The following is a 72,089-nucleotide window of genomic DNA, read 5'->3' on the forward strand; positions in this document are numbered from 1 at the left end:
CACTATAGAAAGAATGATGTTCCTAAAGGAATGAAGCTTTGAAAGGTTGAATTTTCTCCAATGGTATGATGATACAAAATAAATGAGCCTGTGTGGCTTGAAGAAAAGAGATTTTTGTTATAAAGAAGAAGCTTGGATAAATAAAGTGTGCATCTCCCTAGTTAAGAGGGAGGGCATATTGTGACATTTATAATGAAGGGCTTGAAGAAAGAATGAGATCAAAATATATAAAACAATACAAATGGATGTTCTTGATCCTTGAAGTTGAAAATAAATACTTGGTTGTGTTGTGAAGTGTTGAGGCTAAGTTCGGTGCTACTAGAAAAATTGAATAAGGAAACTTCCGACGAGATGTTTTTGGATAATATGATGACCTAAGAAGCATTATAATATTTTAGGACCCTAGAGGTTTGAGATAACTTATATATATTTGAAATTTTGCTACTAATTATGGTTTTGATTTTACAGGCAAATCTATCTATATGAAAGTTGAACATCTTGGAAGAATTCTTGGATTGGTGGATATATCTAATTTATTTCAAGTTGATAGGTGAGATCAAGCATCTTGGGGAGGCAAGATGCTTGGAAGGAAATCCGGTCAGCCTGTGATGATGTCTAGATCTTGAAGTAGGGAGGGTATTGTTGGTATTGTTGAGCTCAAACCTTGGATACTATACCTATATCCTTGGTGTTAAAGTTGAAGCCTGATGGTACCTATAGTGGCTAAAGCTTGGAAGACACCTTAGTCCCAACCAGTTATATACCTTGGTCAAGTATCTAATTTGTAGCACTACATGTCTTGTGACTCTTCGTAGAAACGTATCATTTTGAGTTCATCCTTTTACCTATATATATGTATAATTATGAATACCCCCCTAGTTAAGAGGGAGTGTTGAATAATGTAACTAGTGTCAGTATTAATAATTGTATTTGAGTCATGGTGTAACGTATTTGTCAAAAGGAAAGAAAAATAAAATTTTATTATAAAAGGAAATTATTTACAATGATAAGTTTAATGCTTCATACATTTCTAGGTCAAAGCCTCTATTGTAGGCTTCTAGGGTTGAGTTCTTGTCATCTTATATACCCTTATTAGGCTTTGTAAGTCAAGAAAAAGTCAAGAAAGCCCTCCTCCATCAAGTCGGCCTCAAGCTCATCATGTCGACCTCAAAAGTATAGACTCCAACAACTATATATAAAAAATATACTTGACCTATTTGGCACAAATTGGATTTGTAACTAAAGAAGAAATGATTAAGTGTGAATATCATAAAGAGCCTATCTCATGATAAGAAAGTAAAGGAAAAACCCAACGAAGAAGGAAGAAGCCTGATATTTATTTGTTTTTTTTATACATGTTAAGGATTCAAGCTTTGAAGGATGAAGGTAATCGAAGTCCTAATTGACTAGTTGGATGGATGGTTTGATGGATCAAAGGTCTGTTTGATTCTACATTATCTAGAAGGAAAATTATTGAGGGCTATCTTAATGGATGGAGGTAAGGTATTTTTCTTAGATCAAGATTATCTCAATTTGATTTAAATTTTTTAGCTAAAGATTTTGACTGGGTTTTCCCCTTCATAGGGGTTTTTCCTTGGCTGAGTGCCTACTTCTTGTGTTCTCTTTGTGTTTCTAATCTACATTGTTTGGCATTTTTCATGATGATAAGAACTTATTAATTAGAAAGAAGAACAAATAAGTAACCTCACAAGAAAATGTCAAAATAAGAGAAATCAACATCATAAAATATAACCTTATTGCCCTAAAGGATTTCTCAACATGACCCATCATATTTCATTTTCCATGGTTTCATGTAGCCAACTGCCTGGAGGACGCGACCGATGTTTCCCTCAATTTTTTTATCCTTTTCTTGCTTGTTGTTCGAGTTAAAGGGCACCTAGGTCTATCCTTGTCTCTTCAATTAAATTTAATGCATAGTTAGCTCATTTAATCTTCTCAGCCAACCCATGGTTGATGTATTTACTTTTTCCAATTCCTTAAGCAATACCCCTCCCCAAGAAACTGGAATTTGTGTCCCTTCTCTCATCTTTTAGTTAATTACAATTTATTTACAATTGAGAAATATTAACCTGGGGATGTCACAATTCTAGATGACTAGGGAAAAGCAACAATTCTAAAATAAATAATAAACATAAAACGAGGGACAAATTTCATTCAAAGATATGGGGATTTTGTTGGATTTCCAACAATGCATTACATTATTTTTTGTTGGACGCCTAATCCATAAGGGTGGGTATGGAGGAATTCCAATAGTTATTGGAAATCTAAGAGATCTCTTGGAATATCAAAACAAGGGTTAGGAAAATGTATTAATATGTACATCTGTGTGAATAGAAATGGATCACATGAGTTATCATAATTATTCATATCAATTTGTGTGTGTTTAACATGGTATCAAAGCAGGTTGCTTAGACCTTCCCCTCTACCATTCTGAGCCATTCGTCAGCCATATTTGAGCTAGGTTCTATGCATACAACCTAATTTAAAAAGTTTTGTGAGTTCAGTTCTCTTTGGATACCCTTCATTGGTTTTCTTTGTGGCATCAAAGAGAGAAGAAGCACTCCTTCGTGCTCAAACCTTCTGTCTTTTCCCTTGCAGAAAAACCCTAGCCTCTCTTCCTTGGAAAGAAAGCACCTCTGAACTATAATTGAATGGAACAAATTGTAAAACCAAATTCTCAGGATTAGGGAAATTAAAAATCTACATCTGAATTTAAATTGTAGAACTGGTTTCATCAAGGGTTATTGATCTGAATTGGATCCATAAAGAACTGTCAAAGAACCATGACAGTATCAGGTCAGGACAAACATCAAGAAATTCCAAAAAAACGATCAAAAACACCACAAAATAGTGGCAATGATAGCCAGTGTGGAATGACAAGGACCTCGGTCAAAGCGCGCTGACCAAGGCCCATGGAGACTACGCGGGAGGCCGAAATAGCCCCTGGGAGCCCCAGATCGGGAAACAGTTTGATTCGTTGGGCGAAAAGGGATGAAATGGAGAAGCCTCGAGCACTCGGTTGCATGGGGAGCTAGAGAACCACAAGACAACAGGCAAAAAAGTGCCAAAGGACAAGGCAGGACCCGCGCTCTGGAAACCAGTGGTATTGATAGAGGCGCCCTCAAACAGTAAGTGGTTTTGGATGGAACCGGAGCAATCCCACTCAACGATCGACGCATGGCAAGCGGAGGAGAGAGAAATCCACTGTTGATCATGCACTAATGGTCAAGCAAGTCAACCAGGCAAAATGTGCATATGGCATCGAATCTAGAGGCCCCAGATCTAACGGTTGAGAACGCGCCTGATGGGGGAAGCGGAATCGACGAAGGATTAAGCCACGGTTTGTAAGGATTTGAAGTCCACTTTGATTGCCACAGTGGAGGAAGACTTCATCCAAGATTTTACTGAAGAATCGAACCGATGAAGCAGGCTGGCGCCATTTGTAGGAGGACATGTGGCCACTCCCTAAGTGTTGATGATGATGTTGAACAGGGAACTCCAAGCGTAGCTGTAGAAAGTGATTCGACGGAGGCGGAAGAGGAACCGAACAGACATGGGAATGAGTGGCTTCAAAGCCATGAATAGAGACAGAATACACAGTTAGAGAGAATCCTGAGAGAAGGATGAGAGACAGAGATACCAGAATCCCGAGAGGAGGACAGAATATAGAGAACAGTGAAGCAAAAGCAGAATGGAAGACAGAGGGCCGAGATGGCCAAAGGTAGCATCGAGCACCAAAGAGCTTGAGGGATTCAAGCCATCCTAGAGAGGATCTGTCTGGACTGAGCACCACATTGGGCTCTTTCCATTGTAGACCAGAAGGTCACAGAGCTGGTAGGCAGAAGTGTCATTGCACTCCAGTGGCTTAGTGAATCCAAGAACCACCCTGCCAAGCAAATTTCCGTTCAGGTGACTCCTAGTGAGCTCTTGCATTGTAATTCTCTGCTTAAAGACACAATAAAATAAGGCCACCACTGAAAGCTGGACCGGAGACATAGCCTTGGAGGATAGGGTGAACTCCTTATTAATTTCTTGGGTTCTTGTATTTGCTTACTGTATTTCTCTGCTATCTTTCCATTTAAATGTTTATGTGTTGGCAATCTGATCGATCCATTGCTTAAATAACATAGACACACACCAACACATGAGTCTGTAATACCTTTATTCAATAAATATTTAACTGATGTCACTCATAGGGTGATTGTTAGATCAAGTGGTATCAGAGCTCTAGGCTGTAAGGTTAGAAAAGCTTGTGTTGGTTTAGCTGTTGAATGCTCACTAGATCAAAGCTCAAATTAGGAGAAGGAGAGTTGGTGGAAACTAATCCTGAAATTGGGAGAGTCTATCCTTGGAAGAAAATGTCAGAGGAAGGTTCTATGGGGCCAAACCCTCAATTCATAAAGAGTTTCCTAGCTATAAAGTCTATGGTAGAAGAAATGTACACGGACTTTAGAAAGCATAAGGATGAAGACTCCTCAGGTTCTAAACAAGATAAACAAGAAGATGAGTCTCATTTTCATGACCACTCCAAAGGAAAATGGCAAGAGGAAAGCTTTCTCACACCTCCTAATAGCCCTGTGTATAATAAGAAAGCATCTTTGATCAAGTTAGATGTTAAGTTTGATTTGCCTATATATGATGGAGAGATAAATGCTGAAAAGTTGGACAATTGGATTAGACAAATTGATGTGTATTGCAGGGTACAAAACATAGACTCAGACAAGAATAAGATTTAGCTGGCAAGCCTACACCTAGGAGGCACTGCCTTAGTTTGGTGGGAAGGCAGAACCCAAGCTGATATGAAAAGACATGGTAAGACCATCTCTGTCTAGAGTGATTTTGTTTCTGCAATCAAAAAGTAGTTTTATCCATTGGCCTACATGCAACAAGCCATGATGAGTTGGAAAACTCTTCGGCAGTTGAAAGGGAAAAGTGTACAAGGGTATACTCAAGAATTTAGAAAGAGAGCATTGATGTTGGGTATCTCATTAGACTCACCAGAGACTCTTTTGAAGTACATTAGTGGTCTACATAGCTACATGAGGCATACCATCCTCATGTTCAATCCCACTAGTATAGATGAGGTATCTGTACAAGCTACTCATCTAGAAGCTAGAGGAAAGAATGGAAATCTAGAAGTTGGGGGACCATCCCAACCCACTGCAAGCAAGAGCAAGGAGAAAAGAAAGCAAAAGTGGAAATCAAGGAAGGCTAACACTGCACAAAAAAGCAAAGCTTCATGCACTCACTGTAAAAAGGATGGGCATGATGATGAGCATTGTTGGATTCTACATCCAGAGCTGAGGCCTAAGAAGTCCAAGGGCAAGAAGAAGAAGATTGTTGTAGCTATTTAGAAAGATTTGGGGTCAAACTCGAGAGATGAGACAACTATTGTAGCCATAGGTATAAAAGGTAAGAATTCTGAAGCATCTACTAGTAATTCTGCTCAATCTATTATTGATGAAGAAAATGAGAGAAAAAGGCATGAGCTTTTCCATATTCGAGTTGTTTCCAAAAATCAAAAGATTGATACTTTTTTGATATTGGCTCACAAGTAAATCTAATTTCTAAAGAAATTGGGATTAGCAGCTACACCTCATAAGAAACCATACCCATTAGGATGGTTGAATGATAAAGCACAACTACAAGTGACTAGACAGTGCAAACTCAAGTTTTCTTTTGGGTCCGCATTTGTAGATGAGGTTGAGTTAGACATAATTCCTTTGGATATGTGTGGAATTATTTTAGGAAGCCCTTACTTGTATGATAGAAAGGCTATCTTCTATAGAGCTAAGAACAAGTATCTACTTGTTAAAGATGGAATCGAATACTTTGTAAGAGCTCATAAGCTCAAGAATAATTATACTCTCATAAACTCAGGGCAGATGAAAAGAATGATAAATTCATGCAAACAATTCTTACTGATTGTTGTAAAGGAAAAGGAACCTGATAAAAACAATGTATTTGAGGGTTGTAATGCTGAACAGCAAGCTGATATAGAAAAGGTTGTTTCAAAGTATGATGTCTTATTTCAAGAACCTAAAGGTCTGCCACCCAAAAAGGGAATAGTACATGATATTATTTTGCAGCAAGATGTTCCATTCCCTAACATTGGGATGTACAGGTTGTCTGCTTTAGGGAATGTTGAAATCAAGAAGCAGGTGCAGGAGTTACTCGAGAAAGGGTCCATTAGGCCTAGGACATCACCATGTGGGTCACCAATCATTTTGGTGAGAAAGAAAGATGTCTCGTGGAGAATGTGCATTGGTTACCAAGCACTAAATAAGATAACAATAAAAAATCGTTATCCCCTTGCTCGCATAGATGATGTTTTAGATCAATTGAAGGAAGCTATTTATTTCACCAAGCTGGATTTGCACAGTGGATACCATCAGGTCAGGGTTGCAGAGCAAGATGCATGGAAGACTGCTTTCAAAACAAAGCAGGGATTGTATGAATGGCCGGTTATGCCTTTTGGCTTAACTAATGCTCCTACTACTTTCATGATATTAATGAATGATATACTTAGACCTTTTCTTGATGATTTTGTTATTGTGTACCTGGATGACATTCTGATTTCTAGTTAAACGTGGGAAAGAACATTTAAAGCATGTTAAGCAGACATTAGATGTTTTTAAAAGAGAAAAACTTTATGTTAAACTCTCAAAATGTGAATTTGGCAAAACATATCTAAAATACTTGGGTCACATAGTAGGGGGACGTGAATTGAAAATAGATACCTCTAAAGTGGCAGTCATTGTGAATTGGCCTAAACCCAAGTCTGCTATAGAAGTGAGAAGCTTCTTAGGAGTAGCACAATATTGGAGGAAGTTCATTTCTAACTTTTCCTCAATTGTAGCTCCCTTACATGCTTTAACAAGATTGAATAAGGTGTTTCAGTGGGGAGGCAAACATCAGAAAGCCTTCGACACCTTGAAAGAAAAGATTAGTACAACGCCTGTACTAGCACTGCCCGATCTACAAAGACCATTTGAGATCCAAACTGATGCCAGTGACTATGCCATGGGAGAATTGTTGACACAGCACGGTAAACCCATATGTTATCATTCTGAGACTTTTAATCCTGCAGTAGTTAACTATCCTACATATGATAAAGAATTGTATGCATTAGTTCAGAGTGTGAAAAGGTGGAAACATTACTTAATGGGCAAAGAGACAGTAATACATACTGATCATCAACCACTTCAATATCTACACTCCCAAACTAAGTTGCAACAATCAAGACCTTACAGATGGATGGGTTTTCTACAACAGTTTCATTTAGTCATCAGATATAAAAAGGGCATGCGTAACAAGGTTGCAGACATAATTATAAATTCATCTATCATACTTAAGCATAATTCTGTACTACATGAAAGCTACATTGAACAATATGCTTAGGATATGGATTTTAAAGATGTATATGCAACTTTGAGTCAAGACAAAAGAATAGAAGAATTGGACTATCACATGAAGGATAGACTCTTATATCATTGTGGGAAACTCTGCATTCCACAAATTGAGAGGATGAAGATAATTAGGGAAGCACACACTTCTCTGATATCAGGTCACTTTGGGGTAAGTAAGACAGTCACACAGCTGGAAAGATTTTGTTATTGGCCAAAAATGAATGAGACAGTTTCTAGATATGTAAGAGGGTGTGCTATGTGTGCTAAAAGCAAGCCCAGTAATAGAAAACTAGGCTTGTACACTCCATTGCCAGTTCCTTCTCACCCTTGGGAAAGTATTTCCATGGATTTTGTTGGAGGACTGCCTTAATCTAGGAAAGGTCATGATTATTTATATGTTGTTGTGGATAGGTTCAGCAAAATGTGTATTTTGATACCTTGTAATAAACAGTTTACAGTTGAATAGACTGCAAAATTATTCTTTGAATGCGTATGGGTTCATTTTGGATTACCCACTTCCATTGTAGCTGATTGAGACACCCGCTTTGTGGGGAAGTTTTGTTCAAGTCTGTGGGAACTGAGGAAAAACACAACTTTTCATCCATAAATAGATGGCCAGACAGAAGTAGTTAACAAGACGGGGATCCAGTTACCAAGAGGTTATTGCAGCAAACATCCTAAGATTTGGGATGAACACTTGTGTTATGTGCAACATGCTTACAATAGAGCAAAACACTCTTCTACACAAAGATCTCCTTTTGAGACCTGTTTTGGTTTCACACCAAGGTATCCTTTGGATTTTGTCTTTGGTTGATGGACACAGTGATGTGGACAAGGCAACTAGGTTCATTGAATAGATCTAGGAGATCCACCAGGCAGTACAGGAACAGCTGGAAAAGAGCCAAGCCAAGTACAAGGCTAGGCATGACAAGCATCGGATGGAGCATAGTTTTCAAGTTGGTGACCAAGTCTGGCTATATATCAACAAGGACAGAATGCAAGGTGAAGGTAAAAAGCTAAAGCCTATCAGGTATGGACCCTTTAGGATACTTTAGAAGATTGGTGAAAATTCTTTTTGCCTTGATTTTCTAGCTTACATGCACATCTACTCAGTCGTAAATGCAGATTGCCTGAGATTGTTTGAACCTTCAATGATTGAGGACCCTGAAGAGCAAAGTCAATTGCCTTCTATTGATGACCTGCTACCTGAATATCTTAATGAATTGTAGGAAGACACAATGTTGGATAGGAAGGTGAGGACGACGCACAAGGGAGATGTGGAGTACCTCAGGATTGGGCTCAAAGGTTTAAAGCCAAGCAGTGTAAAGTGGATTGAGATTGGGCAAGTGAGAAAATAATACCCACACTTAGTCAGTGCTTGAAAACCAACTTTTGGTGGTCCAAAATCATTTTTAGTGGGAAGGCTATGATCTGAATTGGATCCATAAAGAACTGTCAAAGAACCATGACTGTACCAAGTCGGGACAAACATCAAGAAATTACAAAACAACAACCAAAAACACCCTAAACTAGTGGCAATGGAAACCACCATGGAATGATGAGGACCTCGGTCAAATCACACTAACCGAGGCCCATGGAGACTGCGTGGGAGGCCGAAATAGCCCCTGGGAGCCCCGGATCGGGAAATAGAGGTGAATTTTGATGCGCAATTAGTGCCATTGCTGGGCGAAAAGGGCTGAAATGGAGAAGCCCTGAGCACTCGGTCGTGTGGGGAGCTGGAGAACCGTAGGACAACAGGCAAAAAAGTGTTAAATGACAAGGCAAGACCCACGCTCTAGAAACCAGTGGTATTGATCGAGGCGCCCTCAAACGGTAAGTGGTTTTGGATGGAAGCGAAGTGATCCCACTCAACAATCAACGTGTAGCAAGCGGAGGAGAGAGAAAACCATCATTGATCACATGCTAATGGTCGAGCAAGTCAACCGTGCGAAACGTGCATATGGCGTCGAATCTGGAGGCCCTAGATCTAACGGCTGAGATCGTGCCTGATGGGGGAAGCAGAATCGACGAAGGATTAAGTCGTGGTTTGTAAGGATTTGAATTCCACTTTGACCGCCACGGTGGGGGAAGACTTCATCCACGATGTAACTGAAGAATCAAACCGACGAAGTAGGCTGGTGTCATTTGTAGGAGGACATGTGGCCACTCCCTGAGCGCTGATGATGATGCTGAACAAGGAACTCCAAGCACAACTGCAGAAGGTGATTCGACAGAGGTGGAAGAGGAACCAAAAAAACATGGAAACGAGTGGCTTCAAATCCATGAACAGAGACAGAATACACAGTCAGAGAGAATCCCGAGAGGAGGACGAGAGACAGAGAGACCAGAATCTCGAGAGGAGGGTGGAATATAGAGAACAGTGAAGCAAAAGTAGAACAGAAGACAGAGGGTTGAGCTGACCAAAGGCAGCATTGAGCACCAGAGAGCTTGAGAGATTCAAGCCATCCTAGAGAGGATCTGTCCAAACTGAGCACCACATTGGGCTATTTCCATTGTAGACCAGAATGTCACAGAGCTGGTAGGCAGAAGAGTCTTGGGGAATCCAAGAACCACCCTAACAAGCAAATTTCCATTAAGGTAACTCCTAGTGAGCTCCTGCATTGTAATTCTCTACTTAAAGACACAATAAAATAATGCCACCACTGAAAGCTAGACCGGAGACGTAGCCCTGGAGGATAGGGTGAACTCCTTATTAATTTCTTGTGTTCTTGTATTTGCTTACTATATTTCTCTATTGTCTTTCCATTTAAATGTTTGTGTATTGGCAATCTGATCAATCTGTTTCTTAAATAACATAGACACACACCAGCACATGAGTCTGTAATACCTTTATTCAATAAATATTTAATTGATGTCACTCATAGGGTGATTGTCAAATCAGTTATGCCTTAATTCAGTATGAAACATTTAAGGAGGCTCATACTACAATAACAAATCATAATCGTGAAGAATTATTGACTCAAACTATATTTGTTGGTTGGACCTTTAGTAATGGTCTATTTTGATGCAAACTTGTTCACCAAAGGTCACCACGTGGGGGTCATTGTTCAAGGAGTCCTATATGGAGAAGTGTCATGGAAATATCCATTATGTTGAGAAGCCTCAACATGTCATGTGCGATGCTTATTGTTTATAATAGTGTCATCGACAACATGATTTTGATGATAATAAAAGGAATTTCTATGGCATTGAGGTAATCAAGGAGAACATGTAGTCCTTGGAAGTGTTTTGATCCCAAGACTGAGAAGCAAGGATGCTTACATGGATGCATTTTCAATGACTATGATGATCATATGCATTGAACTTATTAGCATCATCAATTTCTAGAATCAAGAGTAAGTTTTCTAATTTATGAAATGCCTGCATATTCCATCCTTTTAATGAGAAAATACGGATATTCTCTGAGTGGATCAAGCTCAAACTAGTTCAATTTAAAACAAAAAAGCCGATCCAATTTCCCAAAGCCATAAAGTGAATTCCTTAACAAAAATTGGTGCAATAATACAATGAGACCCATTCTTGTATGACATTATTTTTGTTTTTATTTCATTAGTTTTATGAATTTCATTGTGTTTATAGCTTCAACAAGATTTTGTCCATTAATCCTTTCTTAAGCTTACTTAAAAGTTTTCCAGGAGAAATTGTTGGGAATCATGGGAGGAGAACTAATTATTGTAGTACAAAATTGGTATCTTAAAATTATTATGTTATAAACTGTGAGTAATTTAGTGAAGTTATAGCACAATAATCTACATATAGATCAGTTTGTTTTCTCTCATCGTAGGAGTAAATTCATAAATCAAACCCCTTCACATTCTGATAATAGATAGAAACAACAATCTCCTTTATTTTAAGGCACAACCACTTCTTCTTGTTCATTGGAAGGAAAACCCTCATTTGCTACACAATATTCACTCCATTGTTGGGCGTAACATTTTATTCATTTTATGCATTGCCATTAGTATTGGAATGTGAAGAATTTGAATTTGAATTATTGTTGCCACCAATTACCAAGCCATTCTCAATATCACCCAAAACAAAGAGCAATAAAAAATCAGATTATATATAGAGCCACCTTTCTAAATATATTGAATCGTTCTCAAAGCAGCAAGAGAAGTTTTGCTAGATTGCATTGTAAACATGTGTATTCTTAGTGGAAGTTGGCACCCTTTCAAATTTAATTGCTAGTGTCTTCTGTGCTTTGAGAAAATGGCTAGACTTGATGAAGTATTAGAGTTACTTAATACTTTGATACTATCTACTGCTAATGACATAGTGAAAATCAACAAATCCACTCTTATTGATATTAAAATCCACCAACATCATGCACAATAGATGATTGGGTTTCTCCAACTTGAATCTCAACTACAACAAGATGAGTTACAATACGGGAGTCATCATTATGAACTGGTTTTTGTTCAAAACAATTATTTTTTTGAATTTCACTCCTATAAGCAACCAAAAATTGAAAAAACCATTGAGGTTGAGGTTGATTCCTATCAAGCACCCATTTCAGGAGCAATTTTGCATAAATATGAAAAAATTTAGATTGCACTTTCCAAGCCCATCATCATACCTTGGGAAGAACTTATCATCAACTAGAACATAATCGATCTTTCACATGACAAGGATGTGTCCTCTCACATTCCAGACTATTCCAAGCTAATCTAGTTTCATAATGTTGGGTTTCTTCTAGATAGTTCATCTTCACTTGCTCCTCTTCCACAACTATAAATTGTTAGATGGAAACATTGTAATTAAGTTGGTCATGTGAAAGATCAATATTTTTATATTCACCCTTCTAATCAATGCGGAAGACACACTCATAATTCAGACAGATGCTTTAGAAACAAGACTCTTGCAAGAGAAAAAAATCACCTTTAATGGATTGCTTCTTGGAAATGGTCTTTAATACTTAAGAAGATAGACTGGTCATACCACAAAAAAATTTCTCCATTATTGATACATTTTACAGTTGATAGTTCATCATCTTCTCACCTTGTATATGATGGGGGGGGGGGGATTTGTGATTAGCTTCCAACTTTGAAGAAATATCAAGTGAGTCTGAGCCACTGATCCAAACTTAAAAAAGAATGAAACAAATTACATATATAACCATAAATACAGAGATACAGCAAAAATAAAACTTCATTTCATTAATATTAGAATATTGAAATATGCTTACAAACATAATGGAAAATAAATTGGCTCGGGCATGGTAGATTATCTCTAGGAAGAGATGTGGTGGCTACATGCCTCTCAACTATGTTAGAATGAGTCTCAAGGGCCTATTTATTATTGAACAACAAGAGAAAACTCTAAAAAACCAAAACCCTAACTCGAGGAGATGTAATGTCAAGATTTTGTGGACCTCGTTGAGGTTAGTTGGGTAGCCAACTTTTCAGGGTCGTAACTTGGTCATATTGTCTCTGTTTGGAGAGTACAATACCTTGTTGGTAAGGTCTCTCCGAGTACTATAGGATTTGCGGTAGGCTCTTTCCTATGCCTATGGGCCTACAACAGACCTCAAAAAACACCATTTAGGGGGTCAAAACTACTCTGGGAGTTCAGGACATGAAAAACTACTAAAAATAGTAAATGCTGACATAACTAAGGAAACAGAGGAAATTGGCTGGAGGTCTAGGTGGAATGGGCGGGTGGCCACCAATATCCACCTGGATCATTCCTCGCCCCGTAGGAAGCAATGGTCCCTATTTTGTGCAAAGCCTCCACGAGGTGAGGAAATTTCGGTTGGCTTAGTGGGCCCTGACCCAGGTTTAGCGTTAGGTTAGCCAAGAAAATCCCTACACTACTGGCCCTTTCAGCATCAATCTGTGGAGCACAGACTAAAGTCTCACCCGAATCAATATGGGGGCATGCTGGAACCAAGCTTTCACACCCAGAGATGGTAGTGATGTCATTTTATGCCTTCATGCAGATCAATAAAACTTTTAGGGCTTATCAATATACCTCTCTTAATCAGCCTCTAACCCTTCGTTAAGGTCTACGACTATCGTTCACGAACCCTAAACAGGTGAATGAACCACTTACGCACTTTTGTAATTACTCTTACTTCCGTATTTACTCAGATCAGATTAGGTATCTGATAACTTCAACATGCATTAATATGTTCTTCGCGTAAATATATATTATTACTTGTGTTCAGATAACAATGTAAAACATACACATACGGGCATCAATATAGCATTATATCATGAACACATTATTCAACATAACGTAACCACATTCATTTATAACAAAAGTAAATATATCAAACACAGATATTTCCAAAGTAATCTTCTTTATTAATACTTCAAATCTTCTTACAGACTCCAACTACCCTACGCACTCAGCTGCAGGGGTCCATGCACTCAGTTACGGACTTCTACCCTAGGCCTCTATGCACATAATTGCAAAGCCTCTCTTCTACTCTAAGACTCTGTGCTCCTTTTGCTAATGACCCATTACATTCATCATCATCAATCATACTACTCCTTAGACTCTTCTAAGACTATCATTTTTATATAATCCCATGGTCTGTGGTCCATGGGTAGATCTTCTAAAGCTAACACAACTTACATAAAAGAAGGGCATAAACCCTTTATGACACTTTACCTCTATTCTCTCCACAACCACAAATTGTGGAGACTTTACACTTTACACACAAAAAATTGGGCTTTCTGCCCCAAAACTTGGGCTCTTAACCCCAAAATTGACCCTAGGGAACCCTGTCCCAACAGGCCCCCAACACAAATATGGTGACTCACCCTCAAGTCACTCTGCTGGCATAGAGATCTTATTGCAAAGACCTCCCAACTCTACTTGCACGATGGCAACTTTGGCCATGCACTACGTAGCTGCCTGCTTAACTTGCTCTACCAGCTGCTCCGTTGCTCATCCTTCACTATCCGCCTGGACCTTTTGCTGTGTGTTCTGTAGGTTGGCCAACTTCTCCCCAATGGTGGTGGAGAGAACATAGACCTCATCCATCCAAGGTTCCAATCTTGCCTTGAGGACTACCTCTTTTTGTTGTACTGCTTCCACCTGTTCTTTTAGTTCCTTTGCCTCCTATAGCTTGGGCAATCTCTGTGTGATGGCGACGGTGCAAGGCATAGCTCTAGCTTCATCATACTGCTGCTGTAATTCCCTTGCCTCAGTATTCAACCTTTGTAGTTTGGGATCTTCCTGTAGACTCATGAGTACTTCCATCAACAGCTCGAAGAGTGCATTGCATTCAGCCACCGTGGCATCTACTATAGCGACTGCATCTTTGACAGCTTCATTGCACTGTTCTTTGACCTCTGGTGGAGTTGAAGGTTGTACCCTCAACTTGAGCTTTGTAATATTGAGGTTCAACTCAAACTGAACCTAGGCCATCTTGGTCCTATCATCGTGCACACTTGCAGCCAACTTCTGAATCTTGGCCTCCAAAGGCACCTCTTATGGGATGTGTAGTTCTGGAATGGTTATGCATGCTTCTGCTACCACTGTTGCGGTGTGCTCATTCTTCTTTTGAACCTTTTCCAAGGTGTCTATCACACATGAATTTTCAATGAACACCTGTTTGTTGTTAGCCTTCTACTCATTGATCACACTCAGCGCGTGCTGCTCTCGGACCCTAAGTTCTGTGATCACACCTACTTGCAGCATGTGAAGGAATTCAATTCGGAGCATGGCCAAGTTGATACCAATGTTCCTTAAAGTAGCCTTGTCAGCATCTGTCTCCACACTTAAGGCTCCATCAGGCAGCGCGAAGGCCCGAGGACCCAAAGAGCTAACCATCTCCCCTGCTTCAGTCATTCCCAACGCTAAACTAGTCGACGTCGCACTGCTCTACCCTACCCCTGCCTGCAGTTGAGTAGTTTGGATCTACAGCTCGCGTAGACCCGTCTAGATGGAAACCAAAGCTTGCTTTTGTTGCTGCTCAAACTGTTCTAGCAGTTTTGTTGTTTTGTCCCTTACCTTATCCCATATGTCATCTAAGTCGCCCTCTTTCAAGGTGATTGGGTCTAGGGACAACTTAGTGGCCTTGGTCTTTTTGCGCAGTCCTTCCTTCTCTTGTGTAGAATTTCCCACTGTAGATCACCTGATAATGCAATATACTAAAGAAAAATACTTGATCTACTTCTACAAACAAACTTGCGGAAGCTTAATCGATTTTGAGCAAGATCAAATAGAACACATAAAACAAAGAATGAGAAATCAATCACACATGAACACAGAAGAATGCTCCGGGGAAAGACTTAGCTAAAAACACCAATCTTTGTATTATCATACAAGTGGAAATATGTCCATATTACACAAAGCTTTAGCTCACAAGCTATACATCTCTCAGTACAATCCCTCAATGCTTCTCATAGACTGAATAGACACAACATATGCCTTCCCTCAGTCCTCCAAGCCTCCTATTTCCTTGCGTAGTTTCTCCTGGGTCCTTTGGCTGTCACCGGTGTGAATTCACCTCTCACACAACTCACCAAACTCAAAAGTAACTACACAATCTCTAAGGAATGAATTCCTTCTACATGCAAGAGATATCCTCAATGGAATATTCCTACAACTGATAGTACATTGTCCCATCATCTGATCTCAACTAGGTCTCTGACTGAACTGACATGCATGAGTTATTTATGAGATAATATTCAGTTATCTAAAGTACAGTAGTTACATGCATGCATGCATTAACTAACTGAACTCACAATCAGTTACACAAACTGTTGGAACTAATCTAAATTGACTTAACTCAGTGAACTGAGCTAACTAATTACAACTCAAAGTACAACTCATCATGATCTCCTTAATTAAGGGATAACTTCATAAATCAAAGGGAAAATTGTTGCATGTCTTCACATAGACTTCATGTTTGATTTTCTCCAACTAATTAACTCAAGATGAATTAATTAATTATTTTTCAAACAGGTGCTAAGATCAAATTCGAATTTTAATTCTCAATTTTAGTTCAGGGACTAACTAAAATTAGAATGTATCCCAAAATGTTATTTATAGCAATGCTATTTTTAACACTTCTATATTTAGCATTTCTTGTTGCTATTTTCAACACTCCCTCTCAACAAGAAAGGGATTATCTGTCACCCCAATCATGTCTCTGTGGAACTCGAATTTCATTTTAATAATGCCTTAGTCAAAATATCTGCATCCTGCTCCTTGGTCAAAACATACAGCAACAACATGATCCTTTTCACCACACAGTCTCGAAGATGGTGATACCAGATATCGATGTGCTTGGACCTGTCATGAAATACTGGATTCTCATAGATTTTGATACAACTCTGATTATCACAATAGATCATACTTGGATCCATCCTCTGACCAAATAATCCAACTAGAATTTTCTGCATCCAAATGGCCTCACATACTGCCTGACTGGCAACCATGTATTCAGCCTTTGTTGAGATAAGTGCAACTGACCTCTGTTTCCTGCTGTACCAAGAAAATGCAGCTGAACCAAGGTTGAAAATTCCTCCTGATGTGCTCTTCCAATCTAATGGACTCCCTGCCCAATTTACATCTGTGAAGCCTTGAATCTTCACTCCTTATGTCCGTCTATACCACAATCCATACTGAGATGTGCCTCTGAGGTATCTCAGCACATGCTTCGCTACCTTCCAAAATAGCTTGGTAGGCTGAACCATAGCTTGACTCAGCTGGTTTACCGCAAAGCACAAATCTGGTCATGTATTCACTAGATACATCAATGAACCCACAAGCTATCGATAAATAGTAGCAGTTACTACCTCACTTGAAGTAGCATCCTCCTTCCTCCAGTAAACTTCTATAGGAGTCTACATGGGCTTGCACTTCTCCATGTGGAATCGCCTGAGCATCTCATTGGCATACTTGCCATGAGACACAAACACTTCCCCATCCTTCTGCCACACTTCCATGGCTAGAAAGTAGTGCATAAGACCCATGTCTTTCATCTTGAAATCTCTTGCAAGGTCCTCCTTGCAAGACTTGATCAACTGATCATCACATATCATCAACATAAAGAACAACAATCAATGGCTTACCTTCTACCATGATGTGCTAAAGGTTCACATTTGCTTCACTCTTTGTGAAGCCCAACCCAGTGAAATAGTTGTTGATCCTGGTGTACCAAGCACGAGGTGCTTGCTTCAGCCTGTACAAATCTCTCTTGAGTTGGCATACATGCGACTCATGATCGAAGGTCTGAAATCCTTCTGGCTGCTCTATGTACACCTCTTCCTCAATCTTGCCATTGAGGAACGTAGTCTTCACATCCATCTGATGGATCTTCCAACCCATCTGAGCTGATAGTGCCAACATCGATCTGATAGATGAGTACCTTGCTACAGGAGCAAAAGTCTCATCATAGTCGATCCCCTCGACCTGTGAGAAACCACGGGCAACAAACCTTGCCTTATGTTTCTCAACACTCCCATCAGTTGCTTGCTTTACCTTGTAAAGCCATCGGGAACTCACCATTGACTTGTCCTCCGATCTTGGGACAGCATCCTAAACAATGTTCCAAATGATGGAGTCGTACTCCTCCACCATAGCATCAACCCAGACTGGCTACTACACTGCTTCCTCAAAGGAAGAAGGTTTGGTCTATACACACTCCCCAACCAGGGCCATGTAACCAATGTACCGCTCAGGTGATCTCCTCTGTTTTCACCGAGAGGATGGTTGTCCCACATTCTCTCTCACATCCATCACCAATATGTTGGCTTCCCTTTAGCATTTCCACCCATCTCTGGAAGACTATGCATGAGTGGATGTCTCCACTCCTCGATCCTCTACATGCGGCTACTCCACATCAGTATGAGGCTCCTCCTCGTTAGGAACCTAAATTTCCTCCTCTTCATGCAACTTGAGCTCCCTCTCAACCGAAACATGCATGAATTTCTACTCATTGAACTTCAGATCTCTGCGTACCACTGTCCTTTGATAGGTAGGCAAGAACACCCGATAGTTGTGGGGCGTATCCATGTACCACGCAAGTATCCCCAACTCAGTTGTTGGATCTAGCTTCATTCGGGCATCTTTGGTGACATGGCAATAAACCGATGATCCAAAGATCCTAAAGTGACTCACATCTGGTCTCTTCTCGGAAAAGGCCTCCACTGGTGTCTTCATTCCCAATATATGATGCAGGCTTCTATTCTACAAGTATAATGTTGTATTGCATGCCTCAACCAACAAATTAAGTGGTAGGCTTTGGTCATGCAGCATCGCCCGAGCTACTCCCATAATCAATCTGTTCTTCCTTTTGGCCACTCCATTCTGTTGCAGGTTATGGGGTGTCGTCAACTCCCGTTTAATTCCTTCTACTGCACAGAAGTCCTTAAACTGTTGGGAGACATACTCTCCACCATTGTCACTTCGCAAGGCCCTTATTTTCTTTCTATATTCTTTCTATGCCAAAGCTTTGAACTCACAAAACCTTGAGAAGGTTTGATCCTTCTTCTTCATGAAGTAGATCCAACATCTACGAGAAAAATCATCAATAAAAATAACGTAGTACCTTTGTTTAGCGGTGGAGGCTGTAGAGAATGGTCCACACACATCTGTATGAACTCGCTCTAGGATTGCTCCAGCTCTACTGTCTCAATCCTAAAAGGAAGATTTTGCATACTTACCCAAGGTACAACCTTTGCATGTATCCACTTTCTCCATTTTTCCCTTGGGAAGTCTAGTAGAAATATACTGCATGATCTTCAAGGCCCCATGGTGCAAGTGGCTCAATCTTCTATGCCATATCTCACCAATATCTTGGCTCTACACCAACTCTACTTTGGAACTCAATGCAGCATAGTCGTCTACTTCTAGCTTGTAGAGATTCTTTACTCGAATCCCAAACCTCTTGGTCTATCTAGTGCCGATATGCCTCAAGAATGCCTTTCCTTTGCTAAAGACTACATCATAGCCTTTGTCTTCCAGCATAGCGACGATACAAGATTATTCTTCAGATGAGGCACATACTTTACATCAATCATGGTGAGAGGAGCTCCATGCTCCCTCTGAAACACAACTGTACCTTCACCTGAAACATGGTACTTTCCATCATCGCCCATCTCTATGCACATCTGGAGGTCCTTCTCTTCCAAGGTACTGAATAGACTCTTGTCGCCAGTCATGTGGAATGAGGCTCCACTCTACAGGTACCAAACGCAACCCACCATCGATGAAACCATGAATGCGATGAGGGTGAAATCCAATTCGAACTATGAGGCCAGTGCCTCACCATCTGATCCTTTCGAGGATCCCTTCTTGGATTTATTTTACGGAAAATTTGTAGCATAATGGCCCACCTCATGACAATGAAAGCATTGCACTTTCAATTTTTCAATCTTCTTCCCACCATGGGAAGAACTTTATTTGGAATGGGAAGCCTTCCCCTTCCCTTTCCTCACCTTACTGGCTAAGGCTATATTTTCTTCATCATCTTGCTTTGATGAAGATCCATCTCTGGTGCTTCTTCTTATCTCCTCCTGCATCAAATCTGACCAAAGTCATTTCCAATCTGGCAGTTTCTCTCTTCCATTTACTGAGTCTTAGTAGCTATTCCAGCTCTTAGGAAGACATAGGAGAGTAAGAATCACCATGTCATCATCGGCTGTCATGATCCCTACACTTCCAAGCTCATCCCTATAGGTGGTGAGCTTGTTCAGATATGTAGAGATCATGTCACCCTTTTCACACTTGATTTTTTGAAGCTTGACTTTCAGTGCCAGCTTCCTCTGATTATTGTTGTTTTGATATAGATCCTTCAATGTTTTCCACATTGAAAATGGTGTCTCCTTCAAATGGAGACTCGAGACTATGTGGTCTCGAACTCCCTCTAGAAGGATTATCCTCGCTCTAGCCACACATTTCTTCCATTCTGCCAATTCTTGGGCATTAGCAGCTTCTAGCTTGGGGACTTTTTGATCAATGAAGTCCTTCAAACTGTTGTCCTCTAATACAGCTTCCATTCAATCCTTCCAGGCTATATAATTCGAGCTACCATCAAGGGCATACTCGAGTCTCAAACTGTTAAACGCCATTGGTGAAATTTGAGATGTGATAAGAATTCGAATTCTATAATTAGGAACTTCAAAATTTGAACTTCTCCCTTCTTTATATATTGTTCTTCACTTTGATCACCTTTGCTCTAATACCATGTAGAATTTCCCACTATAGATCACCTGATAATGCAAAATACTTGATCTACTTCTACAAACAAACTTGCAGAAGCTTAATCGATTTTGAGCAAGATCAAATAGAACACATATAACAGAGAATGAGAAATCAATCACACATGAACATAGAAGAATACTCTGGGAAAAGCCTCAGCTAAAAACATCAATCTCTGTATTATCATACAAGTGGAAATATGTTCGGATTACATAAAGCTTTAGCTCACAAGCTATCCAGCTCTTAGTGCAATTCCTCAATGCTGCTCATAGACTGAATAGACACAACATATGCCTTCCCTCTATCCTCCAAGCCTCCTATTTCCTTGTGCAATTTCTCTTGGGTCCTCTGGCTGCCACTTGTGTGAATTCACCTCTCACACAACTCACCAAACTCATAAGTAACTGCGCAATCACCAAGGAATGAATTCCTTCTGCATGCAAAAGATATCCTCAATGGAATATTCCTGCAACTGATAGTACATTGTCCCATCATCTGATCTCAACTGGGTCTCTAACTGAACTAACATGTATGAGTTATTTATAAGAGAATATTCAGTTATTTGAAGTAAAATAGTTACATGCATGCATGCATTAACTAACTGAACTCACAATCAGTTCCACAAACTGTTGGAACTAATATAAGTAGACTTAACTTAGTTAACTGAGCTAACTAATTACAACTCAAAGTACAACTCATCCTGATCTCCTTAATTAAGGGATAACTTCCTCAATCAAAGGAAAAACTGTTGCATGTCTTCACATAGACTTCATATTTGATTTTCTCCAACTAATTAAGTCAAGATGAATTAATTAATTATTTTTCAAATAGTTGTTAAGATCAAATTCGAATTTTAATTCTCAATTTTAGTTCAGGGACTAACTAAAATTGGAATTTATCCCGAAATGCTATTGTTAGCACTTCTATAATTAGTGTTGAAAAGTGTGCAACAATAAATTCTTGTTGAGAATGCAACAAGATGATGGAGCTTAGTGGAAAGGAGTCGCCTTCACTAAGTGGGCCCGCAGGCAAATTTATGGCACAAAGTCTATTTTTGGATCACAGCAGGAGTGATCCTAGCAGGAGTGATCACAGCAGGAGCGATCACAGCAGGAGTGATCACAGCAGGAGTAATCAGAGTCTATTTTTAGACTGCTAGTCAAAAATAGAAAAGTCAAATATTATTGTCTCATAATAATATCTAGACTATAAACTTTATCTTATCCTCTTGGAGCACTTCAGTTTGAGCTATAGATGTGGCACATGCAGCTATCAGAAGGAAATAAGTTTTCTTATGTGTTAGTTGAGCTATTGCATGCAGGACATCAGTTAGAACTCATGTGGTTGAGTTCTGTGGAGTTAGATGAGCAGTTAATGGAGTTGTGTTCAGTTTGACTTAGTTGAACTAGTTGTATTTAGTCTAACTGATCAATAGACTAAGTGATGAGTTGTGTGAATTAGTTATTAATTAATTCACTAATTATTAACTCATAATGCAACTGAAGAATAAATCAGTTAACTCAGTGCATGTACAGTTCAGTGGAGACAGGTGTTAGAGGTTGAGATTGCTATCAGTTGTGCATGAGATTGTGCACATGCATGGGATTGAGTTATGCCAACGATCTCTGCGTAGTGTGAGCCAATACCAAGTGAAATATAGCTTGTGCTCACGTGATTCCTAGTGTGGGTGATTCTCTTGAAGTAAAAACGAGTTTGGTTCAGCCATTCTCATTCATTCTCAGCAGGTATTGTGCAGTGGAGGCAGGCAAGCAGCGGAGGAGATTTGGAGATCAGATCTGAGCTGTATTGTGTGTAACAAGTGGAGATATTGCTGGATACTTGTGAGGAGTATTGTACTATGTTTGTTACATGTTCTCAATCAATATAATATACAGATAGTTGGGGTTTTTAGCGAGATGCTTTCCCCGGGAAAATACTGTGTTGATATGTGTGATTGATGCTTCTATGTGCGCATGTTATTGTTTCTGCTTCTGTAAATTGATGATCAATGTAGAGGAGGTTATGTATTATGCATGTTTTCCGCAATAGTGTATAATCGGGATAATCTCTGTTGAATAAGTGTCATATTATTCAAAATTTCTACATTTGGCATTTCTTGTTGCTATTTTCAACATTCTGCTCCTGATTCCGCTTCACCTGGAAGGGAGTGCTTTCCATATCTGCACCAACTTGCTCTGATTTCTCTTCTTCTTCTATTTCTGGTGAAGGGTGTTTCTGACTTCTGTTGAAATCATGCTCTTCCTCTCATTCTTTTGCAGCGCGCTCTACTTCTACTCTGGATTTTTCGTCAGCCTCCTTCTGCTTTTCAACCAACTGTTAAATCTTCGATTGGCCTTCTTTCTTCTTCTGCTTTCCCGCAGACTTACTAGACTCGACAGAAAAATCTGATGTTGTGCGCCACTCAGCTGGCCAACGATCGAGGACCGCTGCTATGGCATCATTCATCGCGAGGTATGATAGATCATTCCACTTCTATTCCGCGTCCTTACGTGCCCAAATGAAGATACAGTGGAAGTCCACTTTGAACTCCGCATATCCTGACAACTACTCGAAGACAATTGGTGACAGTTGTGGCTTGCGGGTATGGCTGTCTAGATTCTTGCCTCCATCAGCACCAAAAATATTTTACTCTCCTTGACCCGTTCAATGTCCTTCGTGGCCCACAGCGAAGTGAACTTCACTGATTCTGGCAGGTCGTTCGTGATCAGAGGAAGTTCGCTTTCCTTCGGCAATTCCCACACAACCAACACAATCGACAACAACAACCATGTGTAGTGGAATGTTTTGTTGTGGTCTTCTGCCTCCCTGCCTTTCGCGAGAAACTCGCTACACAGGTAGCGTTCCCAATTGAATTGTATTCCCTACGCGCACTGGGCCGCTAATGAAACAACTAGTGCCTGCACCTCATCTACGGGACACTTCCTCATTACCTTCCCAGCCAAGATTTGGGTGGCCACCTTCACCGCGGGGTTGGTTATGTTGGAAATAGAATATCTGCACGGCTTTTTTACAAGCTTAAACTTGTCCTTCATCCTTTTGGTGAAGTTGTGCTCGCCCACCTTTCCACCAAATGCCTTGACTAGATTCAGCCTCAAATGTGGTAGCAACGGGATCCTATGGATGAGCATGTCAGTTATAGGTATCCGCTCTCCCAACCATAGGCACTCCTCGTGTACCAAGCACAGCAACTACTTGATAACAATTAAATTTATGGGAGCGCGATTGTACTGTGGCACCCAGAGCAAATTTAATAATCTTGCCTTCTCCATTCCACGAATCCACTTCACTGGCTCGAGCACAGTGACTCCAAAATCTTCGTAGAACACACACTTCATAAAAGTATCAGTCTCTAGGTGGGGGAACTGCTTAGTATCCGCCAAGTCCAAATCCTCTAACTTTAGATGTGGAACGCACACCAAGCAAGGTCCTTCAAATGTGATCTGGTCTGGTAGTAGAGGTGTATTAAGAAGAAACTTTCCCTTGTCTGGGTCCTTCAGGACCTTCACCTTACCCCAGAACAAAGTGATCTAAGTGGCTATAGAAATAGGCAGAAGTCCTAGAGGACTTCGGAAGGGTCAAAAATAAAGGTGTTTGGATTGTACTCGAACTAGGTTCATGTTGAAGATCTCATCGTTGTGATTGTGGTGGTGCAAACAGTTCGTCAAACTGAGTCTGTATGAGAAAGTTAGGAGCAGTCAAAGTTCAGGGTTGACTTGGATGACTAGGTAGGGTTAAGGAGACAACAATTTGGACAAAACCTAGCCACCAGATTCTGGCCGACCTAGGCCAAATTTTGGGAAAATTTGTGGCCTACTTAAATTGACTCCTTTGGTCAATTTTCTGAGTTTACAAAATGCATAATGATTTTTTATAACATAAAAATAAAAATATATATATTTAAAGTGGTGGTAGGCCATTACCCCTGCCACCCCCATCGCACCCATGCCATATATATGTTAACAAACAAAACAGGTTCGATGGGGGTCGAACCCACGGCCAGCGGCCCTGCCCACGCGGCGGCCCCTTGTGGCGTATCACCAAACCAAACGGCACATCAAAGACATAGCATTTATTACAGCGCATTAACCGTTGTTAAATTTAAAAACTATTCGCCATATTTAATGCAACCAATAGCCCATCAACATAGCCATTGGTTAAAAATTGTATATATGCGTATTTTTGGAATGATTAGGATTTGATCCCCCGACCTCCACTCAACTATTTGCCAAGTTTACCACAACGCCAAACGGCCTTTTCATTAATATTTCCACCGGAGAACGTGATATAAAATCTCATTTGCTCAATGCACGGAGGCAAAGGCGCAGCATGGAAACTGAGACACATTTTTAATTTTTTATTGCAGGTGGAACCATGAACCTAGGAATAACACAGGCAGAACCATGATTGAGCGAAATTTTCAAGAGGGTGAAATTTTGCCACTGTCCAAATTGGACAAATTTTATGTCGATCTTACACCTCTCAGTGACATGAACCTGATGGCATAGTCAGAATTTTGATCTGAGTAGCATATCTTCATATGACCCGGAGGAGGGAATCTTTGAGGAACCTAGGGGGAATCTAAGAGATTCCTATAGCCCCAGATTTCCATTTGTCAAAATTCATAATTTTGACAGTCAATTTTGCACTATTTGACACCACAAATCCGATGGTGCAATCAAATTTTCCATTTTATCATTTCATTTTTCGGCCACTTTCCAAAGTGGATTGCAGGTGTCAGCATTTATGTGCGAGCAGTGATTTCCATGTGATTCAATGCTGTGAGATTGATGGTACGGCCAGCTTCAACACTTTGACATCTTTTTCTTCAGATGGCCCTAGGATGTGAGGTATATGTAATGTGTTCATGTACTTCTTTTTGCTAGGAGATGCATTGTGCTCTATAGATCCCTATTTTCTGTTTGATGTGGGATCTTATTTTCTTACTTGTTTCATGATGCCTGCTTTGTCATGTTTTGTTTGAGATCCCTTTGTCATCATGTTGATGGGATACTCATGTTGTCGCCATGTATGTCTGAATTGAGATCCCTTTGATGCCTTGTTGGCAGGATGCTCATTATTGTCATATGTGAAATTATGTCATACTAATAGGAGTCTTTTTTGAATGAGATTTCTTCCAGTGGATAATCTATTGGAGCCACTCCTGCGTGAGGGAATATTCCTTGTATGATAGAGAAAACACATGCATGTACATCACCACTATTGACAGCACTTAATGTAGCGACCTACACCATCTTGACACCAGGGACCGGAGACGTAGTCCCTCCTAGACGAACTTCGTTATCAATGTCTTGTGTTTTATGTTGTTGATTCTTGTCATGTTCCTTCTTCTTTATAGCATGAATTTATGTTCCTTTATTATATTTTAAATGCAATTATAATCACATCACGAAAGAAAACGATCTTGGTTATCCCGGAGTTGAGTCAACTCGGATCAAGTTTGGTATTGGAGTAGTTTTTGCGTGGATGTGAATTGCAAGCGTGAAAAATGGAACGTGCAGCGACAGAGGATGAAAAAGCGATGTACAAGACAATTCTCAAAATTTCCCAAAGGGTGGGAATAATGTATGAAGCTCTACAAAAAGAGATGGAGGAAAATGAGTGATTGCAACTTTAGTGGCGAGCCATGAAAGATGCCCTAGAAGAACTGAAGCACAACAAACAGAATCTTCAAACAAAGAACATTGAATTGAAGATGCTTCTACATGAAGAGAAAGAGGAAAAATAGAGTTTGCTACAATAGCTGCAAGCTAAGTACAAGACCTTGGAAAAGCTGAAGTGTGACCCATGTGAGGTAAAATGTAGTTCTTTGTCTTCATGTATGTTTCCTGACAATGATTTCGCTGTTTTTGAAAATCATACCACAGGAATTGGCTCCAAACTATTGAAGAGAATGGGGTATGAAGGAAAAGGCTTGGGCATTAATGGCCAAGGCATTTTCAACCCCATCAATGTAGAATAATTACCCCATCAGACAAGACTTGGGTATGTCAGGAAAGAAGTCACGGAATGCATCGAGACAGCTAGTGAACCACCAACAACAGATGATGAGAAGCCTTCATCAGTTCTTTCCAAATCGACAGAGGAGGTAAAAGATGTTGATTTCCTTTCGGTTTCATATTCACATAGTATGATTTTTGTTGGAGATGTGGAGATACCAATTACAGGGACAAACATGAGGCTCCTTACCAGGATGAGGTACAAGGAAGAAGAACTTGGTTTTAATAGCCAAGGCATAACTCAACCATTGGAGGTTGTGCAGAGACCTTGATTTTCAGGCTTGGGATACACCAAAGGAGAATGCTCGAAGGTGTCAGATTCTTCTGAGACATCTTCGAAATCATCGAGGAAAGAGAATGATGGGAACACATCCCTATCATCCCATGGCAATGCCCATTGCAGGGAAAGCACTAAGACAAGCTCTCATCACCATGCTTATACCAGAGACAGAAAGGAAAGATATAACCAGTTTCGATATTCGAATGTTCATTTCAATTATAATAATGTTGTCAATGACGGACATAAATCATGGAATTGAAAAACGTGTACCTTTTGTGGATTACATAACCATACATTTTCTAAGTGTTGGAAAAGAATAGCAACACCCAAAGGGAGGAGGCATGAAAGACCCTCTCAGCAAAAGGTAAAGAAACATGCTAAGAAGATCTGGAGGAAGAAGACCTATTGCAGTCATTGCAAAAGAGGTGGCCATCAAAGAGCCACATGTTGGAGGCTCCATCTAGAGTAGTGCCTTAAAGACAAAGAGTTGGTGCATGAACCAGATAAAATGGTTATTCGACAAGAAAAACCACCACAGGGGGATGACCCATTCACATCGATAAGAGAAAAAATGGTTTCTAGATATGTTAGCTTGTCATAGTCATGATTTTGTAAATCATTTGTTGCATTTTAAAATGTAAAAGTGATGATGTGTTTTCCATCACTTGATAAGCAACAATGATGTCTAGTCTTATTTTGTGTTGCATGATAAACTATGAAAGTGATGTTGTGTTTCCATCACTTGTCAAAGAAACAATAGTGTTTGGCCTTATTTTTTTAAATCATGTGTTGCAGTGATGGTGTGTTTTCCATCACTTGTTCAAGCAACAATGATATGTTGGCCTTGTTTTCGTAGTTGGGATATTGTTTCCATTTTGATGTAAACTTGACCACCAAGTATGTGTTATAAACTCGTGGCAAGTATGGAATTCTTGGGTCATTATTTGGTCATGTAAGACAAGCATGTAATTTTCAAAACAAGGTACTACAGGTTTGTAGAGGTTGCAAGTGTCGACTCATCGCTTTAGGCTCTGAAGAACAAAGGTGAAGGAGATAGAAGCAAGACTTTTTCAGGATGCTTGTGATGTAGAGAAGTTGCAGATTATTTTTCATGCTTTTGGAGGAGCAAAATCTCCTCAGTGGAGAGGATTGATCTAGGTGGCTCCAGACATAGGAAGAAGTCATAGAGGACTCAGGAAGGTTCAAAAATCAAATTGTTTGGATTGTGCTCGAACTAGGTTCATGTTTAAGATCTTTTCGTTGTGATCGTGGTGGTGTGATCGATTCGTCAAACCGAGTCTGTATGTGAAAGTTAGGAGCAGTCAAAGTTTAGGGTTGACTTGGATCATTGGGCAAGCTTAAGTAGGCAGCAATTTGGACAAAACCCAGCCACCGGATTCCGGCCAATGTGGGCCAGATTCTAGGCAAATTTGTCGCCTACTTAAATTGACTCCTTCGGTCAATTTTCTGAGTTTACAAAATGCATAATGATTTTTTATAACATAAAAATAAAAAAATATATGTTTAAAGCGCTGGTGGGCCATGACCCCTGCCACCCCTGTTGCACCCATGCCATATATATGTTAACCAACAAAACAGTTCGATGGGAGTCGAACCCACAGCCAGCAGCCCCGCCCACATGGCGGCCCCATGTGGCATACCTCCAAACCAAACGGCACACCAAAAAATGCAACATTTATTACAGCGCATTAACCATTTTTAAATTTAAAAACAACATGCCATATTTAATGCAACCAACAGCCCATCAACATAACCGTTGGTTAAAAATTGTATATACGCGTATTTTTGGAATGGTCGAGATTTGATCCCCCGACCTCTACTCAACTATTTGCCAAGTTTACCACAACGTCGAACGACCTTTTCATTAATATTTCCACCCAAGAAAGTTATATAAACCCTCATTTGCTCAGTGCATAGAGGCGAAGGCACGACATGGAAACCTAGACACATTTTTAATTTTTATTGCAAGTGGAACCATGAATCTGGGAATAACATAGGCAAAACCATGATTGACCGAAATTTTCAGGACGTTGAAATTCTGCGAGTGTCCAAATTGGACAAATTTTATGTCAATCTTACACCTCTTAGCAACACGAACCTCATAGCGTAGTCAGAATTTTGATCTGAGAAGAAAATCTTCAGATGACCCAGAGAAGGGAATCTCTGAGGAATCTAGGGGGAATCTAAAAGATTCCTGTAGCCCTAGATTTTCGCTTTGTCAGAATTCAGAAATTTGACAGTAGATTTTGCACTATTTGACGCAAAAAATCTGATGGTGCAATCAGATTTTCCATTTGATCATTTCATTTTTTAGCCAATTTCCAAAGTGGAGTGCAAGTGCTAGCATTCATGTGTGAGCAGACATTTCCATGCGATTCGATGCTGCGAGACTGATGGTACGGCTAGCTTCAGCAGTTTGTGTTGGCTTATCAGGGCCTGACCTAGGTTCAGTGTTAGTTAGCCAAACAAATCCCTACACTACTGGCCCTTTCAGCATCAGCCTGCAAAATGCAAACTGAAGTCTCACCCAAAGCAGTATGGGGGGATGCTGGAACCAAATTTCTGCACCCTTGAGATGGTTTTGATGTCAATTTATTCCAACTATTCCTACCTTCATGTAGGTTGTTTCATGCTCTGTTCCACCCTTCAGTACCTTTGTGATTTGTTAAAATTGGCTTCCGCGCAACCCTAACCAGGGGCTGAAGTCCTTTCACACTACGAACTACACTCTTTCCAAAACTAGACTAAGTATCTTACTTATCTTATTGAAATATCTTAATTATCTTCATGTAAACAGATATACTTGCGTTCACTTAACCAATACAGTTATACACATTCGCACATCATATAAGCATTAGAAGTGAAATTCATACCCAATATAATAGATGCATAAACAGGAAATAAAGACACATAAATGATAGAAAAATCTCTTTATTATACTTCTAGATGATTACAGACTCAACTCACCTTGTGCACTCAACTACAGGGGTTCGCGCACTTAACTGCAGACTACTATGCCTTTGCGCACTCAACTGCAGAACCTCTACCTACGCTATGACCCAAAACTTAGACTTACACTTTAGAGCTATCTCGCATACATCTTCATTATGCGATCTTAGATTATTTTATGCCTTTGACTACTAAAATAACGGTGGACAACCATATGACTCCTTAACAATTACGCGCTCTGCACCCACAAAATGTGGAGTCTTTACATTGGAATTACAACATTGGACCAAAATCTGGGCTCTAAGCCCCAAAACTGCCCTTGGGCAATCCCGCGCCCAACAGGCCCCCAACACAAACATTGTAACTCACCCTCGAGTCACTCTGCTAGTTTGGAGATCTTAGCGCGAAGACCTCCCAGCTCTATTTGGATCACTACAAGTTCAGTAGTGCACTGAGCGGTTGCCTGCTGGACTTCCTCCACGTGATGTTCGATGACTGCTGTTGTTGAACTGATGTGTTGAATCCTCTCCTAAGTTGCTTGTATTTGCGTGAGCTTTTCTTCAATGGAGGCTGGAATTGTATAAGCCTCATCGATCCATGGCTATAGGTGCGCCTTCAAGACTGCCTCCTTATGCAGAGCAGCATCCACCTATTCCTTGAGTGCCTTTGCCTGCTGCATCCGTGCAAGCCTTTGTGTAAGGGCAACCATCTGCATGGTCCCTTTTACCTCATCATATTTCTGTTACAGCTCGCGTGCCTCTGTCTCAAGGTACTCCACATTTGGGTCCTCCTGCAGGGTGGTTAGGACCTCGAATGATTGTTCGAATAACTTCATGCAGTCTGTCACTACACTGTCAACTGCTGCCATTGCTGTTGTGACCGTGATGGTACGATGTTCTCTGATCTCCAGCGGAGTTGAAGGTTGAGCCTTCAACTGTAGTTCTGTTATTTGAAGGTTCAGATCTAGCTGAACCCTGGCCATTTCTACACTTGCGTCTCACACTCTTGTGGCTAACTTACAGACATGTGCGTCCACTAGTTCCTTTGCTTGAATGCCCAACTCCAGGACCATTTGGAAGGCTTCATCCACAACCTGCATTATCTATTTGTTCTGCTCCACTACCTCGTTGCGTTGTAGGATCAACTGCTCAATGTTGATGCGTTCTTTTCTCATTACCGGTAGAGCGCGACTCTCCATGGCTCGAAGTTCTGTGGTGACTCCATCCTGCAAGAGATAGAGTGCCTCCTGAGGGAGAGCATCCATGTTTAATCTGACCCCTTTCAAACTACGGACCATAGGCCTATCGACCTCATTCTCTGTAATGAGTGCTCCATCTGGTAGCATTATTGTGTTGGTCATCCTAGCGTGCAACGTTTCCTCGGCAACTGAAGTGCCGACTGCGAGGCTGGTGGACACTGTGCCAGCCTATGGAGTGCACACTTGCAACTCCTATATTTGTGTCTGGAGAGCCCCCAATACCAACTGGTGTTGTTCCTCAAACTGCTGGAGGGCCTTCGCGGTGACATCCCTCACCGTTTCGCCAATATCATGCAAGTCCCCTTCAGTGAGGGTGATAGGGTCAAAAGATGTCTTCGAGGCTGCTATTTTCTTTCATGGCCCTATCTGCTCTCGTGGTCGCAAAATTTTTAGCTGGGTGGACATCGTTTGCGGGTCCATTCCACCTTGTTCTATGTCTGTCTCTGGTTTGGGCGAAGGTGACTTATTTCCTTTGCACTCTTCATCTGTTGTTTTTTGTTGTTCTTCCTAGGCATTAGCTGCTGCTTCTTCTCTCCTTCACTTTTCCACTAGCTCTGCAACCCAAAGTTTGTCTCTTTCTTCTTCCGCTGTGTGGTGGACTTCTCTACCTCCACCGTGTAGTCAACTAGAGCGTACCACTCCATTGGCCAAGACTCAAAGACTGTGAAAATTACATCGCCAGTCGCCATGTGTGGTAAATCATGCCATGTCTTCATAGGTTCCTTTCGCACCCTGATGAATACATGGTGGAAGTCAGCTTTAAACTTCACAAAGCTCTGCAAACTATTGTATATTGTGGGCGATAACCGCGGCTTGTGATTGATCCCCATCCGGATATTCATCTCCATGAATATCCAAAATATCTTTCTCTCCCTTATCCTTTGCGCATCCTTGGTCACCCACAGCGAAGCGTACTTCGCTGCCTCTGGAAGGTGCAGCGTGACCGAAGGGAACTGGCTATAGATATTTTGCCCAGTTGAATTGGACCCCTTCTATGCATTCCGCTGCTAGTGCAACCATTGGTGTGGGCATCTCATCTGCACAACACTTCCGCATCACCTTCCCTGCCAATATCTGTGTCGCGACCTTGACTGCAGGGTTGTTGATGTTGGAGATGGCATACCCTCACTTCTTCTTCTCCAACTTAAACATCTTTTTCATTGCCTCTGCGAGGGCCAACATGCCACCTTTTCCCTCTGAAACGTTCGTTGGGTCCTCCCCTAAGCAAGGGAGTCATGTAATCTAGTGAATCAAATGGTTTGTGATGGGGACGGGCTCCTCCAGCCACAAGCACCCATTATGCACCAAGCAGAGAAGCTGCCTGACGAAGAAAATGGTCACTGGGGTGTGGTGGTAATGCGGCACCTAGAGCAGGTTTAGCAACCCTGCTTTCTCGACACCTCTAAGCAATTTGCGCGGCTCCAATTCAATAATTCCATCTAGCGTGTCTATCTTCTGGTGCATTAGCTTCATAGTCACTAAATGCAAGAACTTCTTGTGGTCTTCAATGTCCCAATATTCAAATTTCAACACGGGAACCCATCCAAAGTGCGCTCCCTCAAAAATAATATTGTCTGGGAGCAGCAGAGATTACAGAGAGCTCTTGCTCTCATCTATATCCTTCGGCACCTTTGCTTTACCCTGTTGCGAAGGAACATATTGAGGTAACCGGGTAATAGGGTCTGCACCCTGGGTTTCAACATCCATCTCTACATCCTCCTCCTCCACCAGGATTTCTTCAACTTCTTCCTCCTCATTGGCCTCCAAATTAATGGCCTTCCCCTTGTCCTATAATGTGAGCTTGGTCCTCAGTGGATTTCAGGGCGAAACGTGCATCGAGATCATGGCCTGTTTATCCTTCTTGGGTCTTGGTGTGTGAGGTGATTTAGGGACCTCAGCGATTATTCCAGTGCTCTCTAGGGCTTCCACTTCCGTGATTTCCTGTGCAGCTTCCTCGGTTGTCACTACTTCTATGTCCATGGCTTCTTTGAGTGCTGACATCATTCTAGTCAGGAGGTCCTACATCTCCTTCGGCAATGTTTCAAACATGGAACTTGCTCTCAAAACCTCAAAGTTTGAAAGGTCCATACACAGTTGATAGCACAACAACTCAGTTCTCAAAATGGAAAGTGTTGTTTGCTGGATAGCCACTTGTAATTTATAGTGCCTTTTGAATTCAAATTCAACTGTTCCCCCCATATTCGATCCATTAATGCCATATTGGCGGTAGATTTTCAAGAATCTAGCCCATAAAGTTCGCCTTAAATGCCTGTCACCCGCCCCATTTGGCCTCAAACCAAGCATCAAATCGTGAATAGTGACTTTAACGGTCACTTTCTGGCTGATCGGTGCGCTAACACAGTTGTCCTCGCGTTGTCATGGACCCTGTGACACTTTGCTAATGTGCACATTTCTGACATCGCGCAGTTCCCGAGAAGAGTAGTTTATAGTCCCATGCCTCCTTTCAGTTTCTTGGAGCACTAAGACTCTGCCACTTTCATATAGTCACATCGTTGGATCACTGGTGTATGGATTCAAGTGACTGCCATTCACTTTTCCTAGGAAGGGATCTCCATTCAACTTAACCAGCTGTACCGCGCCTCCATCGGTAATCTCCTTAATAATATACGGCCCTAACCAATGCATTTTGAACTTTCCTGGGAATTTATCAAACTTACTATCATACAACAAAACCAGATCATTTACCTTGAATGTGCACAGCTTGATGTGTCGGTCATGCCATGCCTTTTCACGCTACTTTTGGACCTGCTGGTGAAATCCAGCCAAAAATCATTCTTCTTCGAGCTCATCCCACTGTGTGAACCTCTCCTCCAGGGCTCTGCGATCCGTCATATCTATGAGCACTATTATGCGTAGACTAGGCACGATGTATTCCACAGGCATTACGGCTTCCACTCCATAGACAAGCCAAAAAGGTGTCTGTCTCGTCAGCTTCTTGCATGTTGTCTAATAAGCCCATAATACTACATGTATGGGTAGATCCAATCACTTCGCTGAGCATTGCATACCTTGGTTAGCATGGTATCCAGTACTTTATTGAATGCTTCTATTGTCTCGTTAGCCTGTGGGTGATATGGTGTGCTCTTCTGGTGATACACTTGAAATTCCTCCATTAGTGCGCTGATCATTTTTTTCAGGAAGTGTGTACCATGATCGCTCATCAAGATCTTCAGACATCCAAATTGCGTTAGTACATGTTCAAATAGAAACTTCACAGTAGTCGTGCCCGTTCAATCCTTCGTTGGCTGCACTTTTTCCCAACAAGTCAAGTACTCTATCGCAGTGATAATATACCTCGCGCCTGTCTTCCCTTGAGGTTAAATAGGTCCTACAAAATATATTTCCCACTTTTCGAAAAGTTGCATTGTCGTTTGTGGATTCAAAGGCATTTCATCCCTCCACGACGGCTTACCTGTTGTTTAACATACATCATAGGCCTTGCAATATACTTTTGAATCCTGATGAAGGGTTGGCTACCTCAACCCTGCGCATAAAATCTTCTGCGTGGTTTCTCTTCCTGCATAATGTCCTCCCGCGACGCCCCCATGACCGTCCACAAGGATGTTGCTTCATTAAAACTCAGGTACATACCTTCGCAATATCTCATCATTCCCCATCTTGTATAGATGCCCAGTAATGACAGATAAATCTGCGGCGCGTACCATTAATTCCTTCTTTTTCTGGACAGAGTATCCTTCCAATGTAGTTTCAGTTGTTAGAAAGTGTATTATATATTCGAAATGTCCATCCACTACACATAGCAAAAAGCTACGTGTCAGGTAATCCTTCCTCCAAATTAGTAGGTTCCTCCCCATTCTCAATGCGCAACAAGTGGTCTGGTCCCACGTTCAACTGTCCAGGATTCACAACAAATTCAAAATCGTATTCTTGGAATAATAAAATCCATCTGCAAATGCGCCCCCCCCAACACAAGCTTATTGACCAGGTACTTTAGCACAGAGTACATGTGCATCTGCACAGGTTGGGGCTCTTCTCCATAAGCCTGCGTCCACTTGGCTAGATGCGCACGTGCATCATCCTAACCATCGTGCTTTCCTATTAGTCACATCTTAGGCTTCCCAAAGAATACTCTTATCATTCTCCTACATTCAGCCAATCACCAAAACTCCCTTTGTGCGTACCCCACCATCTTGCGGGCATAGCGTGCAGTACCTAGTCCACGGCCTGGAAGCGTTGCTTTTTCAATACATCCCTTTCAAATGCATCCAAGAAGGTATCTACCTCATTTAGACCATCATAACTAGGCAGATTTCTTGCTTCTTTCAACATGCAACATAGCGACCTGGTCATCATATTGCAATTCAGCGTAGTTACTCCATGTAACTGATTCTATCATCGTTCTATTTATTCATCGGCATCCGAAGTGCAGGAACTCATGTTCTCCTATGTAATCCACCCATCCATGGTGGGATTCACCCAGTCTTGGTCTCACATTGTTATATTATAGATACATTCCAGTTCATCATCACTTTCATAGTTACAAACCGGTTTCGTATAACATGATCCCTCAGCAGGATCCAAGGGTATTATTACGCGAAGTGATTTCTTATCAAATATCATTTTTCACTTCTTTAGATTGATTACCCCGTTCATATCAGTACCCCAATCAATGCCCACGAGCACGGGGTAGGGATTTCAATCATCAACAATCTCTATAACTTCAAAATCTTCCAGGGCTCTCGCTCCCTCAATATCCACAGCTATTCCCCTGTAGCCATCCCATGGGTATTATTTTCTGTATTTTCACCATTCTCAACTAAATTGGAGACCATTGCAACGTAGGTCTTCCCATTCACTCCCATGTCTATTTCGGTAAAACATTCGCATCTGATCCCAAATCCAAAATGACTTGATCCATTTCGTATTCTCCAATCTACGTAGTTAGTCTCATTTCATGCCCTGTCCTTGTTTTATGTTTTTTGATCTTCCGAACTATGTGCGGTTCACTTGGTGTGGTCCCGGCACACCTATTGATAATTTCCTATAACCCTTTCATAGCCTTACTATCACGCAGTAACTTCGTACAGCTTTCCAGGAAAGTTGTGAGCATGGAGAGATCCATCTCCTGCTTAGTCTTATCTTTGCTTCCTGAAATGGAGGCCTCATTGAAGCTCTTCTTAGCTTCCACGAAGGTTTCCCAAGCGCACTCCAAATCAAACTCAGCTTCTTTTAGCGGGGCTTTACGAACCCAAGTGTTGTCTTCTGGCTATTTCCCTTTGTCATCTCACGTTGCAATTCCACTTTAGAGCACAATGTTTATGTTCAGATCTTCCTCGCGTGGCTCAGACGTCATCATCTGCAGGTTCTGAGTCAGGGGAGGTGGTAGCGCTCCTTTGTCACATATTCTAGCTATCAGTATAGGACAATCTTCCATTTCATGATCAAACAACGTGCAATACATTCACGACGAGCACGTTGGATCAGTGCAATCGTGAGCATAGTGTCCTAGCCCTCTGTAATTGTAGCAAATCAACTGTCCGCGGCATTCCTGCATTCTGGTCAAGAGGCCACGTTTCAGACTGAACCCTGTAGGTGGGAGTTCTATCCATCATCAATTTATAACTTCTGCAGGTACGCTCGTCATGACCCACTAACCTACAAAAATTGTAGAACAATTGTTGAGAAGTTTGTGTATACTTCTGTAACAGGTGATAGTTATACGTGGCATGTTTTCCGGCTATTTGACAGATAGCGCACCACAAAGCAAGCATTGTACTAGGTCCTGCTTGAGCTTCCAGCCTTAAAGTCATTGATCCTCCTCCTACAAGGTAATTTGTAAAGACCAGGCAGTGGTCTTTGTCATGACCCTAACTCTTGCATTCTACACACCATACTTCTTCGCGCACTTTTGGTCGAACCATCCTGTCCTGTTTCAGACTCTGCATCTCAAGGCATAGATTCTTCAGCTACACGTGGATCTGCTGAACTCCTAGGTTAGGATCCTGAATTGGGGTCTCATGAAGCCTCATGGAAATTTCCAAAGCCTCTGCCTGAGTTGTTATCTTCTGCTATAACATCGCACTCCTTAGGTGTGGTAGTAGCGAAGCTACAAACCACTCGCGATGCTATCCATCTGTCAAATTCATATTGGCTTCACGGATCATACATTTCAGTCTCTGATCTGGTTCCCAAGGAGTCTCACTTGGTAGCATCATGATCTCTTTAAACCCCACAATCGACTGCGCTTCAGATTTCGGCCTACTAAATTCTCTATTTAGCATTTTTTGGATGTCTGTGACTTTCGCATTCAGGTTTTCGTTGGAGTACTTAACATACCAGGTTAGCATGCAATCCTGCAGAGTGATAACCAGTGTCACTTTATTTATATGGTTATTTATAACACCTTGCGCTTCCCATACAGCCCTTACAACGAACCAGAATTGGTCCAGATCCTCATTTCCCAAACCTTTGAACACATGCAACTTCATTATGTTTTCCATACTGAATCACGGTGGTGGTGGAGTTGGAACGGGTGAAGATAGAGGTGATGGTGGTGAAGCCAGTGGTGGTGTGGGTGGGGTTGGTATTTGTGGAATTCCTTGTCTTATCAGATGAATAACACTTCGCGAAGAGACCTTTGCGAGCTCTTCCTCGTGCCCTCGCAGAGGCGAAATCAAGGGGTTATTTTCTAGATCCTTATTTCCTTCATTCCAATAAACCTTTCTGCTTCGTGTAGCTCCAAACATTAAGGTAACTGCATAACCTGCTTTTCACACAAAAGCATTTTAATCCAAGTATTCAAATATTTTACATACTTACCTCATAGTCCTTTGAGAAAGCATCGCTTTGCCTCACTATATCTGACTGAGGTGTCAACCACGAACTCAGTAACAAATCCTCCTATAATGCGATCAAGCTAATGATCAATGGCACGCGCGATATTATCCTCCAATGCTTCCAACCTTCGCACTAGCTCTGGGGTCCACACAATAGGACCATCAAGCTTCCACCTTCCTTGGCTATCTATTAGCTTCGCGATCAACTCATATAGCTCAGTAGGGAAGGATGTGAAAAAGATTTCATGGATCTCCGTATACAAGTAGCTATCTAACCACTCTTCTTCTGAAAATCGTGGGTTTCTATTCTCCTGCGCCACGAACTTGTGAATTCTTCTGCCCAACCAGCCTTCGATTTCTTTCTTAGTTGGATTCAGTTGATACAACTGTTACAGGGAAAAGTGTCTACACAGAACCGCTTATCCCACTAAGGTGTGATAGCTACCTTAGAAACAAACAAAGTAAAGCTACTTTCATTTTTCCTTTATGAAGTATAGATGAGAGAAGAATAAAGAAGACCAACCTCTATCTTGCGTTAATCTCCTAGTTCGATTCCTCTCTCTCTTGATGGTCTTTCGCTACTTGTTCCCTTGCACGCCTAGCTTCACAGACTACCTGTAAGATCATAGTAGCATAGCACTATACAAGAACATGGATCTATAATCATAAACAATCTAGGATTAGATGTAGATTGACCACACAATTGCAGCAAACATAAATGACACAAGAGTATGGAGGAAAAATTGAATAGCTTTTATTGATAAACAAGAAAGAGCCAAGGGAGTTACAACCAGTTGTTCTGACCCAGCATCATCCTCTCAGCAAGGAAGCCCCTCTTCACCTCATACAAAGTTTAGATCACCCAACAATCTGATGTTGTCTCAAGAAACCAACAGCAATTCCTTACAATAGGCAAAATTCCAGCCTCTGGATCTCTAGGATGAGGGATCCATATATAGATATATGTAAGGGAGATGAGTCAGCTTGTGATTTGATTAGTGTCTTCCCTCTAATAGTTCTTGCTTCCACTTGGAGATTGATGATCTGGTACTCATCCTTGGTTGAATTCAGAGAGGCAAGTGTCATAGGAGAAGTTTCTGGAAGTTTCCATGCTTCTCCACCTCACGAAATGACACTGCCATTTGTCATTTCTCGCCCATCGCACCCCATAGAAGGGATTTTTGAAATGAAACGCACCCACACAGTGTATTTAGGTGAGATGCAATGCACTTTGCCTATGGAGCAGCTGAAATGATCCTGTTTTGACTAGTTCTGAGCAGTTTTTCATGGAGAACTTCTGGGAGAAGCTGTAATCAGTTGACCTTGTTCCTTTAGGGTTTATAACAACACTTTTAGGGACTTAGGAGCCCTTGGTTTATGGACATTTCATGCTTGGGGTTGTAGTGCCCAAAAATGTCTATAACAGTTGCCCCCTAAAGCATGAGGTCGTTAATCTTTTGATGTCGGGTGAAATGCTTTATTATGAGGATCCGAAGTTCTTTCAAGCTGGGAGGAGACCTGTAATAAGATACAATACAATAAATTATCTTTATAATATTTTCATGATCTAGCTGAGGCGGGCATTCCCATGCTCGGCTTTATAAATTCATTTTCATGTACATAGGACAGACAATCGTCTGAGTGTAGACTGATGATTCTGGTAGAGTCATCATCCCTTTGATTGGATGATTATCTGTGCAGCAATGATGTACATTTGATGTCTTTATTTTCCTGAATATATATCACAGCCCGGATGGATGAAACTAGATCCGGGGTCTTCAATCTCGTTCAATCTTCACTCGAAGTACAAGTCTGTCCATGTGAGAGATGTTCTGGAGTCGAACATGGAAAGACATCGCCTGATTACCAGCCAATTATGTAAGCTGTTAACAGGTGCGAGAGGAATCACCGATAATGATAATGACCCTCAAGGTACTGGAGTACAATTCACGTGGTGTGAATAAAGGAATTGGCGTCGAACACCACGCAAAATCTTTCGGTCGATGGCCATTGATGTAAACCTGTCGCCGGAAGTCAGAAACTTGCCATTGAGGCATGCAAGCTTCAAAGTACTGAACGGGGTGTTCCTAGATCGACTTCTTGGATAATGAGCTGATGTCGACAAGAAGCGATCCGTCACAGGATGGCCTTAATGAATCCCACATCAATGACACGGAACGGAGAAAATGATTTTAATGGAGGTGAAAACGATCTGATGACATACGGTTCAGGGTGGCAGTCATGAAAGAATGGAGTGTAAATGTATTGTAGCGGATGAGACACAGGTGAATTCTCTGAATGACTTCTCTTGAACATATCGGCGACACTGACATGATGGATTGGTAGCATTACCCCAAATGTGGATGGTGTGATGGGACCATGGTGATGTGACTGGTGAATGATTCAACCCAACCCGACTTGGATGCGAGTGAAAGTGTCATGTTCAAGAGCGACTTGCTACCAACAAAGTTTCTTCAAGTTTTCTTCCCAATTTTCCCTAGTCATTGCTGACCAGTACCTCTTTATTTTTGTCAAGCTTGAGGAGGATAACATATGCTTGTTCTATAATTTACCTTTCGGGCAAACCCATTGCTATGTTTTAACGAGCCTAGCGATAGTGAAACTCGTTCTTGTCTGCTATGGACAAGTTTGTCGCTATTAAGTTTTAACGAGTTTAACGACAAAGATAACTCAGTCCTTTTCAATTTTAGAGAGTCTGAAAAGGAACGTAAAGGAAACTCCAAAATTCCTTTTTCGTCATCTAATCCCTTAAGTCTGAAAAATTATAAAACAATACAGAAGGGATGAATTTTCGATACTTTTAACGAGCCGAACAAAACAAGCGCTCGATCTTTTTGTGTAATAATCCCTCAGGTCCAAAAAGATTAAAATTTAGAGGAGGGATAGCACTTCTGGTCCCTTTAATGAGCTGGAGAGGCCAATGGCTCGACAATATTTTCATATTTTACAAGTCAGTTGAAAAGAGCTTAAAGGAGACTCGTCTTTTGAGGAACGAGTGATAAAATTGGGTAGCAGCTAATTCCAGGTAAGGTTTGGAATTTTCTAATCACGGTAGTGTTACAAGGATGGCTAGTGAGATCACTCTTCGCAGCTGTTCCTCAAAAGGGGTAAACAACCAAATGGAGGTGAATGATCGGCCAATACAAAGTCGAGGTGATGATGAGAACACGACCAAGGCTTTTAAAGGCTAAAGTACTACATTCACGATGGTTATTTACCGGGAAATACTTCATTTTTTAATGAGCTTAAACGCGGGGGGAAACATTTTCTCATGGCTTATGTTTATTTTTTAATGATCTTGAACTATGCGCTAAAACTGCTCGATGCGGGTTTATTTTTTAACGAGCTTGAACCTTGCGGTAACACTGCTCGATTAATCCAGTCGTATAATAAAAATGTCCCATTTAAAAATGGAAATTTTTAGAGTTTTTCCCCACATCCTTTCTTTATGCAAGTTAGGAAACAACCAATCCAAAAAACAGATAAATGATCGCTCTTTGCTTGCACGCCAAAAGGTTTGCATGCCCCCAGGTATAAAACAGAGTTTCAAGGTCACCTTTCAAACCACCAACAAAACATTTGTTTTATCAGGAAAGGTTTACCTCTTTCAGGTTACCAAAGATTGTTCTATTCACAGCGCAAACAAAACACTTCTTCGGTGATGTCTACCGAAATAGACAAAGGTGAGTGGAGGAGGCTACTCCACTCACATAACTTTGACAAGAGAATCTTGTTCCAGAATAACTCCCTCTTCCAATCACGGACGGGAGTACAGACCAGTCATATATCTCTCGCGGAAACCTACCCTATACCCGAAGTTTTCCTGCCGAAGCAGACCAGGGTGCATGCCCCCTGGGTTTCAGTCATGTCCCCCGAATCACTCGCGCTCATCAGGTGGACGGATTGGGGATTGATGAGACATTCCTTGTGTGAAAAGACCATTCAGGGATGGCATATGACTATTTGCTCTGTGTGATCCGGGAAATGAAAGCTGGTCTACGAGCTTGACCACTCTTCCTTCGTGCAGAAAACACATTACTCTAAAGAGTGAGGAGACAATGGCTCCCATGCAATAAATATAGTCTCGTCCAAGGAGTAGATTATAATCTAGGGGTCCTTGAACTACCATTACGTTCATGTGAACGGTTTTCCCTCTCAATGTTATGGGCACATTGGGAAGGATCCCTAACGGTCGACTGGTTCCTTTGTCAAAGCCTGTTAGATTTCTCATCTCAGGCAAAAGCAATGGCGAACCAAGCGCTTTCCAAGCAGTCGAGGAAAGGATACTCACAGAAGCCCCTTCATCTATGATGGTACCAGCCATAACCATTCTATATACTTGAGCAATAATTCGGAATGGTACACTAGCTGGTAAACGGGGTCTGCCTAGTTGATTCCAGTCGAAGGAGACAACTAGGTTGCTTGGAGGTGGGACCGAATAGACGGTCGGGTACGACTCTGATGAAATTCCTTCCTGCAGTAAAGGAATGGGTAAATTGCTCCCACGTTCATCGGAGTCTGTGCTTACGAAAAGAATTTGGACGGTGTCATCCTTATTCTCTTCTTTGACTGTATCATCTGAAGATGGAACCTCTGAAGGCAAGACTGGGTCAACTGCCGCCTCGACCTTTTGACTTTCATCTGGTATGGGTTTAGATGGTTTATCTTCAATGATAGATGCTTCGGCCGACCACCTGAGCGGGTTAGCTGGCTTTTCAACTAGTGACGGACTTGGCAAGAGTTTTTTATATCCAGGAGGAAGTCGTAACGGTGAGACCGAACGATCATCCAAAACTCTTTTAGCCTCGTCTAAGAAGGGACAATGGTGGACGGCATAGTCGCCTTCGCATAGTTTACAAGGAAATATATATTTTCCTTTTTGTCCTGGGGCTTCACTTTCACTAGTCGACGGTATGCTTTTAACATGATCATTAGAGGTTGATGACACCGGGTTGTGCAAGCGAGGAGACCAGTCCCTTAAGATCCGAGGGATGCAAGGACAATCTCTATGATAGTGGTCTCCTTTGCAAATGACACATGGCGATTTAGGCCTAGTCGGTGCAGTGTGTGGATTTTCGCTAGACGACGCTTGGTTGCCCCCTTTCGCTTTTGGCTCCTTCTTCTTCTTCTCTTTCTTCTTCTTTTCCTTCTTCTTCTCAGGTACTTGATTTTTGGTTTTACCAACCTCATCAAGCGAAGAGGAAGGAGGAGAGGAAGAATTAGAAGAAGTAGAAGGTTGGTGGGTAACTCTGGATTCGTCTAGTTGCTGACTCAATTGTTCAGGAATTGCGGTGTTCTGAATGACAGAGGTTGAGAAGAGCCATACAGGCAAGCCGATTGTCAATCCTGGAAGCGATAATGTGGCCATATGGGGTGCACCACATCTCCCCAAAAGGAGAAGGGACTAGGATTTCCTTCAAGGGGAATTCCTTGGTTGGTGGGTTCCATTTTCTCAACCCAAGATCAACGTAGGAAAGGGTGATGATTATTCCATTTAAAATAAATTTTAGACGCTTTAACACAACTTGTTTTTTCAATTTTTAAGAGTCGAGAAAAAACAAAAGATGACTCTAGTCGCCTTCGATTTTTAATGAGCCTGAAGTGACAAGTTCTCAGATGGACCTTTTCCGTTAAGGAGTCTGAAAAGGAACGAAAGGGACTGCTCTGGAAATCTAGGTAGAGGGATTACCAAACCAATCGCAAAACTACAGAATACTTTTTACGGTACGGCAGTCAATCTTCCCAAATGCTGTGTTCAGTGCATTGCGATCGATAGGGCGGCAGACACGGCTTCCTATGGATAAAGGATTAAGCCTATTTTGGTCTCCCAAAATATACTCGATGGTACGTGGGAGCACAAGTCTGTACTGGCACTTATCATCTCAAAGTGGAGGAATCACCCAACCATCAGTGAGAAGAACGGTTACCAGGCTTTACGACGCTGAAATACGTCTCTAGCCTAGACTTCTAAATGTTGTGTGTTAGGTTCCAACGCGTTGTTAGATTCATTGAATTTATTTTATAGTTGATCTTGTTTATGAAGTTTTCCTTTCAAGTTCACCGCGAGATGTAGATGTGTAATTCCTAAAATGCAGTCTAAGATGATAAACAGTCTTTTATCTTCTTTGTGCAATGAAAATCCTAGCTACTAAGGAAAGAGAGACAATATTCTTTCACAAAGAGCAAAGAGCACACTCTAAATGCACTTTCCTAAATCAAACCAATCAAACAGTCTAAATGCAAATGCACATGCATGTATTTGTTTTCGGCTTTCTTAGTATGTGAATGGTAAAAAGAAAGCTAATGCACAAATCTGAATTACTTTTCAAGCGACAATTACTAACAAGTTTCTTTTCGAAATCAAAAATGAAGACAATCACCACACTTTACGATTTAGAAATGAATACTTGCTTTCGACACTAGAAAAAATACAAATTCAGACCAAATACAATAGTAACAGGATAATCGACTATCTACAGCAACCAAACTATTTCCTATAACTGAAAACGACACTTGCGACGCTTTCAAATCAAAGGACGACAGTACGATTACATTACTTTTGCAAAGGAGAACTGAAAATGATTCAACAAATACACAAAAACATTTACAGTTCTTTTGTACAAAGGAGGTGGAATAACATCAAGGAAAGGGGTTTCAAACAGAGATATACTGATCACAGGCAACAAAATTCATGAATAGAACTGGAAAGAATGAATCACAGAAACCAAAACTAAACAATGCCTAGTCTAATCAGCGCACCTGTAACACAGGGAATTTGAAATACAGCGCACCTACTACACTCGGGAAGTGCGCTGAATTTCAGATTCACAGAACAGTACCTGCGCTGGGCCAGAGACGAGACTTTGCTTGGGTTCCGGGTCACAGTTTTCAGTTTAGTTCATGGGTTTTGGCCAAGCAAATGGTAATCAGTAATGCAACAATCAGAGGTAGATCTAAGGAGGATCTAAGAGCTATCACAAGGGCAATCAGAGAGTTTGTAAATCAGTTGTTTAATTTATAAACAAATCCCAGAGATTGACTGAAGCGGCATTTATCTACTTTGCATTTGCATAGCAAATGCAGTTCAAAAGCTACCTGGCTCGACTTCAGGCTCCATCTGTAAGTTTATAAAATAGACAACAAGGAAGATAAACAAACAAACTAATTCGTCCCCAGCGGAGTCGCCATTTTGTTACAGGGAAAAGTGTCTACACAGAAATGCTTATCCCACTAAGGTGTGATAGCTACCTTAGAAAAAAACAAAGTAAAGCTACTTTCGTTTTTCCTTTATGAAGTATAGATGAGAGAAGAATAAAGAAGACCAACCTCTATCTTGCGCTAATCTCCTAGTTCGATTCCTCTCTCTCTTGATAGTCTTTCGCTACTTGTTCCCTTGCACGCCCAGCTTCACAGACTACCTGTAAGATCACAGTAGCATAGCACTATACAAGAACATGGATCTATAATCATAAACAATCTAGGATCAGATGTAAATTGGCCACACAATTGCAGCAAACATAAATGACACAAGAGTATGGAGGAAAACATGAATTGCTTTTATTGATAAACAAGAAAGAGCCAAGGGAGTTACAACTAGTTGTTCTGACCCAGCATCATCCTCTCATCAAGGAAGCCCCTATTCACCTCATACAATGCTTAGATCACCCAACAATCTGATGTTGTCTCAAGAAACCAACAGCAATTCCTTACAATATGCAAAATTCCAGCCTCTGGATCTCTGGGATGAGGGATCCATATATAGATATCTGTAAGGGAGATGAGTCAACTTGTGATTTGATTAGTTTCTTCCCTCTGATAGTTCTTGCTTCCACTTGGAGATTGATGATCTCTTACTCATCCTTGGTTGAATTCAGAGAGGCAAGTGTCACAACAGAAGTTTCTGGAAGTTTCAATGCTTCTCCACCTCGCGGAATGACACTGCCATTTGTCATTTCTCGCCCATCGCACCCCATAGAAGGGCTTTTTGAAATGCAACACACCAACACAGTGTATTTAGGTGAGATGCAACGCACTTTGCCTATGGAGCAGCTGAAATGATCCTGTTTTGACCAGTTCTGAGCATTTTTTCATGGAGAACTTCTGGGAGAAGCTGTAATCAGTTGACCTTGTTCCTTTAGGGGTTAGAACAACACTTTTAGGGACTTAGGAGCCCTTGGTTTATGGACATTTCATGCTTGGGGTTGTAGTGCCCAAAAATGTATATAACAACAACATAACACATCTCTTATGTAGATTCCAGTCCCAGAAACAAAACCATTTGTTGGCTTATGGTGGCCTGACCTAGGTTTAGCATTAGTTAGCCAAACAAATCCCTACACTACTGGCCCTTTCAGCATCTGCGCGTGGAGCGCAGACTGGAGTCTCACCCGAAGCAGTATGGGGGATGTTGGAACCAAGTTTCTACACCCTTGAGATGGTTGTGATATCAGTTTATTCCAACTATTCCTGCCTTTGCATAGGTTTCTTCACACTCTGTTCCACCCTTCAGTACCTTCTGGATTTGTTACAATCGGCTTCTGCGTAGCCCTAACAAGGGGCTGAAGTCCTTTTGCGCTGTTAGGGTAGCAAACTGCGCTCTTTCCCAAACTAGACTAAGTATCTTACTTATCTTATTGACGGATCTTAATTATCTTCGCATAAACAGATATTCTCACTTACGTTCACTTAACCAATACAGTTATACACATTTGTGCATCATATAAGAATTAGAAGTGAAATTCATACCTAATATAACAGATGCATAAATAGGAAATAAAGACACAGAAATGATAGAAACTTCTATTTATTAATACTTCCAGATGATTAAAGAATCAACTCGCCCTATGCACTTAGCTTCAGGGGTCCATGCACTCAGCTGCGGACTACTAGGTGTCTGCGCACTCAGCTGCCGAGCCTCTACCTACGCTACGAACCAAAACTTAGACTTACACTTCAGAGTTATCTCGCATACATCTTCATTATTCGATCTTAGACTATTTTATGCCTTTGACTACTTAGAGCTTCACTCTACTTATACAATCCCATGGTATGTAGACCATGGGTAGATCTTCTACAGCTGACATTACATTACTAAAATAAGGGCGGACAACCCTATGACTCTTTAACAACTACGCACTCCGCGCCCACAAAATGTGGAGTCTTTACATTGGAATTACAACATTAGACCAAAATCTGGGCTCTAAGCCCCAAAACCACCCTTGGGGGATCTCGCGCCCAACAGTTTGACATATTTTTCTTCAGATGGCCCCATGATGTGAGGTATATGCAGTGTGTTCATGTACTTCTTTTTGCTGTGAGATGCATTGTGCTACATAGATCCCTGTTTGTTGTTTGATGCGGGATCTTGTTTTCTTACTTATTTCATGATTCCTGCTTGATGCGATGCAGAATCATCTGTGGGATGTACTTGTTGTCATGATTTGTCATGTTTTGTTTGAGATCCCTTTGTCGTCATGTTGATGGGATACTCATGTTGTCTCCATGTATGTCTGAATTGAGATCCCTTTGATGCCTTGTTGGCAGGATGCTCATTATTATCATATGTGAAATTATGTCATACTGATAGGAGTCCTTTTTGAATGAGAGTTCTTGTAGAGGAACATCTCTTGGAGCCACTCCTACGTGAGGGCATATTCCTTGTATGATAGAGAAAACACATGCATGTACATCACCACTATTGACAGCACTTAATGCAGTGGCCTACACCATCTTGACACAGAGGCCCGGAGGCGTAGTCCCTCCTGGACGAACTCCGTTATCAACATCTTCTGTTTTATGTTGTTGATTCTTTTCATGTTCCTTATTCTTTACAACATGAATTTATGTTCCTTTATGCTATTTTAAATGCAATTATAATCACATCACGAAAGCAAAAGAGCTTGGTTAAATCTGGGAGTTGAGTCAACTCGTATCACAGAGGGATGTATTCAGGCAGCTTTGAGATAGGGTCTACTCCCTCGATATCAGTGTCCTATGCGCCCTCGTTCACACCCTCATCAGCTTCTAGGTTTACCACCTTGCCTTTCTCCTATGTGGTGGGCTTCTCTTTTCTCAGATGCTTCCTTGGCAACTCGTGCACTGGCTATGTTGCCTTCTGTTTATCCTTCTTCGTCTTGGAAGCCTCTTTTTTCGGCGTGGGCTTCGGCCGAGGCAACCTTGGTGATTTTGGTACTGTTGTGGGCACCTCCATACTTGCAACCTCAGGGGAACCTCCTTTAGAGGCAATAGACCCCCCAACACTTGTAGTTTCTACAGGTGCAGACATGAGGCTATTAAGGAGTTGCTCAGTTTCCGTAGGCAACCTGTAAAACGCAGAAATAGCCACCAAATCCTGAAAAACCGCAGGGTTCATGCACGACCGATAGCTCGACAAATAAACTCTTAGAATGAAAAGTTTTTTTCATTGGGTAGCCATTTGTAATTTATAGGAAATTTCAAATATAAATCCGACCGTTTCCCCAAAAATCCGCTCATAAATGCTAGATTGGCGGTAGATTTTCAAAGATTTCCCTCTTAACTTTAGCCTTAAATGTCGCGCCCCCCCCCCCCCCCCCCTCCTCTTAGCCATTTTCTCACTGTCAAATCATGAACAGTGACTATAACGGTCACTTTCTGGCTGCCTTTCACAGTCTTTCCTCCTATAGCGCAACTCCCTTCACGCTTCTGCTGATGCTCTGACACTCTTCCATCCCACGCAGTTCACCAATCACGCAGGTCTACAACCTGGGAAGTGTAATTTATAGTCCCTTGCCTCCTTGTAGTTGCCTAGAGTGCTAAGACTGTGCTTCCATCATATAGTCATCTGGCCAGATCCCTGATGTCTGGATTCAATCGGCTGCCATTTACCTTCCCCGAAAATGGATCTCCATTCAATTTCACAAGTTGAACTACTCCACCATCGGTAATCTCCTTGATGACATATGGCCCCATCCAATGCATTCAAAATTTCCCTGGAAACTTATCAAACTTGTTGTCATGCAATAAAACTAGATCATTTACCTTGAAGTTTCGCAGTTTGATGTGTCGATCGTGCCATGCCTTTTCGCACTCCTTTTGAACTTGCTGATGAAATCCAGCCAAAAATATGTCTTCCTCAAGTTCTGTCAGCTACGCGACCCTTTCTTCTAAGGCTCCATAGTCTGCCATTCCTGTGAATGCCACTATGCATAGACTAGGCACAATATACTACATCGGCATCACAGCTTCTATGCCATAGACCAGTCTGAAAGGCATCTATCCAGTCAGCTTCTTGCAAGTAGTTTCATAAGCCCATAACACCGCGGGTACACACACAGCCCAATCATTCCTTTGTGCATTGTAAACCTTCGTCGGCGTATTGTCCAATATCTTATTAAATGCTTCAATCGTACCATTAGCCTGTGGGTGATATGGCATACTCTTCTGATGATAAACTTTGAATTCCTCTGTCAGCGTGTTGATTGTCTCATTAAGGAAATGCGTACAGTGATCACTCATCAAAATCTTTGAGAAACCAAACCTAGTAAGCACATACTCAAAGAGGGATTTTGTGTTTTTGCCCCTGTACAGTCCTTCACGAGTTGCGCCTCCACCCATCTAGTCAAATACTCAGTCGTGGTGATGATATCAATCTCCCATTTGTCAAATGGTTGTAGTGGCATCTATGAATTCATAGGCATCTCATCCCTCTGTGATGGCCTGCCAGTTCTTTGACATGCATTGCATTCCCTACAATAACGTTTGGAATCCTTATGCAGTGTTAGCCACCACAACCCAGCGCGTAAAATATTCTATGTTGTTTCTTTTCCTGCATAATGTCCTCCTGCAGCTCCTCCATGAGCTTTAGCGAGGATGTTGTTCCATTCAAACTCAAGCACATAACATCGGAAAATTTCATTCGAGCCCATTTTATATAAATGTCCTGCGATGATAGAAAATTATGTCGCACACACCACCAACTCCTTATTTTTTTTACTAGTATAGCTGTAACAGCCTCGAAATAAAAACATGTAATTAATTAGATTAATCATGCGATTTATAATCAACATGCAATTTATCAACTAGTTAACATCAATTAAAAATATGAGTAGAGACAACTTACCTGTGGCAATGATGTTTCTCACTTGTGATTTCAGGGTTGAACGCTAGTTGAATTCTGCTAACTGCAACAAGTCTTGGGAATGAATCTCCACCCAACCTAGGCTCAATTGCACAAAATCTTGCTACAACTAGCCACCCCCGAGCCCTCAATCAACGTACTACTACTAGGGAATCCTTTGTCTCACAACACTATTCTCCCAAGAGAATGGATGGTGGAATCATGGAATGATGGAATGCCTCTCATCTTCCTAACCATCTATTAAATAGAGCAAACATTAAAAGGGGAACCACATGCACACACTCCATGTGTCCACATGCAACTTTACCGCTTTCTTGTTTTATTTCTTTTGTTTTTACTCTTTGATAGCTTTACTGATTTTTACTGCTTTCTTGTTTTATTTCTTTTGTTTTTACTTTTTGATAGCTTTACTGATTTTTACTATTTTTCTGTTTATTTTTGTTTATATTTATTTAGAGCTTTAGTATTGTTATTTATTATTTTATTATTATTTATTATTTATTTACTATTACTATTTTTTATTAGTTGTTTATTATTTATTTTCTTGTATTTTAATATTATATTATATTATTTATTATTTACTATTTTTATTATTATTATTATTATTATTATTATTATTATTATTATTATTATTATTATTAAGGGACATTACATACTTCCCCACTTTAAGGACTTCATCCCGAAGTTCATTTAACATTTTATATTTATTACTTCATGTTCGCCAACACCCTCTGCTGAACTAGTATAACCAGCAGGCATCGAAAGTTTCACAACACCTGGGAAATCCCAAGGAATCTTTGTCCTTTTTCCCACTTTCGGAACCAGACATAAGCCTTCCTGGTCTCTATCCTAGTCCAAGGCTCACGCCCGACTCAAACATCATCTGCCCCAAGGCAAGCATCCAGTACGGTACTCAATGACTCCGACCATCTCGCAAGGTTGGCCCACTCCCTCCACAACTACTAAGGCGCAAAACCCCAGGCATCGAAGTCCTTACACCCCCACCAGAATTCAGCATCCCAATCCAATACTAGGCACCTAGCCTAGAACATCAGGGACTTGGCCTCCTCAAGATGGTCCCATAGCCTTTCAAGAGCTATCCATCAAGAGCTACACACGACAAAGGAACCACTGGCATATGTAGTGTTGATTGAGTATGTCCCCATCCCATATGGTGTTACATATTCTCCCTCGCAGGTATGGGCTCCTACAAGATCATCAAATAAACCAGCCCTCTCGACCCATTTGTGGATTTCCTATCCATCACCACATCTAAACATACATGCAATGCATTAGCAATAACCATAGTATCATAAAAATAATCCATATGCCAAATCTTGCATGTCATCCAAATAACATAACATCATTGTTATTACAACATTCTAAATATTAAAGAACTGCATCTTCTTGCATGTCGTAAAATTTTCATGTGATTACCACATGCTTCACATCATAAAACATGCTCATAAGTTATAACATCAACATATTTGCATTAAAGATATATCATGACATCACATAATAAATGAAGCATATGTCAATATAACCTCATATCATAACATCATTATCCCTATGCATATCATGTTCATCATGAGCATTCAACATCATTATCATACCAAATAAATAAATAAGCACCACATATACATCATTAACCTCTCATGAGAACTATATCCATTTACCACATACCATCATATCATGAAACATCATTAATATGAGAATCATCAAATACTTTATCAAATATAGAACAACAATACACTATAAGCATTCTTATCATGGATTAATTTCATTTACATATATGAACAATGAATGCTAACTATGAATTAACATTATTTAACATCCCTCTAGGATCTATATTATCTCATAAGTACTATTAGTGTCATGAATTCATCAAGTTACCAACTACCCTTCAATAACAAATTCGAATTTCCAATTTACATCATTCTTAGTGGATTATCATTTAGTAATCAATATTTAGCAAAACCTGCAATCTACTCCATATGAATAAACTTGGAAAGTTTCTCATCACTTGGTTCTTATAGATCTGATGTTGATTTTCTATCTAAAATCACTTCAATACCATCTCACCATTCAACTACTTAAGCTTTTAAATTTCTCTCATATTTCATGAACAACCCAATGTTATATATTTAACTAATAAATAAAAGGATCTATCCTATTGTGAATCTATATTACATCTATTAACCATAATGTTCAACCATATCACATTAAAATTTCTTGAGTTAACATTTTATAACTACTTGTATGTTGGTTTAGCAGTTCAAAAATGGCTAGTGACATTATCATTAAATAAAAACCCAAACACATAAATTTTTAAATATTAATTTAATCAATATACACTAGACTTGTGATTTTTCTTAAATAATATCCAATTAACCCCTTCGTTTTTAACTATTTCTCTTAATAAAAATTAATTACAATAATTAAATACTCTCAAAATAATATAATAAAAATAATAATTTATAACTTTCTTTTTCCATATTGTTTTAATCCTAAAACATAACATATATATATATATATATATATATATATATATATATATATATTATAAAAGAAAATAACCATGTAAAATTTGTAATTGTTTCTTACTTCATTTCACACGCTCTATATATATATATATATTATTCTCTCTTTGGAAAGTGCTTATTATGGTTACAAATCCTGACATAATATTTAGGGCATAATTTAAGGTGTTTGATGTTGATAAAATTGAGACATAATGTTAAATGTTTAATTTCATATTGGACAACTATCATTTTAGAAAGGTAGCGGGACACCAAATCTTTATTGTTATTCTTAAACTAACTTATAAGTAATTAATAACTATTTACGTTGGCTGTCGCTAGCGTGAAGTATTTACTGCAACCTCGTAAGAAGAGGGTGCGAGTTTGATTCATCGCAAGAGATGGTGCGATAAGAGAAGCAACAGTATTTTACAGTACCCATCTGGGCTTGGTGTTAAGGCCAAACTGGTGGCACCGAGTTAATTTGCAGATGAATCTAGCATTAGAGGAATCAAACTTAGATCTTAAAATTTAGGTTAATATCAGTGAAGTGCATCCTTCATGGATCTCATTCTCGATCGAGTTAGAATTTATTTTATTTTATTTTTTTTTTTTTCAAGATACAACAAACCCCTTGCAATGGGAAAAAGCTTTAAAGAAGGAAAGGTTGAAATAGTTACTGTCGAGTCCGAGATTGGCACAATGGGAGTGGAAGGTTTTGAATGTGGGTGACTCCAGCAATTATCAGACCTATTTGTCTGTGTCTGTTATTCTCAGACGACGCAGCTGTTGCAGAAACCGTAGTTAATTTAAGGTTCTGTGAGATTTGAAGAATGTGGATGCCATAAACGGTGGGGTAATATAATTTTGAAAAATAATGGCAACTCATCTGAAGAAGGAAGAGAAGAATGAAAAGCTTATACGAGCTCTGTCGAAGCTGAATGAGAATAAGAAGTGCATCAACTGTAACACTCTGGTTCCTCAGTACGTGTGTACCAATTTCTGGACCTTTGTATGTTTGACATGCAGCGGTATACACCGGGAGTTCACTCACCACGTAAAATCAATATCGATGTCCAAGTTCAGCGCGGCAGAAGTTAACGCTCTTCATTCCGAGGAAAATGAGCTGGCGCGAGAAATTTACTTGAAGAACTAGGATTTTTAGAATAACAACCTACCTAACAGCATCAATGTCGAGAGACTGTGAACCTTCATTAAGCAGGTTTACATTGAGAGACGTTATGTTGCAAAAGGGTTTATTCAAAGGAATAGGGCGGAAGAGTATAAGAAACTTCAACAAGAAAATCTAAAAGGAAAATTAGTATTGGAGGTAGAAATCAAATGAGCTAGGAAAAAAATGCAATAAACGCCAAGACTCCTTCACCACTATATGGGCAAGACAAAAACAGATTGCAAATCTTGTAATTGTCAGGGAAATTCACTCAGTTGAATAATTGACAAGAACAGAGGTTGACCAAATACAGATTTTCTTCTCTGCAGCCTTATATTTAATGCGCTGTCGTGGAAGGTCAACCATGATAATGGTTCATTTCATTTTCCAAGGATTTTTTTGACTATTCACTCAACTTTGCAAAGTAATTAAATACTCACTACAACTAGAGTCAAAAGTTTCAAGTCATAGCCACACTCGAAAGTTTTCTTAGGATGTGACTGTAAATTTTTTTTTTTTTTTTTTTTAAATCATTTAGATCGAAGTTTTCTACATTAAAATGTCTATAGGCCCTAAGAGTTGAACCTATGCTCTGATACCATATGTAACAACCCCGAAATAAAAACATGTAATTAATTAGATTAATCATGTGATTTATAATCAACACGCAATTTATCAACTAATTAACATCAATTTCAAAAATATGAGTAGAGACAACTTACCTGTGGTGATGATGTTTCTCACTTGTGATTTCAGGGTTGAACGCTAGTTGAATTCTGCTAACAACAACAAGTCTTGGGGACGACTCTCCACCCAACCATAGGCTCAATTGCACAAAATCTTGCTACAACTGACCACCCCCGAGCCCTCAATCAATGTACTACTGCCAGGGAATCCTTTGTCTCACAACACTATTCTCCCAAGAGAATGGATGGTGGAATCATGGAATGATGGAATGCCTCTCATCTTCCTCACCATCTATTACATAGAGAAAACATTGGAAGGGGAACCACATGCACACACTCCATGTGTCCACATGCAACTTTACTACTTTCTTGTTTTATTTCTTTTGTTTTTACTTTTTGATAGCTTTACTTATTTTTACTGCTTTCTTGTTTTATTTCTTTTGTTTTTACTTTTTGATAGCTTTACTGATTTTTACTATTTTTTTGTTTATTTTTATTTATATTTATTTAGAGCTTTAGTATTGTTATTTATTATTTTATTATTATTTATTATTTATTTACTATTACTATTTTTTATTTATTGTTTATTATTTATTTTCTTGTATTTTAATATTACATTATATTATTTATTATTATTATTATTATTTATTACTTATTATTAAGGGACATTACAATACCCTTCTAGAGTTGTTCTCATCGTTAGGAAGTGTATGATATCTGCAAAGAGCTGCATGTCAGGCAGTCCTTCCTCCAAATTAGTAGGCTCCTCTCCTATTTCAATGCACGACAGATGGTCTAGTCCTGCATTCAATCATCCTGGCTTCACAATGATTTCAAACTCATATTCCTGAAATAGCAACAGCCATCTGCATATCTTCCCCCCCAACACAGGCTTGTTAACCAGGCACTTCAATCCAAAATGGTCTGTATACATCTTAAAGTGTCCGCCTAGCAATTAATGTCTAAACTTCTGGAGCACGTACACCATAGCCAAACCTTCGGGCTTTGTCATTGAATAGTTATTCTCAGCTTTAGACAACTTCCTACTTGCAAACGCTATAGGGTGATCCAACTCTCCCTCACCGGCATGTGTTAGTATTTCTCTGAGTGCAATACATGGCGCGTCCACATGCACATGAAATTCCTTCTTCCATTCTGAGAAGACTAGGATCGGTGCAGTGACCATATTTTCCTTTAACACATCCAGGCTCCACTAGCATTCATAATTCCAACATAATGTGGCATCATTCTTTAGCAGCTTCTCCATCGGCATGGTAATCTGGGCATAACTCTTGATGAACTCTCTATAGTGTCCCGTATACCCCAGTGTTGTGTGCAGTTGTTTCACACTTCTTCTCTCCTCCAACTTAATTATAACTTCTATCGTAGCTGGGTCCACCATTAATCCTTGTCTACATACCACATGGCCCAACAAGATTTTGAAAGGAACATAGAACAAACATTTCTTCAAATTGAGCGCGATATGATACCTCTGGAATGTATCTAGCATCAAGCGTAGGCTATCTACATGGCGCTTCACCAGCCCAAACACTGTCAATCATCGAAATATACCTCTAGGAACTTGTGAATGAAGTCATTGAATGTCGCAATGACTACGTGCGAAAAGATCGTCGACGTGTTCTTCGGTCCAAAAGGCATTACAGTATACTGAAAGCATCCCCACTTGATTGTGAAGGTCATCTTACTTCTATCCTCCTACACAATCTTGATCTGATGGTACCCTGAGAACCCATCAGTGAATGAATATGCTACCTGTCCTCCTACATTATCCAACACTTAATCGGTGAACGAAGTCGAAAAAGGATCATGCACGCTGTTAGAGTCCTATAGTGATAGGATTCATAATTTTGAATTGGCTGAGGTTAAGTCTTGTAATATTGTACATACCTTTGCATTCTGCAAATGTTTTCCATATTAAAATTAAAAAATGTAAAGAGGGTATGTCCTACAAGAAATATCAAAGGACAAAAATAATAAGAAAAGGTTAAAAAAATGAAAAAAATATGAACCCCAAACAAAAAACAGATCATGAAAGTGTGCAAGTCCAAGTGCCACTACTCTTTACTTTACTATCTTAAATAATGGTTGTTTACAGCTTGTCATACATGCCACAACCCATGATAGTCAAATTGTTTGATCTTGACTACTTCATGCTTTGAATTTCATATTTATAGTTAGAGAATAAATATCTAGCCAAACAGATTAATCTTAGCATATTAGTAGATAGGTAGAGAAATAAAAGGAGCTCATCAGTTTAATCTGAGCCCTTAGAAGATACAAGGTTAGAAGTAGATAGTTTGTTTCATAAAAGAAAAGGAAAGAAAAGGGTTTGCTAGCTTAAGTGCACCCAATAAAGTGAAGAAAAAATGTTAGGGTAAGTAGAAGAAAGGTTGCAAAAATACAAGCTATTTGAGTTATAAGCACATCTATCATGTTTAATCATGTATTTCAATGTGCAGAATCAATTGTGAAAGAAAAAGGATGCTCATAAGTTCATTTGGTTAACTTCCCTCATTCCATTTCACCCCTTACTACATACTTAACTAATTTCCCCATTTTGTCACTTCATTTTTTATGGAAACCCCTTTTCCCTTCATTTTTACCCTTCCCCCTTCGTTTCACACATTCCCTATCAAATTACCATCTAAATTCATTCCCCTACCCCAAAAGCCCCTTTTCCCTAGTGTGAAACCATTTTCCCCATGCAAAAATCATTTTTCCTTTATTAATTTCCCTAGAAACCCACTAAAACCTCTTATACTAACTATTATTTTTCCCTAATATACTCCGTAAACCTGCATTACAAAATAACCGCACATTTTACATTGATTAATTACATTTAAAGTGTAATTAACCCCTAGGCCTCGCTAATATCTGCCCCCATCTCCGCCATGTGATGGCGTTGGATCTTCCACCCCAAGATCCTACGGCCCTTGCCCATATCACGCCTGATCATCTTCTAACCTTTACCGGCCTGAGAGCACGCGATATGGGCGATATTGCTTGGGCCCCCTTGGGGTACGTGGTGGCACTGCATTAAGTCGCGTGCTCTCAGGAAAATACCACCCATCACTTAAAAGCGGTGTGATGGCTCCCTAAACCGCCTCCTTGCCCAATGCAAAAACTGTCCACTATCCATAAAAAGTTTCCGTGCCAATTTTCTAACCATTCCCAGTTAAAATCCCGCAGACCCCCATTTTTACTCTTTTCATGCATTTTCTCTGTGAAAGAGTTATAAGCCGTGTTGCGCCCCTGAGCTTTTGCAACTAGTTCCGACCACCAATTGCAGCCCGAAGAAGCTCCAGACACCCATTTCATCCCTCCAGTTCACAACTGAAGCCATAGAACCCTCTGCAGCCATCATATGGAACTAGTTTGCAACCTGAACTATAAATTCCATGTATTTTGACAGAGAACCAGAACGACCCTCTCAAATTCAAAAGTATACACTAAATTCAATAAATAACTAATTTAATTTAATAAAATTCCATTGAATTGAGAGTATTTCCCCTCAAAAACCGAAAACCCCTATCCTGCAAACTGCTAATACCCTATCCCTATACCAGAGTAGCCAAGAATCCATTTTCACAAGTTGTATAAGCCCAATTCCCTTATTTTATCACAAAGATGGCTGCCCCAACCTCTTTGGATGTCATACTGGTCTCAACCCCTCACCTAGACATTGACCATTTGGCCCTGGCAGATAGCGATTTTCAAATTAAGGACACAGCCACACCAGGCCACCTTCTGAGAATCCATTGTTGGGCCAAGGATAGGTTCCTAAACCATATTGATGATATTAACCTTTGGGAATCCAATTTGCCAAAGTATACATTCCCAGAAGTTCACCCATTCCAAGACATAGTACATTTTTGTCATGTTCATTATGTACCAAGCCATAGGGCTATTGAGGCACCAAACCATGAGATATTATTCACCACTACTGCTGAATCCATCAACCAGATGCTGCAAATCCATCCTAGTCCTAATCTGACTCCTTTGTCCATTGGAAATCTGATGGACCTGTACATGACACTAGACCCAATCAAAATCAAACAAATATTCCAGAATTTCATCATTGAGGAGAGACATACTCCTAAAGACATTCCACCCTATGCTGCCACTATTTTTTCAGAGACTAGCAGGAGAATAATCACCATGCTCTCATGCATCCTAGGATACACATCAGATGAGCATGTGGATGAGGTCATCATGGCCTTCTTATCCATTTTCACTCCAGGCAAGCCTCCTGCTATTATGTATGATTATGCCCAGTTCATTGCAGATAGAATGCATGAACAGTTCACTAGACTGCCCACTGAAAGAGTTTTCAAATACTCTTCAGTGTTGTTTCATATGTTCTTGTATTACCAGACAGATAAGTTCCCTTTGAGGATCTAGAAATTGGACACCAAGGGAAAGGAGAGATTAGTCATCTACTGGACACCCTTGGTCCACAAGTTTTCCACATCATTCACCTACAAAGACTTCATAGACTCTTTTGTGTACCCAGCCATGAACATGTTGACTTCTAAGACTTGGCCTAGAATCAACCCAGATATTAAGAGAGTTCTACAATTGGCCAATAACAGCAAGGTGGGAGATTGGTACTTGTACCAAAACCACACTGAGATTAGGATTTATGGTTGTGAGCTAGCCCCCTACAAGTTTCCGAAATACCTCCCTATGAGGATATTTGCTCCTGAATACTTCAGGAAAATCATCAACTCTGATGAGATCAACTTCCTAGCTTATAGGAAGAAAACCCAGTTCAAATTGAAGAACCAAATGGGTCCATTTATTTGCAACAATAGAGAGGCTGGACCAGATGCCGACAGGTTACTTCAACTAATGAAATTAAAAAACAGTTTCATCTGGCACTATGACCTTCATGGGGTCATAAAAAAGCTCAGACTCAAGGTCAAGTTGGGAGCATACATCCACCACCCAAGGCCTTACATTGGACAGTTTTCTAACCAGGATAAGTGGGTGGAGAACACCTTGATTGACATGGATAACACTGTTGTGGATATAGAGAACACACTTATTGATTTGGAAAGACAATTTGATCACAACTCTTTCCTTCAGGTTCCATAACAAGGAGGGCCAATGAACATCCCTCTTGTCATACAGAAATCTAGTAAATGAGAAGAAGAATCCTAAGAGGAGCAGGGATGAGGCATCTAGCTCTGCCATGGAGACTACTGACGAGATGATGGAACCAAGCAACTACTGACGAGATGATGGAACCAAGCAAGAGGCCCAAGTTGAATCCTACCTTTGAACAAGAGGATAACATTACATCAGAAGAAATAATTGTCACTGAGGCAATGAGACAGAAAGGTAAAGAAGCAGCTGCATCAGAGGAGACACAACAACCCTAAACATCCAACACACAGTTGGTAGATAGACATCCGAGTATGGAGATTTCTTCCTATGTCAGGCCAGCTGACAAGGAAAAGGAGATCAAAGACATATTTAAAGAGAGAAAGATGAGGAATGAGAGACTGAAGGAATAGACATATGCCCAATATTTCAAGTTCACACCACCAAACCAGACTAGACTGATGTCAGCCTTTGACATCAAAGAAGGAAAAATTTAGGTCACATTCTTGCAGCCCACTGTATAGCAACCAAAGACCTTAGCAGACTACAAGAAGAAAAATTTTGAGTTCTTGGCTAGGGATGTTCATCCCATTGATCAGATAGAGTTTCACAAGCAGGTTGGAGAAATTATCTACTCCACCCTCACAACAAAGGCCATGGTTGCTTACAAGCTGCAGGATTCATTAGACAATATAACAGCTCAATTCAAGTTGGAGAGAGCCTCTTCATAGGCTAAAGACACCAGGATAAAGTCCTACAACTGTGATTCCAATAGTGACCATAGTTGTACCTTCTACTTTGGCAACATCATTAGCTCCCACTACTCCAATGGCCACTACACTTCCGACATCTGCAAAAACTACATCAACAACTAGATCAACAACAACAGCCTCCACAAATGAAGAAGCAAACAGGCTGGTCAAAGCAATGGAAGAAATTTCCATTTAGACCAATGAGATGAACAAACTAAAGGAGAAAGTCACTAGCCTTGAGATAGATTGCAAGCTTGCCCAAATCATGCATAAAGAAGAATAGCAAAAGGCTACAAGGATGAATGAAAGGATAAAAAGCTTGAAGAAAGAACGGACATTGATTGAACCTATAGGAAAGGCTAAAGAGAAACTGTGGACCAATATCATTGACTCTGTCAATGATATTTGGCAATCCATCCAGATCATTTTTTAGCAGATTGACTTAATAAAGCAGGCTACAGAAGCCATTGAAAGGGTTAAAATAGAACTTGGAGATATGCCAGAGGAAGTAGCAAGAATCATCCACTTCCTCAACTCCAAGAATAAGTATGAACTGCAAGAACTGGAGATACCTGATAGGACAGGTACAATTTTGGAAGTCAGAAGAGTCCTCACCAAGAGGAATTTGATGTTGAATTTAGAAGATAAGTGTCAGAACATGCAACTAGCCGTTGATAGGTTCATGGCTAAGTTCAAACTTTTGAAGGAAAAGGGATTACCTAATCCCTTAGTAATAAATGACAAGTTAATGACACAGGAATATTACAACAAGAAGATCAGGGAAGTGGCCAAAGAACAGGTAATCACTTCATCCATGAAGGGCATGCCAATAGGGAAAGTGTTGTACCAAACTTTTGAAAACTTGTTTTACCTCCAGCATGAGGTAAAACACTTGTTTATTAATAAGCGCACTTTTGCCAAATATACAGAGGTAGATGAGATATATAGAAAGATTCTCAATATCCAATTACTAGATGAGGAAAGATGGGAAAAATTGAATGATTTATTGTAGTAAATGCATATTAAAATTATAAATGTACAGTAAAAAGTGAAATAGGACAGTAAAAGGATATTGACATGTTAGCAAGGTTAAAGTGTATCAGATGAAAGAATATCATATGAAATGTTAAAGTAAAACAGAACATCTAGAGTGGAGACCAAACAGCCAAGTAGCATAAAGGGAAAAAGATCAAAGCGTAAAGCCAGCAAAACCTTAATAACATGGATAGCAAGCAACAATTCAATAGCTGTCTCTATCTTCTTGCAAGAATATATTCCTTTTTTCCTAGATTAGTTCTCAATGCAGTTTGAGATATTTTGTAGTTCCTTTTGTATAAATACTTCAAAATTCGAAGTATTATGGTGGATTATTTTACATTCGTAGATTTATTTTGATCTTAAACCTAAGGGTGATTGTACCATTTTCAAGTCAATGGATTGGAGCAAGTAATAAAAGCATTTTTCTACAGGATTCATGAGATGAGCCATTTGCAGTGAAGTAATTTCTTTGTGTGATTTTTTTACCTTCATATGTGTTTCATAATCTTAAATGTGTTCTAAATTTGAATTAATTAACTGGAAATAGCACTCGGAATTTGTTTAATTACACTTTATTTTGCACAGTTAGTCATTTACATGTTTTCCTCTGATGCCCGGATTTGAGAACCCTTAATTTCTCTCCCATCCTGGTTGATTTCTTTCATTCCTTCCAAAGTCCGGCCTAGGGAACCCTTAATTGCTCCCTGGATCCGATTTGAAACCATTCCACCATTTAGCCTTTGATATCTGCAGTAACTCATCTATCTTGCCCTTTTAACACTGTTTTTAGAACCAAATCCAGCCTTGTTTGTCTAACATTCAACTCCATAGCCTAATGGTAGAAGCCAAACCTCTGTTCATCTAAGTAAAGTGATCCCACCACCCAATTTCAAAACAAAACCCAAGTGCAAGAAATAACTAGCCTAAAATCATCTTAACTAAAACAAAGTTAAATTATAAAGAGAGAGCCCTCTCTAAGCATCAGGAAGGCTAAGTCCTAATCTCCAAAAGTGGTTTGTTGTTACCTTTGAATTTTCTTTCTTCATTGACTTCAAAAGGAATATCACAGTGATAACATTTTTGGCGACCATACTGGGGAATTCGATCCTCAATCTCATAAAACTTTAAGGAAACCTTAAATTTAATCTTGAGCCCCTTGAGGTCATTTTCTAAAAGTTAAATTTTTCAAAAAAATCATAAAAACAGTTTAAAAAGTTAAAATTTTGGCTCCCAAGAAGATTCATAATACCAGGGCAAACCCAGATCCAAACCCTGTAACTATAGTTGATGACCCAGAGAGAATTTTAAGACAACCCAAAACAACAGAAACTCAAGCCAGTAGTAACAGGTTAGTTAGAACCAATTCACTCCTTGAGGAGTTGTCAATTTTAGAGGACATCCCTTTTGATTTTTCATTTGACCTCTCATTATTTAGAAGTAAAACTGAGAATGCAATCCATGAAATAGTCTTAAACCCTGAGTTTGTTCAACTCATTGAATAAAAAAGGATTATTCATTCAGATTTGGATAAATTTGTCGTCGATACTTTTGACAAGATAGAATCTTGGGCCTCTAAATTGATAAGTAATAAAGTTGATTCTTACTTTCAACAATTTGCTGAAGTAGCTGCCCTTACTACTATTGCCCCTGAAGTTTTTACACAAACTTCACTCACTGTAAATACCCCTTCTTTTACCACAACCTCACCAATTGTATCTACCACAATCCAATCACCTAAACTAGTTATTAATCAACCATCCTCATCATCATCTAGTTCACCTCCATCGGTTTCAAATCCTTCCTCAAGTACCACAACTTTACCCCCTAGTCAAGCGAGAATCACAACAATGGCAAATCGATATGCACCTCTTATTTTACTTGCACAACTCCATGCCATGCCCACGGATTATCAGAGTAAGATCTTCTTGTTTGATGCTACTGGTCAGTACACTGCCCAGCATCATGTAAACAAGATGTTTGACTTTTTTGAGTTGCATGAGATAGATGAAGCAGATGTCCAAATGAGGTTTTTTTCCCAAAATTTAACTGGGGATGTCAAGAAATGGTTCAAAGCCTTTCCTGCCAACCATATTACAGACTTAGCTAATTTTCATAAGTTATTCATTGATAGATGGGAGAGAAAGAAAAACCCATTGCAAATACTTTCTGAATATGAAAACATTAGAAGAGATCCCAATGAGTCAGTTCAGGACTATTGCACTAGCTTTAATAGTATCTGTTAGTGCCTAGATTTACCTTAGGCTGAGGAAGGTAGAATCCAGGGCCAACATCAAACCACTCTTAACCTGGTAGTTAGCCCTACCAGGTCAGGAGAGGGCTCTCTCAGGGTCAATCTCAGCAAATTATGATCGATGAGGGCTTGAGATGACTGATAGAAACACTGATCTTAGGCTAGGTATATGTGTGAAAGAGTTTGATTGAAAGAAATGATGTTTTTGTTGGTTCAAATGGAAAGGTAGATTTTGGGTGCGGGGATTGAGGCTCAGCCCTGCAGAGATCTCAATGGGGCAAGGTAGGCAATTGTTTTTGGCACTTCAATTTGAATGAGATGGAAGGATTAGACAGGTGAGGAGCTGAAGAGGGCAAGGAAAGTCATGGATCCTCTCCAAACAGTTGAAAACATCAAGGAAACCTCAAGTAGAGCACTGCAATTTCAATGGATTCTACTTACACTCTTGTTTGTTTAATTAAGAAGAAACAAGATAGAAAATGGCATACTTAACACATAGGCAAATTCACAATTACAAAATAAAGAAATGTACGAAGACAAATTGCCACATGAATCCCAAAGAGTGCTGCAAACCCTGGTCGCAATTCCTTAGCCAAAATGATGATATGAATGTACAATGAAGCCCAAGGCTTTCTCAAAAGTCCAACCATGCTAATGACTGAAAAAAAAAAAAACATAATATAGACAATCATAGCTCATCCTAGCCTCTATGGTTCGAGCTCACATGTTTAGGAGCTGTTTCAATTAATTCTAAACTGAGAACTAGAAATTAGGCAACAGAATAGCATGCCTCTAGAAACAAGGGAACTGATTCATTCAAGTTCAAAAAACTTTTAAACTGATGAATCTACCTCTACAAGTGAAAAATTGACATATTTACGTCATGATCCATCAATGTATATTAAATTAAATCACAAATTTTCCATTAGGAAAGTGAAAAAGTCAAACTGGCCAAAGCTGGGTGAAAAACAGAGCAATACTTGGTCAAACTGGCAATTTTTCCTCTATTTGGACCTACTTTTGGAGGCCTTCCCAGTGTCCAAATTAGCTCCAAGTGTTCTTGCTGGAAATTTTTACCTGTCTAATTTCCAACCCAAATGGAATTTTTTAATTTTTCCTCCATTTTCCCCTCTAAAATTCAGTTCTCCCAACATTGCTTCCTGTTTGTCAAAATAGGGGCAGTGAGGTCATTTTTTGAGTGTTTTTGACCTTTTTGAGGGCTCAAAACCTGTCCAAATTTCTTGGCCATTGGTAGGCAAACATATTTTTCCATGCCAAATCCAAAAATGCTGAGTTTTTGTCATTTGGAGGCTCCTAGCAAAAGCGAGCGCCACATGGCGTGGCGCATAGGGCAGAAAATTCTGTTTTTTGTGCCAAAAATTTCAAAAATGCAAAAAGTGCCCCAAATTTTTTGAAATTTGGGCTGAGTCTTCTTCATCAAACATTTTGTTCATCCAAGGAAGCCTCAGCCAATATTTTAAGTTTATCATGCTCCTTTCGCCTCCTCGATGCCCTTTTCAACTTTGCTTTCAAGTTTCTAATTCTTGCCTTGCAACTCATATTCCTCGCCATGTAATGGTGGGCCATGCGCCTCAACATTGCTTTCTCCCTATTGGCCTTCTCCAGCAACTTCTCCAAATAAGTATTCACTTTCTCCAACACATATTCCCAGTCCTCATCCTTTTGCTCAATGGGTGTCAACTTGCCTTGTGCCCTCTTGATTTCTTTCCGATTTTCTTTAATGATTTGTAATTCCATCATAGCTTGTTGATCCTCAAGTTGCTTATTTCTTTGCTCTAGATACTTTATTGTCCACTTGGCCCTCTCCAAGTTGAGGAACAAGGCATTGATGTCTGTCTGCTACTCTTGAATGATTTCTTTGAGATTTGTTCTTTTCGGGCCCATATCAGTATCATCACCCTCAATGAGAATGAAATCATTCTCATGCTCACCTGATGGTCCTTCATCCTGTAGTGGCCTCTTACCTTTGTCCTGAACCTGTTGTGCTGATGACGGAAGTGAGGTCCCTTCCACCCTAGGTGGAGATAACACTTGCTTAGCTGCTGCAAACAACCGTCTAGCGCCCTTTTGATAGGTGATAAACATCGGCATGCTAGCGGTTTGTGTCTCATGACCCTCATGCTGATAAGAAGGTCCACCTGTCTCATGCAAAACATCTGAAGGTCCCTGAGGAGCTCTGAAAAACTCATGAGAGATGAAGTCCTCCCAAGTGATGCCCTGTAAGCCAAGCTGATGAATGACCACAATTTTAATGAGAGCAAAATGGTAAATACTGTTGAACTGTTGTTGAGGAGTCTTGTGCTACACTAGAGTGGTCATCTTCTCGATATTTTGGCACATGAAGTAAGGGATGTTCATCATCCTTACCCTGGTAAAATTCATCAGCAACTTAATATGATAAGCATATAAACGTGAAAACCGGCCCTTACAGCTAAAATACCTCATGATCAATTTCATCAAAGGAGCATAAGCATCTTTGAGGTACTGGAAAGGAAACACTCTCCTGAGTTGTCTCAAATAGTCAGGTTTGATGTACGATTCATAATGTTGCCGGTCAATTTGCTGCCTCTCGTTCCATTGCTCTCCAATGTTAGGAATACTGGTTGCTAGTGAAATGGATTTTGGTGTTAATGTGAAAGTGACACCAGCAAGAGTGTCTTGACCATCATGTAAATGCAGCACAAACAAACGATCCAACTCATGATGAAACTGAATGCTAGCAACCTTCTCACAAAATTCATAGCAAGACTGATGTTGGAAACAAGATATGGCAAGAGGGTAGGCCTGTAACTCGGCAAGAGTAGTTGGTTCTTCTCTAATATGTGTGCCACCTCTATGAGGCCTCCTGGGTGCATGTACCTCTATAGGTGAGTCACTGTGAGTCTCCTCTTCATAATCATATGAAGGATCAGATGCCATGTCTACTAGTGGATGGACTGTTTTGGAGCTGTCTTGATGAGAAATAGGTGAGCTGTGATGTGTTTTGACTTTGGTCACCAAGGGAAACAGTAATATGAGGGACTATAGAGGGAGAAAATAGTGAGGGATTTACGGACTGTTGGGGTAGGGTTTAATTAGGGAGTGATTTAGGAATTTTAGATATAGGACTAGGGTTTTGGAATTAGAGAGCAATTGGGACTTTGGGAAAAGGAGATTTGGGATATGGAGTTAGTGAATTTAGGGGTATGTGAATGTAGGGAATAGGGGAATCAAGGGAAAAATGGAGTAAGGGAATATGAGATGGGGGGAATAACTTGCCAGCCAAATAGTTAATACAAAACCCTAGCGTTGTTTTCTTTGGTAGGGTTTGATTTCCTATTTCAACACTGTTGAGCCTCAAACCTGCACTTCTTTACACATCCTCTCAGCCTCCTTTTCCTATTCATTTCCTTCTTTTGCCACTCATTCCCTCCATCAAATTGCTCAAATCATTGTATTTTAGGACTTTTTACATGGTTTGCTAATTATGCTAATGACTGTTGTTGGTTTAGAATTTTGGTTCAAAGTGTTGCGTTTCCGCAGCTGATCCCGGTTTCCGCAGCCAACCCCGGATTCCGCAGCTGTTTTATTAAATGATATGTTCCAGGTGTCCTCCGGGAAGAAGAGCCACATGGGCAAGTTTGGGGAACCAAGGACATGGTGTGTGTCCTTCCAGCTCACCCAAACCGGTCATAAAAACCCGTGGTCAACGAGGAGGCAAATACGGTCAACGGAAGTCATTGGCGGTGGCACGGCTCTGCGTGTTCTATTTTGGAGCACATAAAGAACAGGTGGCATCTTCCTCAGCCACGAAGACAGTGGGAAACACGAATCCAACATCAGATTGAATGCCCACAACGACCGTTGCCTAAATCCGAGGACGCAGCAAGATTACGTGTTTTTACACAGCTGCTTGAATAGCTTAGTTTTCGTTAAGTTAGTTTGCTTTCCTCTGTTATAAATAAAGCGTCTTTGAACGCTGGATAGTTAGTCGTTGCTGTAATCGTTTTGTAATTTTGAGCTCCCCACTGTACTTGACATTTTGATGTTTAATCTATGAGAAGACTGTTCTGTTTCTAAGCGTGTAACTGCTCTTTGGATTGGCTGAAGTGGGCAGAGGGCCCCTGTTTGCTACAGCCACTGTACAGTAGTTTTACTTTTAATTTCCAGCATTTCTTTTTCTGATTTCATGTATAATAGCTGTACAGATGTCTTTTAATTGTTGCGTTTTCAACATGTATAATAGCTGTACATAAACTTTGATTTCTGCTGATTTACATTTCTGCACTTTTATGTTCATGACTGATCAGTGTGTTATGCAGGTTTCTTAGGCGTGCCCGGGACAGTTTTCTTTCTTTCCTTTGTACAACTAGTGGCATGTGTGATCATCTTGTCTAGGCTGCTGACCTTTATTTTTCTGCAGTTTGATTTTCATTAGTATCATTTCTTTAACTTGCACTTTACTTTCTGCTCAGTAGTTATCAAGTTGTTCATTTATTGATGGTTCTTTTTCTATAATCAACTAACTTTATTGGAGCCAAAATATCACTTAGTGCAGCTTGGTTTATTTTGTTTTAAGACTCACATTACTGACCTGTTCATAATTGTTCTCACATGATTAAGAAAAGGTTAAAATAGTGTGATTTGTCTCACTTAGATTTCACATTGATTAGATTTTAATGAAGAGTTAAAATAGTGTAAAGTAGTGAAAAGTAGTTGTTCTTGCTTTTAATTGAGTTCATATAGATTTCATTTTCATTTTCATCAGCAGCAGAGATACTGGGCCGATGCCATTAGTCTTTTATTTGATTTTAAGCTTTGATTTTATTTCAGTTATTGTTCAAGTTTTCTTTTAGAATACTCTTTAAGTTTCAAGAAATCACTTAGAAGTCATCACAATCACCCACATTCACTCGCTTTATTACATCTCCATCACATCACATTAGGAAAGATATAATCAAAAACAAACTAAAAAGATAAAAACGACAAAAGACTTAGAAAAGGTTATCTAAGTACATATAGTACACCTCACTTCATCAGCTTACGAGCCCCGGGTTGACATTTAAAAGTTGCAATTTAGACATCAATAAATTGACCAAACAAACACCATAGACAACCACCATCAAACAAGCACCAACATGGGATGAAAAGCAATGATGGAAGCCCAACTTACTTGTACAAGTGCAAATCCAAGCATACTAGGGTGATTTTGGAGCAAGTTGTTGAAGGTTTCAGGCTTGTTGGCTGTATGTGCCACGAATCAAACCTAATGCGCCGCGCTCAGTGAGTGCACCATGCCCATGCAATTTTGAATTGGAGGTCGAAGCCCAGTGCGCCGTGCCTGCTATGTGCTCCACGCCACCTGCCCAGTGTGCCATGCCTCTGTTTTTTGGCTGATTTTCACCAATTCCTCTCACTTGCTCACCAACATGACTTTGCCTTGCTTCCACTTTGTCTTGGAGTGCAAATGAACTTTTCAAATTGAAGGAATGACTTCTAAACAAGGAGCTTTCAAAATTTTGGCTTATAAAACCCATTTTTACAATGTTTTGAAAATGAATTTGTTTTTGACTCTGTTTTCAGCTTTTTCACTTTATTAGAACTTGTGATGGACTGAATGACCTGTGCTTTGTTTGTTTTGCAGGTGGTTGGAGCTATTAGGGCTAGGGAAAGAGACCAAGGTTACAGGTGGAGTGATTTATATATGAAGAAAATAAAATTACATAAATTTGTATCATAAAAGCAAAAATATTTTATTTTTCCTCAAAACAGAGTTTTGAGGAAAGACACATCTCTGAGCACTTGATGATGAAATTTATTAATGTTGGAACCTCCTCATGTGTCTGTTGGTTGTTATTGGACACTTTGAAACACCTTTTGATGAAACCCTAATGAAACCCTAGACCTAAATGACAATGAAACCCTAAAACAAAACCTTTGCAATCTTTAAGACAAAAGATGACTGTATATGCTTTGTAATGAACAAACATGAGCTAGCAGGTAGATAACATGAGGGAAACTATAGGAAAGCCACTATAGTCAAATGATCCATGCGCCTAATGGAATGCAGCTGACTAAGCCAGAGGATTTGATACATGCGCCTACAGTCAGATGATCCATGCGCCTAATGGACACCTAATATGCAATGAAACAAGAGGATTTGATCTCTGACGGAGGGATGAAGATACCGACACTAACAGTATCTACAATGCAATTCCAGCCAATATTAAGCCTCCACCTGACCAAGCATTAATTAAGTTCCCTAATGGTTTTGATGTTGAAATGTCATACCAGCTAAGGGAAAGAAACCCTGAAACACTAGAACAAATGCAAAGTAATGTTGTTAGTGTAGAGGCTAACCTGTTAGCTAAGAAAGCCTGAATGAGAAATGAAAAGAAAGTTGTATTTAAAGAGGAAGTTTCCACTTCGGATGGAAAAGTAGATATTTTAGCTAAGAGTTTAGAAAGAATAATGGATAGATTAGAAAACATGGAGAGGAAAAATCAATGGGAGAATCAACAACAACAACCCCCAATAAGAAACCCCAATTTTAGGAAAAATCCTAATGTTGGAAAGAATGCTACACTAGATCAACAGATTAGGCCCCCCTTCCAAGAAAACTATGTTGAGGATTCACATAACCAAGAAGGAGAGGATGGTACCCAGATAAATTTACTAGAAAGAAAAGATGAAGACACTGTTTTTCTTACTCAATAAGAACAAGAGTTATATATGTTGTAGCAGTTGCAGTTAGAATCTGGTGAATGCTTTGATTTTAAACAGGATATGAATCATCTATATATGAGGTACACAAACAATATAGCTTGAGAAGTAAGAATAAGAATGAGACTCCCATTAAAAGATCCATCCAGACCCAGACTAAGATAATAAAATAAGCTCCAGTTAACAAAGTGTTACAAATCCTCCCTAGGGGAGCACTGGAGACTTCTACCCCTAAAATTGTAGATATAACCTCCATTGAAACCCATACAAGAATAATTACCGAAAACAATCAAAATAAGAGAAATCAAGGAAAAACAATAGAAACATAGACTGAAATGCCTAGTACTGAGAAACAGAATAAGGACACACAAACTGCACATATTAAGGAAGATCTAAATCAAAAAAACAAACCTCAGCTCCCTATCAACATCAAAACTGAAATAGCAAAATTATAGATATCAGTTCCCTTGACCAAACTTGTAAAGAATGAATCTTATAGGTCACAGATAACTGAAACTTTAAACGTAGGAGAGGGAGAGGATTCTGTTAATTTGAATGATGATCAGCCTGAATTATTGTTTGGCCCTGAGGCCAATGATATTCATCAGCAAGGGGGAGTTCCTCCCCTTTACATTAGCCTAAACATTCATGACAAAATATTGCATAACGCTATGTTGGACTCAGGGGCATCCCATCATTTGATTCCAAAGGCAATAATGGAAAGACTGAACCTAACATTATCAGGCCGTATAAGGATTTGTTTTCTTTTGACTCCAGCCAAGTTAAATGCCTTGGTTTGATCAAGGACTTATGTGTAACTCTTTTCTAGTGCTCTGCAAAGAGTATTCTAATGGACGTTGTAGTTGCAGGCATCCCACTGAAATATGGAATGTTGCTATCTCGCTCATGGGGAGCAAAACTGCAGGGATCCTTGTCTTATGCCACCATATATGTTTTTGGCCAACCAAGAAAATTATATAGAGAGACCTTGATGAAATACATGGTGAGTAGTGAGGAAAAACCACAAAACTTTACCATATACTCCATATGGACTCTTTTATCTTGTACAATGCAGAAAATGATAATAAGGAAATCACAGCTAAAGACCTGAAATACAGAACAGCTGACAGTGAGAACATATTTCATGGGACACTATGGCATATAGACTTTGATGGGTATGTCAATAGGTTAGGGACTGGTGCAAGAGTGTGGAACCATAATATGGAGAGTAATCATGCTGAAGGACATGCTTTCAGATTGAACTTCAAGTGTACCAATAACATGGCCGAATATGAAGCCCTAATTCTAGGGTTACAAGTGGTTAGGAAACTAGGAGCCAAAAGAGTTTCCATCATGGGAGACTCAAAGTTGATTATTAAATATATTAATGGTGAATACTCTATGAACAATCCTAGACTTGGTCAATATAGGGATATTGTTATAGACTTGATCAAAGACCTCCTAGAAACAAACTTTGTTGCCATTCCTAGAAAACAAAACATGCAGGCCCATAGTCTGGCCACTTTTGCTAGTACCTGTAAATTGCCATTTCAACCCAACCATCAGTACACTGCAAAAGTCAGACATAGGCCTGTTATACTAGACAACCTGAAGTATTGGCATATTTTCTCCTAGGATTCTCAAATTTATGATTTCATGAACAATGAAGGGGAAATTCATAATTGTAAGATAGATACTAACTGTACA

Source organism: Pinus tabuliformis, chromosome 7 (assembly GCF_031772625.1).
Source record: "Pinus tabuliformis cultivar Carrire ecotype Pingquan chromosome 7, CPIR1, whole genome shotgun sequence".
NCBI classification, from domain to species: Eukaryota; Viridiplantae; Streptophyta; class Pinopsida; order Pinales; family Pinaceae; genus Pinus; species Pinus tabuliformis.